At 34.1% G+C, this 72,089-nt stretch overlaps 2 protein-coding genes and 2 pseudogenes across 3 annotated transcripts; 2 read left to right on the forward strand and 2 right to left on the reverse strand.

Annotated features, from left to right (window-relative positions):
- Window positions 1-3,812: 3,812 nt before the first annotated feature.
- Window positions 3,813-4,793, reverse strand: LOC143623879 (protein RGF1 INDUCIBLE TRANSCRIPTION FACTOR 1-like). Its single transcript, XM_077094684.1, has 4 exons — window positions 4,773-4,793; window positions 4,490-4,696; window positions 4,186-4,401; window positions 3,813-4,092 (listed from the first exon to the last, which is right to left on the reverse strand). Exons 1-4 carry the CDS (start codon window positions 4,773-4,775, stop codon window positions 3,889-3,891), a joined length of 630 nt encoding a protein of 209 aa, XP_076950799.1. The 5' UTR covers window positions 4,776-4,793; the 3' UTR covers window positions 3,813-3,888.
- Window positions 4,794-28,161: 23,368 nt separating this feature from the next.
- LOC143623887 (putative gamma-glutamylcyclotransferase At3g02910 pseudogene) lies at window positions 28,162-29,064 on the forward strand (annotated as a pseudogene).
- Window positions 29,065-34,860: 5,796 nt separating this feature from the next.
- Window positions 34,861-40,546, reverse strand: LOC143624341 (putative ADP-ribosylation factor GTPase-activating protein AGD8). 2 transcript variants are annotated; one of them, XM_077095038.1, is made up of 8 exons: window positions 40,407-40,546; window positions 40,187-40,305; window positions 38,516-38,945; window positions 37,758-38,012; window positions 37,560-37,682; window positions 37,324-37,425; window positions 35,173-35,285; window positions 34,870-35,059 (listed from the first exon to the last, which is right to left on the reverse strand). In XM_077095038.1, the coding sequence occupies exons 1-7, from the start codon at window positions 40,473-40,475 to the stop codon at window positions 35,178-35,180; spliced, it is 1,206 nt and encodes a 401-aa protein (XP_076951153.1). In that variant the 5' UTR covers window positions 40,476-40,546; the 3' UTR covers window positions 34,870-35,059; window positions 35,173-35,177. The 2 variants fall into 2 exon arrangements, with proteins under 2 accessions (XP_076951160.1, XP_076951153.1); XM_077095045.1 differs by having other exon boundaries at window positions 34,861-35,285; window positions 40,407-40,481.
- Window positions 40,547-51,971: 11,425 nt separating this feature from the next.
- Window positions 51,972-54,366, forward strand: LOC143623010 (uncharacterized; annotated as a pseudogene).
- The last annotated feature ends 17,723 nt before the right edge of the window (window positions 54,367-72,089 follow it).

A 72,089-nucleotide genomic window follows, 5' to 3' on the forward strand; every position in this document is an offset into this window, starting at 1 on the left:
GGTTCTTCGCAAGTTTGGACTTCAAGGAGATGATTCTGGAGCGTGAGTTGCTCGCAAAACTGGATGTGAGGCGCTCCCAAGCTTGCGCGGCAGTCGAAGCCGACGCAATGAGAGACTGGATTTCATCATAACACGAGCCAAGGATGGCGCTAAAAATGACATGATCTTGACGAAACCAGACTGTATAAGCAGGGTTAGGTTTAACGGTGTTTGTTTCGGTGATGGTTTTTGGCGGAGCCGTAGTAGCACCGGTAAGGAAATCATCCAGACCCAATCCGATTAGGCTGGACTGCACATGGCGTCTCCAAACTGAAAAGTTTTGGGAGGTTAGTTTGACAGTGAAATGGGTAGAGGCAGTGACAATAATTAGGTTGCTAGAGGATGCCATGGATGTGATTAAAGGCTTGGAAAAGAAGAAAAAACATGGATCGACTATTCTCTTTAGAGATGGCAGGCTTTGATACCATATAAAGATTATTGTTGAAGGATAATTGAATGATAATATACATTGGTACAAGAAATATTTATAGTACAGTAGTGCATAATCACAGCCGATATCTAAGGGTTAAACAAGGTAAATATTAACAACCCTTGACTATTGTGATCCTCTAGAATATTCTAATAATTTGAATTTAAACAGAATTATCCCGCTTGAACTTTATGTGATGCCATAGTGTTAATATAGAAAACACCCAATTTAGCCACCAAAACAAGCAAACGAAAAATCCTACTCGAACCGCCCGAAAACAACCAAAACCCAAAAGCAACCAAAAATTATATACTATTAAAACAAGCTAACAAGGAGCTAGAAAACATTCGAATTTAAATAATTATCATCAAACTTTGTATCTGTAATAAGTATATAACTTAAAAGAGCATGAAAACTGTAATGGTTAAAGAAAAAAAAACACTACCTTTTTATGTAGTTTTAATATATGTTGTTGAAGTATTTTATTAAATTAAATAAATACATAATAAAGTTAGTTAAATAGCATAAATAGGAAATTAGCCAAAAAAAAAAGTAAGTAAAAAGAAAGTAATACCATTGTGATTGCTGCTATTTGGTGTTTATGGGAAGTTCAGAACACGTTCATCTTCGAAAATAAATCCGTACATATTAATAAAGTGTTTGGAGACAAAGGTTTTGAGATTTTTTTTAGAAAGGCCGATTTCATAAACAAATAAGAAAACACTTGCAAGTCGCAAGAAGCCTAAAAAGAAAATAAAGTACAATATACAAGACGAACTACAAACCACCTACAAATTATAAAGGAAAGTTATAATTGTTTGAGGATAAAAAGAATAGGACGAATTGTTTGAGTATAAATTTGAATAGATGAAAATCGATAGTGTTGTAGTTTCTATTCTGGATTATTTGAGAAAGGGTTTTTGGTATGAAATTGTTGTTAAAAAAACAATATTAATAAAGAAAAGCAAGGGAAAGGTGACGTTGCACTTGTTGCATATCAGCCAAAACAAACCATATTTGAGTTGAAGTTGGATGGTTGTTGTTACTTATGGATGTTTTTGTCTTGTTGAGCTGAACCATATTGACCCGCCCGAGATGGATTACGTTGGCTACATTCTTGGTCCTTATACGGCTTCCTTTTAAAAAAAAATCTTTTGGGAAAAGTAATAAAAAAAATTATATGATTTCGCACACCAACCCCAAATCCAGATACGAGTTGTATAGTTCTTTTATCTAAATCGTATAGGTCTTGCTAAGACGATAAGTCTTCAGACATGTCAAGCTTGACGGTGTTGTGCAATGAGACAAGTCGAATACGCATATACGACTGATATACGGTAGTAAATTTAATAACTTTTTAGAATTATTTGTTTTAATAAAACTAAACAACCAAATGATAAATTCTCATCTTCATCAACATATAAATAGATTTAAATCAAATCTAATATAATCAACAACAAAGAAACAAAATGATAACTGACCAATAACTTAAAAACGCATTTTTCTTGACTTGGTTGTCAGAGTATCAACGTTAATTAAAATCAAAAAAACGTTATTTGTTATTCACTTTCAAACGGATAAAGAGTATCCTCTCTCTCTCTCTCTTTCTCTCTCTCTAACATTTTTAATGTTGTCTCTCAAGTTATAACGTAATGTCAAAAAAAGAAATCAAACAAATTAACGAACTTATGATTCAAATGAATATAAACTTGGTTACTATTTTATAAAGTTTCCCTAAAAAATACTGATTACGTCCACTAAAGTCTACTCACATTTTATATAAACGTTGTCCGTATCTTTTAATTTAGTTAATTATTTATACCACAAAATGATAAAAATGAAAGTGAGTAATATTGACACGCTTCTCCTGTTACTTGAATGTGAAAGCGACAAAAGGGAGAACCAAAAGAAGGCAGCAATTTATTATATCCCTAGGAATAAGAATTCACGTTTTAAACAGTCCAAGGATGTCGATAATTACTAGGGCCAATCCACACGATTGCCAACATTATAAAACAAAACGTGTTCTTTTTCAGCCATTTATATAAAGCACGCATACATACCTTTTTACAACTATTATCTTTTTAAAACCTTCACATGTTACACAATATTTTTCCATATCTTTTCCTACCATCATCATACTTGTGCATAACAACAATCATGTAACATGTTAAAACGAGTTTAGCTATAACTAATAAAATTTATATGTAAGGTCGGGTTAACGTTAGTTGCTAAACACTCTAAACATAACAAATAATTAGAATAATTATAATTACTTTACAATTTTAAACCTAAGTAATTACTAAATTACATTATGAAAAGTAAAGTAGAGTAGTAGATTATAACATACTTTTAATATATAAATAATATTTATAGATCAAATTTGATTTTGATGATCAAACTATTATCATCAACTAATAATAATTCATACTAATAATTATATTAGTTATAATTTACACTTATTAAATGCTAATCTTATATAAAAGAAATTTGGTTTGCCCTAACTTTTATTGTGCACTTTTAAAATAATTTGTAACATTCTATTTGAAATTAAACCAGTTGTTTGGCAAGAGATTGCCTTTGACAATGAAAATGAAACTTAAAGTGTCAATGCTATCTAAGGTTTGGATAAATATAAAAAACTTGAATCTAAGTAACTGAGCTCAACAAAAACCAACAATTTAGTTTTATGTTTCGTAAAAACATTCTATTAAATATCTCAATTTTGCATGTAAATAAAACAGAAAAAACTAATCTAAATCTATATATATTTTCAAGTTTCATTTTTAATTTCAAGTCTAATTTAAAACAGAAAAAACTAAAAATATATATTTTCATTTTTAATTTCAAGTCTATTTAAAATTTTAACAAATACAATAATTTAGATCAAAATGTATAATAATTAATTAACTAATTAACAAAAAAAAGAGTTAGACTCGATTTCATTATTTGAGGCAATTTTTTTTCCAACCCAAAGATTTAAATTTTAAAGTATAAATTAGAAAATTGTAGAAAACCATAAATGAACCACACCCAAACCAATAACCAGAAAAACCAAACGATTCCAAAATCTCTAAAGTTATGTTTGAGTTCAAAATTGGCCATTCTTGCCCCCATTCATTATCTATGACTAGAATTTGACCAAATTTTACTTTTTTATAAAGGTAAATTAAAACCATCCACTAAACAAATAATAAAACAATAAAAACAGAAACACAATCCAACTAATCATCATAACATTCTTTTTCCTACTTCCAAAACTAAACCTTATATTCATTCCCCTATCCTATAAATAATCTGCTTCTTTGTACAAAGTGACCATCCATCCAAGGGCAATCACACCAAAAGTGGGTGCACTTTAAACAAAAACATAAATCATAAGGACCTTACAGCAACTAACCAAATCTTCAGGGGGCTATTCAGTAATACTCCATTACTAATCCTCCCATTGGTGCCCTATGCGGAACACCCTTCCTCCTCTTCGCCGTCCTTACCGCCGCCGCCGCCGTTGACGGAGTCAACCTTCGAACTCCGTTGCTGTAATTTATCCTCCGCCGTCCGTACGACTCATCTGAATCCCAAACCGCCGGCACCAAGTCCTTATTCTCCGACGAACCAGTAATCTGCAAACAGAATGATACAATTAACCATTGTTAGGTGTAAGATATTATTATTATAAATTCAAACCATTTAAAACCCATTTTGATTTTGCTTACCTTGCATCCAAGTGAGCAGAACCGGAACGAGGCGAGGAGGCTCCGGTCACACACTTCGCACGTGTTCGTTACACCTTTACCGGGACGCGGCTGCGGCCGTTTGTTCAAGAACACAACTTTCGCACCGTTGATTACATAAGTCTGCACTGAGACGATGTCTAAATGCTTTTGAATCTCAGAAACCCTAATCACATCATGATACGAGGATCTCCGTATCTGTCAATCAATTAAACAAAATTAATAATCGAATTAATTATTTAACAAAATTGGTTTAAATAATAAATATATATTTAATTTAATTAACCTGAATGTGGCGGTGATTGTGGTGGTCCTCGAGGCATAGAGAACACAAAGGTCCATTAACACAATCCAAACAGTACATATTACATTCAGACTTAGGTGAGTCCGCGTGAAATTTGCATTGACCAAAGAAGCTTTCACGGAGTAGAGGTTTCAACCATGGCGGGCACTTGTTGTCCTCTTCGGTTGGTGCTCCGGATGCCTGCATTACCTGAAAAACATCAAATTAATCAGCAACTAATGGTGAAAAAGAACAGAGGAATGTAATGGTGGAGAGACAGACTGACCATGTTATGGTGGCTTTTGGGTTTGATTTGGTGGTGGGTTGTCGATAGCCAGCGGAGAAAATAAAGAATGAATGAGGGATTTGAGGTAGAAAGAAAGAAAGAAACAAAGGGTGGGTACTTATCTGCTGAACACAAAGTTTCATAATGTAGTAGCCAAACACCGAACCTAGTTACCAACCTAAACCCGGACCCGAGCCTAGAAGAACGTCGGGCGCAAGGAACCGACCTTTTTCTGTCTTTTTTATGCCCTTTTCTTATTTCCCTTTTTTCTTAAATTAATAATAAAGTTGATATAATCTTATTGATAAAGTGAATAAGTGATATGAATATTCTTTTTGAAAATTAGTTAGAAATTATACGTGTATTTGTTTGCGGTCTAGTAATAGGAAACTTAGGTTTTTCAGTGGAGATCTAAGTTCGATCTTCATTAATGTTAATGAATGATTTGAGCTAGTCTTTGAGAGGTTGTCAATTGAAATCCCCAGATTTTTGTTTTATTGTATGTTATGTCAGATAATTATGTTCTTGTGGTGGCACAACGATTGTCAAAGGCAGTCGGCAGTATGATTTCACGGGGAACATTTAAGCCAAACTCTGAAAACAGCGTAGGTCTGGTTAAGAATTAAGTAGTTTCGATATACTTCACTATTTTTCTAAAAAATATATATCATAAGATAATTTTATTATTTTTAACTTAACAATAGTGTTACTATATCACTATATGTTTACAAAATGTTGATACAATACGAATTATAAGTTATAATCGAAACTAATTACAACGATGTATCAAAACTAATTACGATAGTTTGTTCAAACCACTTACAACTAGAATGTAAATGTCTCATTGTAAAAGGTTATATAATGGTGTCTTCAAATTATTATGAAATTGCTTCTTAGAAATACTAGTAAGTTTTGTTCGAAACTATGAATGTCACATCACGTATGATTCATATGAAAATAATCACTTTATACATGAATTATCTCACTTTAGGTAAAAAGTAAGTTTTGATTAATTATAAATAGGAAAATTGGTTTTTATTGGTCTCAACTATTTTTTTTTTGCCTGCGGTGTCCTAACTTTCATTTTGGCTGGCAGCAGTCCCAACTTTCACATACGTTGAAACCACCAGTCCGTGACTAATGGATTACAAACTCCGTTAATTAAATGCTGATGTGTCATCCTAGTTGTCTAATATAGCTGACTGTGCATCCTACGTGGACCGAAACAGCTGATGTGTCATCCGACTGTGTATTAAAACATCTGTTTTATACTTAAGATTATTCAACTTAAAGTCCCAACTTATAACAAGCCCTAATCCCAAATTCTCTGCAACTCTCAAGAACCCTAATTCCTCTTCAGCCGATTGAAAGACGAACAAGCCCTAATCTTTAACAATGAATAATCAAATACGGGTTTCCTTCCACACTAATGGAGCCTTTGATGTTGCACCACCGATTTTAAGGTACGTTGGTGGAAAAAAAACTTCATTGATGTTAGATGTTAACAAACTATCTTATTTTGAGCTACTGGATTATGCAATGGAGTATGGTTCATATGAATCGAAAAACGGTCTTTGGTTGTATGGCAAGATTCTTGATGATGGTCGTTTAAAGGAGTTAGTTAGTGATAAAAAGGTATTCGATTTGTTGTCTTTGATTGGTTCTAGTTCCGTGCCTGCACAAGGTACGGTTTTGTATGTTCAAACTGAAAAGTTAAGAAAGCCCACAACCAATACCCCTGCAACAACCCAACCCATGATATCTCCAGCCCAGCCCATTATCTCTCCAGCCTAGCCCATTATCAGCCCAGCCAAGCCCATTATCCCTGCAGCCCAGCCCATTATCACTGCAGCCCAGCCCAGTAGCCAACAAAAAGCATGCTTGAGCCCTAGTTCAGAGGTTAAGAGGTACTCTAAGCTGACAGCAAGAAAACAAGTTCCACCAGTTAAATCACCAGATAAGGATACTAGTACAACACCTAAATCTCCAGATAAGGTTACAACTTTCACACTTGGATCACCAGTTAAGGTTACAGACACGACACTTAAATCACCACCAATTGACACAAATAAAGATGAAATAGATAGTGGTGGGACAGATTCAAATAGTTCAGAAGATGATGATTCTAAGGATGAGTCTTATAAATTTGATTTGGATGATGATGGATCTGACAATGATGATGAAGAGTGGAAAGGTTCAGTTGCTAAGTTACAACAGGTGATTGAGCAAGATGTTGAATCAAAGAGAAAGTTAATTAAAGCGTGTGCAAAACAATCTACCGATGCAATTCCTGAAGCATATAGTACTTATGAAGATTTTGATGCTGAAATTGACACACCTGGAGAGAGTGAAGATGATGACATTAGAGGGAAGAAACACAAAATAGATGTTCCAGTTGTTAGTGAAGAAACTAATTAGTCTAAGTTTAAATGGGTTGTTGGGATAAAGTTCCCTACTACGGATGCTTTCAAAGAAGCAGTTAGTAATTATGCAGTCTCAAATGGTAAAAATGTATACATTGCTACAAGTAACAAGAGTAGAGGAGGACGTGTAGGTGTCAAATGTGTGAAAGGGTGTCCATTTAGTCTCTATTGTTCATTTCATAAGGGCAAGAAGTGTTATATGGTTAAGACTGTTAATGATAAACATAATTGTCAGAGAAACATGGCAAAGAATAGGCAATTGACTGCTAAGTTTATAGCTAAAGACTTGTTGCCTTTATTCAAAGCTAAACCTCTATGGAAAGGAAAAGAGATACAAGATGCAGTCAAAGAGAAACATAAGGTGCTTATATGTAAATGGTTGGCTTACAATGCCAAAAAATGTGCATTTAAGATGCTTCATGGGTCAATGAGGGAGCACTACAGTCAAATTGGGTCTTACTTGGCAGCTTTGAAACAATTCAATCCAAATTCAACCTTTGATTTGGTGACTGCTCCCCCAGGGTTCAATAACCAGGAGCCAGATTCAAACTCAGAGACATTCTTTAGGTTTTTTGTGTGTTTTGATGGGGTGAAAAGGGGGGTTTTTAGCTTGTTGTAGGAAATTTTTGTGCTTGGATGGTTGTTTTTTGAAAACATTTTTAGGAGGTATGTTGTTAGCTGCAATAGGGAGAGATGCTAATGACCAAATGTACCATGTTGCATGGGCTGTGGTTGAAGGTGAGTCTAATGATAGTTGGGAATGGTTCATGGAAGAACTAAGAAAATGCCTAGATGTCCAAGATGGTGGAAAGGACTGGACACTTATGTCTGACCAACAAAAGGTAAGTCTTTACTTTGTTAATATGTAAGTAACAAGTTGTAAGTTATAGATGTCTAAATTGATTATGCAAACTGGAAATATGTAACATCACGGGAATTTTGAGCCAAAAGTGTCAACTTTTCAAAGTATAGGGATCAATTCTGCCAAATTCCAAACTCCAAGGTTGAAAATGAAAAATCTGTTTTCTTTTCTTATCGCGCTACGCGACCGGACAAAGGATAAGCCCGTCGCGTACCGCGACGGGGCTTGGTCAAAGTTTCTAGAAGTAGTCAACAGCGATACGCGATCGCTATTGGACCCATGTCCTCACGAATCGCGATGACGTGGCCTGACACGCCTGACACCTTTTCACCACGTGTCCACACGTGGCACACCGGTCGCCACGTGTCCCGACACGTGGCCACACGTGGCATGTCGTCCGCCACGTGTTAACACGTGGCACAGCATCTGCCACGTGGCGACACGTGGCAGACCTACGTTGTGACGCATCTGGGCTACGTCGCGCTACGCGACGGGGTCCTTGGTACCCGTCGCGTACCGCGATGGGATCCCAAATTTTGCCTATAAATAGTAAGTCCGGGATCTCCATTTGACACACCAAAATTCACACTCTACTCTCTCACTAAACATCTCACTACACCTCGAAAATCGTACCCTCGATCCACCTCGAAAACCGTGCCCGATTCCTCGATTCCCGTGCCATACCTCGATATTCGTACCACTCCTCGACGACATCCCGAACAAGAAGGTGGTGTTGATTTTATATCCCGACAATCATCTCGAAGTGCGTGCCGTGAAGTGTTGGTGCCTCGAGAAGTGTGCCGAAGAGAAGTGGCGATCAAAGCGAGTGTTGAAAAGACTAAGCGGCGTAGAAGTGCTGCTCGAGTATTTAGAGAATTATAAGCCGATTTAAGGTAAGTGTAATGCCTGACTAAAATAATAATAAAATATTATAAAGGCTTAATACCCTAAGTCAGAAATATACTCGATGATTATAAAAAGAAAACAAATAACAAAGAAAAGAAAAGAAAGAGAAATAAAAAGTATATACATATATATATGTGTGTGTATGATATATATATATATATATATATATATATAATTCTTTGTTATTATTATTATTTAAGTTTAGAGAGTATTCTTAAATAATAAAAGAAAAAAAATACGTTTCTTAGAGAAGAAGAAACGTCGGGTTTTTATAATAAACTAAAGGTTTATAAACATTACTTTTCTAACTAAATGTTTTAAAAGTAAAAGAGTATTGAACTAAAAGTTCATCGAGGTAAAATAAACACTAAAGGTCTTAAGCCGGATTGTATATCCGACTAATGAATAGTTATACTCGTACTATAGGTGCGAGATAACAAGAAAGAGACGCAAGGACGGTGTTGGAAACCGATCCCGATCAAAAGTGAATACGCCCCACTTATACTCGTACTATGGAGGCACTATCTCAATGGACTAAAATTTACCGTGTACACTGACCATAAGAGCTTAAAGCACATCTTTGATCAAAAGGAGCTCAACATGCGCCAACGACGCTGGATGGAGACTCTCAACGACTATGACTGCGAAATAGTTTATCATGAAGGTAAGGCCAATGTTGTGGCTGATGCCTTAAGTCGTAAAGAGCATGAAAAGCCAAAAAGAGTCCGAGCGTTAAGGTTAGAACTCCAAATCGATCTTATTAACCAAATCAAATTCGCTCAAACTCAAGCGATCAACGAGAACCATATCTCCGATGAAAAACGTAATGGCACCATTGACTCGTTAGTCAAAGGTGATGATGGTATTCTTAGAATGGGAAACCGAATTTGGATACCAATTGTTGGAGAATTGCGTGAGAAGATCTTAAACGAAGCCCATAAGTCTAAATATACGATGCATCCTGGAAGCGACAAAATGTACCTTAATCTCAAAGCTAACTATTGGTGGAATGGGATGAAAAGGGATGTTGCTTCGCATGTTGCGAAATGTCTTACTTTTTTAAAAGTCAAGGCTGAACACCAAAAGCCTTCGGGACTGCTCCAGCAACCCGAACTTCCCGTATGGAAGTGGGAGTTAATTACTATGGATTTCATTACTAAACTCTCTAAAACGACTCGACAACATAATGCTATATGGGTGATTGTGGACCGTTTAACAAAGTCCGCACATTTCATACCTACCAATGAGTCGTACTCAATGGATAGATTAGCACGTATATATGTAAACAACATCGTTGCTTAGCATGGAGTACCGCTATCTATAATCTCCGATCGAGACAGTCGTTTCACGTCTCACTTTTGGAAAAGCTTCCAACAAGCACTCGGCACAAAGCTTAAGCTTAGCACCGCCTATCACCCACAAACTGATGGGCAAAGCGAAAGGACAATTCAAACGTTGGAAGATATGCTCTGTGCATGTGTGCTAGACTTAGGTGGAAGTTTGGATGACCACTTACCTCTAATGGAATTCTCGTATAACAATAGTTATCACACGAGCATTCAAGCCGCACCATTCGAGGCGTTATATGGTCGAAAATGTAGGACGCCCGTGTGCTGGTCTGAAACCGGAGATAAATCAATTATCTGGACCCGAAATAGTCCAAGAAACTACCGACAAAGTTATTAAAATTCGAGAACGACTTAAGACGGCACGTGATCGCCAGAAAGAGTTACGCCGATGTCCGTCGTAAGCCGTTAGAGTTCAATGTTGGTGACAAAGTACTTTTGAAAGTCTCGCCATGGAAAGGCGTAGTCCGATTCGGCAAGAAAGGAAAATTAAGTCCTCGATTCGTTGGACCCTTCGAGGTACTCGAATAAATTGGTACCGTCGCATACCGTTTGCGACTACCCGAGGAAATGCAAGGGATACACGACGTATTCCATATCTCAAATCTGCGAAAATGTCCAGCCGACAAATCTCTAGCGATGCCGTTAAAGATGTTGAAATAAACGAGAACTTAAAATTTGTAGAACGTCCAATTCAAATCGAAGATTCAAAATTAAAGAAACTTAAAAGACGAGCCTTGAAAATCGTGAAAGTAAAATGGTATTCCCAACGAGGACCCGAGTGTACTTAGGAACTCGAGTCCGAAATGAAAAAGAAATACCCCCACTTATTCTCGTGAAGCAATCTCGAGGACGAGATTTATTTCAATGTGGGGAGGATGTAACATCACGGGAAATTTGAGCCAAAAGTGTCAACTTTCCAAAGTATAGGGATCAATTCTGCCAAATTCCAAACTCCAAGGTTGAAAATGAAAAATCTGTTTACTTGTGTTATCGCGCTACGCGACCGGACAAAGGATAAGCCTGTCGCGTACCGCGACGGGGCTTGGTCAAAGTTTCTAGAAGTAGTCAACAGCGATACGCGATCACCGTTGGACCCATGTCATCGCGTACCGCGATGACGTGGCCTGACACCTTTTCACCACGTGTCCACACGTGGCATGTCGTCCGCCACGTGTTAACACGTGGCACAGCGTCTGCCACGTGGTGACACGTGGCAGACCTACGTTGTGACGCATCTGGGCTACGTCGCGCTACGCGACGGGGTCCTTGGTACCCGTCGCGTACCGCGATGGGGTCCCAGATTTTGCCTATAAATAGCAACTCAGGGATCTTTATTTGACACACCAAAATTCACACTCTACTCTCTCACTACACCTCGAAAATCATACCCTCGATTCACCTCGAAAACCGTGCCTGATTCCTCGATTCCCGTGCCATACCTCAATATTCGTACCACTCCTCGACGACATCCCGAACAAGAAGGTGGTGCTGATTTTATATCCCGACAATCATCTAGAAGTGCGTGCCGTGAAGTGTTGGTGCCTCGAGAAGTGTGCCAAAGAGAAGTGGCAATCAGAGCGAGTGTTGAAAAGACTAAGCGACGTAGAAGTGCTGCTCGAGTATTTAGAGAATTATAAGCCGAGTTAAGGTAAGTGTAATGCCTGACTAAAATAATAATAAAATATTATAAAGGCTTAATACCCTAAGTCGGAAATATACTCGATGATTATAAAAAGAAAACAAATAACAAAGAAAAGAAAAGAAAGAGAAATAAAAAGTATATACATATATATATATATATGTGTGTGTGTGTGTATGATGATATATATATAATTCTTTGTTATTATTATTATTTAAGTTTAGAGAGTATTCTTAAAGAATAAAAGAAAAAGAATACGTTTCTTAGAGAAGAAGAAACGTCGGGTTTTTATAATAAACTAAAGGTTTATAAACATTACTTTTCTAGCTAAAGGTTTTAAAAGTAAAAGAGTATTGAACTAAAAGTTCATCGAGGTAAAATAAAGACTAAAGGTCTTAAGCCGGATTGTATTTCCGACTAACGAATAGTTATACTCGTACTATAGGTGCGAGATAACAAGAAAGAGACGCAAGGACGGTGTTGGAAACCGATCCCGATCAAAGGTGAATACGCCCCACTTTTACAAACTTGTTTTCAAATAAATAAACGTGTTATGTGTAAAACTTTACATGAGACTAAGTGTCTCTAAAAACATTATGAATAAGAGTAAAAACCTAGCCCTCAGGCTGTAGTATACGTTTGTCTGGATCCTTACATATGTGGTAAAATGCGGTGGGCACATCGCAACACGCCTAGTCACGACCTCCAGCCACGATGGGCCGAACCAAAGTATGTTCGATGAGAATGACCTTGTGTATATTTATGGTACCTAAGTACGTCGAAACGCTGCGGTGTTTTGCTGGGGTGACCTAGTGTAGAGACTCGAGTTTATAATGATGTATTAACTTTGTCATTCCTAAGCCAATATGGGCCGAGGCTTGCGTAACCCTCGAGGGGTGATAAAGTAAAAGAAAATATTTTTGCGTCAGCATATTCACCAGCAAACATTTGCTGACGTATTTTTATAACATTTTGCAGGTAACCAAGAATAGAGCTTGAAGGACGGAGGCTCAAGAATCCGATGGCTCGGATATTTTGTTGAATATTAAAATATGATGATTTTGTTAAACTTATAAACAAGTAAATCCAAACGAGACTCTCGTCTCGTCTTTTGTAATGTAAATATTTAACTTTTAATCCACATGTTTTATAAAGTCTTCAGCTAATTACCCGTAACTCTGACTTATATACAAATGTGGTACCAACTGTCGAGTCACGCTCCTAGGCCTACGATGGGGGAGTGACAGGTTGGTATCAGAGCCATCGATCTTAGCGAATTGGGTATCATAAACAATATCCAAGCTTCGATCTAAGCATAGGAAATATATTACTTGTTTATTTTGAATAAGGATAAGATTGGTTGGTAACCCTTTCTTTCCCTCTCTACATTCTAAACCACCCATCAAAGATGTCTTATGAAAAATTAATGGAGTATTATGATCATGAAGCAAGAAGAGCAAGAAAATACTACAAGTTCCCAAAAGACGTCATGAGTGAAGATTACTTTGAGGCTTTCTTCAGCCGAGACCAACACATTGAACGTCCCAAACCGATATACTTCCCCGGGACTGAGCAATGCCCAATTAAATTACCCGATAGTCCGCCACCACCAAAAATCGAATCCTCAAGACACTCGAGCTATCATCCACCCACAATGCCTTTATATCATCTATCCGAAATACCAACGTATCACCCATCCGAGATCCCTCCCTACCTGAGCATTCTGAAATGTTAGCTCAAGATGGTTGTGTGCCCAAGGATACAAAAAAAACTTGATAGGGGAAAAAAGTGGGCTCATAAATGTACAGTGTCCCCATCAGCATATAATGTGTTCCAAGTTAAAGATTTTGATGAGGATCTTGCTGTAGATTTTAATAGCAAAACATGTTCATGTAGAAAGTGGGACTTTACAGGTATGTTAACCATTAAAGATTTAGATATTTTGATAGGTCTTGCATATGTGTATATAAAAATTGTTTTTTGACAGGTATACCATGCAAGCATGTGTGCTCAGTTGCTGAGTTTCTTGGAAGAAATGCTGAACAGTTTGTTGATGAATATTATCTTAAGGAGACATATTTAAGGACATACTCACAGAAAATTCCACCCTTGCCTAGTCAAAGGTACTGGCCAAAATTTGAGCATCCTTTAGACCCTCCTCCCATCAAAAGTCAACTAGGGAGACCAAAGACAAAAAGAAAGAAAGATCCCTATGAAGATCCTAAGAAGCCAGGTAAATTAACAAAACATGGAGGAGAAATGAGTTGCAGCAACTACAAAGAAACTGGTTATAACATTAGAAGGTTTACAAAGCCTAAGACTCAAGCCACATCACAAACTAATGCAAGGGGAAGGTTAACAAGGTCAACTCAAGCTGCACGTGAAAGTCAACCAACACAGCAATCAATTGGTTCTAAGAGGCAAAGGGGGATGACAAAAGAGATGTCAAATCAACCAACACAACAATCAACAAGTTCTAAGAGGACAAGGGGGAACACAAAGGTTAAAGGCAAGGAGAAAGCTACTTGATGGTTTCTGGTTTGCAGCCAAGTGGTTAATGTATTTTGGAATGCTTAAATTTGGTTAATGTTTTTTGCAGACATGTGGTATTTTGTAATGTTTATGTATGGAATGTTTTTAATATGTACTGTGGTTAATGTATGGAAATTATGCAGACTTGTGGCTAATGTATGAATAATGTATTTTGCAGACTTATGGAAATTATTAATTGATTATTAGTTGTAGTTATTTTGATCAATTTTATGAAGTTAATATGGTATGGGCATTATGATCATTTTGACAGTTGGTTTGGTCAAAGTTGTGGACATAATCTGGTTTGGTCATATTTGTGGACATAATCTGGTTTGTAAATATTTGTGGACTTAATTTGATAAGGGCATTATGGTCATTTTGACAGTTGGTTTATTAAAAATGTTATGGACAAAATCTGGTTTGGTCATATTTGTGGACATAATCTGGTTTGGTCATATTTGTGGTTCATATATGCACATCTATATCACATGTTATGCAGTAGGTTTGGTCATTAATGAAGTTAATTTGATAGGGGCATTATGGTCATTTTGACCAATAAATCTGTTCATTTGGTCAATCTAATATAGAGTCAATGTTTGTGGTTCCTATCTGCACATCTATATCACATGTTATGCAGTAGTCAAAATGTGATTTTGGTAATTGGTCAATCTGATATAGACTAATTTTGATAATTGGTCAATCTGATAAGTATGCCATGTTGGTCAAACAAAGAAAGTCCATATGAGCATATAAAACATGTGCAGATAGATCATGTTCTTGTAACCATATATCCACATTAACATTAACATCATTAACATATTTTCACACATTAACATATTGCATAACAACATTAACATCATTAACATATTTTCACAACATTAACAGATTGCATAACAACATATTCTTGATAGCCAACGGGTCCAAAGGAAACAGATTGCATTCCAACACAAAGTTTTCACACAAATAAAATCCACCAAAGTGCTATGACAACAATTGCAAAACCTAAAACACTATTTCTCTTCCAATTGGACTTTTTCATTGACAGTTGAAGCTTCAAATTCTTGTTCTCTTCTTCCAACATCATGTACTTTAATTTTATATTTTCTATTTGCATCTCTTGATCTTTTATTGAGCTGCATTTCTTTAAGAACTCATCAAAATATTATTTTCACATGAAGAATTTGCAGTCTTGATTCTAGCCACAAAGAAAGAATTTGTATTTTTGATTCTAACCACAAAGAAACAATTTGCAAAATTAAACTTGGAAGCTAAATAATGTACTTACAGGCCATAAAGGGCAACTGTAGAATTCATCCCCATTTCGAGAACTTCTGTAACCAGCAACCCTACGAATTGAAATTAAATCGTGTTTGCAGTAGACATTGCCATGTAAATCAAGTTTCAAAAATTTAGGGTTTTTCTTATGTGTACAAGATGATGATGAGCTCATTGCGATTAAAATTTTAGTGTGATTAAGGCTTGAGAGTGCAATTGATTCAATTATGGCTTTTGAGTAATTTGGGGATTTTGATGTATTCGAACGTTGGGGATTTGGGGAGTATGTATAATACACAGCCGGTCCACGTAGGATGCACAGTCAGCTATATTAGACAACTAGGACGACACATCAGCATTTAATTAACGGAGTTTGTAGTCCGTTAGTTGCGGACTGGTGGTTTCAACGTATGTGAAAGTTGGGACTGCTGCCAGCCAAAATGAAAGTTGGGACAACCACCGGCAAAAAAAAATAGTTGGGACCAATAAAAACCAATTTTCCTTATAAATATTATCCTTTAGCATCAAGTCACTCATAGTTTTGAATTACTGGGGGGGGGGGGGGTCTAAAGACACCGTTTCTTTTTGCTAGAAAAAACCTACCAATACGGTATTGGGTTATACGCCCTCTATATATGTCACGTATAATCTTATACGGGGTCATAGACCCCCCTATAGCCTTATACAGGATGTATAGAAGGGGGTGGCATGTCCATGATAAAACCCTCACTAAACTTTTTAAATTTAAACCTACCCTATAATAGTCATACGCCTGGACACCTTTTAGCAAGTGGGATAATCTCATATTAGAGGGGGAAAAAAGGAATAGTTGGTGAAGGATAAAATAATTAGAAAATACATACGTATTTAGCAGAATGGTACATGGCATTTATTCGAAAACTAATGAGGTGGCAAATTATTCTTGTATGAATGTAACGGGATTATTTTAACTTTTATTCTCTTTCAAGGCATTGATGCTTCGTAAAGCCTTCTTTATGGAAGGCCATTATTTTATCGTACTTTATACATTTGATAATTATTATAAGGTTGAATAATGGTCTTCACCCTCATTTTCTTTGTTTTTTTCTTGGTTGCAAGGTTCAAAGTTGCCCCAGATTATGGACTTCTTCTTTGTAAAGCAAGCTTCTTTTTTTGTCCAAATGTACCCTAAATCAAACACTTTTAGATCATATCTTTAAAGAGATTGGGATCCTCATAATGTATATCTTTCTTTTGTTCTGTATTTACATTCGTCTACTTTAAAGTGTGCATTTAAAATTGTTTGTAATGTATTACAATATGATTTGATTCGTAAAGGACTCTAATGCGTAACAGAAACCTCCACTGCAAAGTGAAACGTATACCGTATCAATAAAGTATCTTCTCGATGTTGTCATGTTTCTTGGGTGGTTAGGTAATTTTTTTTATATTGTGAAGTCATGTTTATAGTATCAGGATTTACATTGTGTGACGCCGAATTAGTTGATGTGGTGTTGTGTGTGTTTTATGTTTGTATAAATACTGAAGAAACACAGAACTATTCTTCTTAACGGGTCCTAGATTCAATGAGTCCATAGGGTATGGTATGGTTAACTGCCAATACGATATGAACACAATTCCTAAAGTCCAGTGACATGAACCTGCAAAACAAACACCGTGAGCTCGTTACGGGAAGGACAAGAGGGGGGGAGGTCTTCCCGTAACCACCCTCCGGCGTGAGAATAAGTACAATTCTGACGGAGATAAAGTACTTAAGCAAATTGAGAGAGTACTGTGAAAATGAATGAATACCTCATAATGATTGAGATGGTATTTATAGCCGAAGGGTGTGAGGAAGTGATTGGGCCAGCTGTCCCTTTAGAAGATGCTCTCATAACCACCTGGACACGTGTCCTCATATGATAGGTTCAGCCTATACGTTGCATGTGCATGTATAACAACCTGGACACGCGTCTCTCTAACATTGGTTAATGGGGTAATATTGGTCATGTGCACGGTTATAATGACCTTTCCAGGTGTCATTAGTTGATTGGCCAAGGGATCACGTATTGCTCAAGAAAGCATCTTGATAAATCTTCTAGAAAGTAATTAGTTGTTGACAGCTGTCCCGGGGCATTACCTCGTAGCTATTTGTGCGGACAAATGTCCCGTCCTGCGGACGACTTTTGAGGGTGCCAGGATGCTTCCGCATGTCTTGCGGGGATGTTTCTTCCGCCTATAGTTAAGCGGATGGTTCGTATGTCTCGCGGGTGCCTTATGAGGGACTTCTGGTTAACCCGCGAGTAGCACTTAAGGATATTTGAGTCTTTTTGGTACCCTACCTCTATAAATACATTTATGTATAATTTTCTTTCATCTAAATCTAAACCACTCTACTATTTGTATCCATATGCACCTTACAATAGAAAATGGATCTTATGATTTGGTTACTTGTCTACAAAATAGAGATCCATCGATGATATACAAAACACAGGCATAACATAATGATTTGTAGATTGTGTGGGCTACATAGTTGACTACAATGTCACATGACACTTGGATAAAAAACTTACATCTAGAATTATTTCCAATACTCATTTTTATATATGGACTTGACGCTGGAATAACTGATTCGCCTAATATATATTTTCAGATACAGTAAAAATCTTGGATGCACAACAAGAAGGTTTTGAAAAGTATACAATAAGGTAAGAGTGGATGTATGTGTATCTTACAAGCGTTTAACCAACTAAAAGAGACATCAATGTGAAAGTTCGAAAATTGATTTAGATGCTATTAGGCCATGGCCCCCAATTGAAGTGCATTATATTATTTTTTTTCAAAGAAATTTCATTATTGATTTATAAAAGAAATCGAAGCATACTATATAGTATATGCACCTAAAAGTACACATTAACTTGATAGTGTGTTCATTCTTCACTCTATTCTTCTTATATCTTCACATCTTCAATTACCTCATAAATACAATAATACTCACCATATTCAAAACAACACAAGTATAACATATCGGAGATAACATATCGAAGATAACATATCTTCTCACTCTCTAGCAAAACAAAGACTCACATGGAGAGTGGAAGACGACCAACCTCCATCACCATCAATGTCACATCTATAATTTTTAAAATTAGTTTTAGTCCACCACATAAATTGAAATACATCATGTAATTGTTTTAGCCCATAACAAACTGACTGTCACACCCCAACCTACGGCGGAAATGTCGGGGCGAACTGATTGCTCACAGCTTTTCAAAGGTTACTATTATGCATTATTAAAATGACAATATCTATTAATTAAATTAAGTTTTCAAATACAACAAATACATAATCCAAAATCATGCATCAATACAACTAATATCACAAATGATCTTGATTAATTATCTTCTAACTTAAATCCTTCACTAAGTCTTCACCAACCTGCATTAAATTTCTACGATAACCTGCATACGCGTTTAAAATAGAATTTTTGTCAACAACACATGTTGAGTGAGCAACACACCAGTTTAGTTGTACATATAGTATATATAACAAAATACGTAGCTGCATCAAGTCATATGAGAATAACAAATTAACCAAATGAGCAAGTATAATTAAGATGTCGAGAAGCACAAAGGCTATAACGACTGGCGTATGATCATATTATTCTGAGATTATGTTGGACCTCTCCGAATGCGGTTCACGTAAAACTTGTAAGCACATAAACAAGTAAGGTATAAGTTTTTAACACATAAGACAATAGTTGCAGGTTTGAGTATAAGTATATATGAGAAATATAAGTTTTATGTATACGTCCCCAAAACAGTATGAAAACAAGTAAAAAGAGGGGAATGTGGTACTCACCTTAAAGATGAACGAGGATGATTAAGATAATGCAAATGAGGCAAAGAATCACACGCGAATGTTAAAGCCTATGAGAATACGAGAGTAACGGATACACTTAAGTTAATGGACTAGATTGATTACGAAAGCTCGATATTTATAAAGAATGTTAAGTTAAGATTATTTAAACTTACTTAGTGTGTGAAACCTTTTTTTAATTCTTAATATTGTATTTTTATTATATATTAATATTTGTATAAAAGTAACGCATTTTTAAAAATTAGTTAATTCATTAAGATATAAAGTATAAAATAAACTTACCTTTTATAAATATGATAAATCTAAGTTATTAAACAAATGGTATATATATACATGTATATGTATATTTATATACACATATACAAATACACATGAACAACTTTTAAATAAAGATACGCAAAAACATATGTGTCTTTGTTGGTTTTATAAAAAGATAATTTAATTAGTTATTGTTATAGTTATTATTTGTTAAAAATGATTTTAAAACAAAGATATATCAAAATAAATACATAAACGGGGTGGCATGGACTCGAACTCGCGAACTGCCACTCCATAACCCATGAATTAACCAGCTGGGCCAACCAGCAGATGCATTAGATGTTAAAACCAAATAATTATAAACCCCTAAAAATCGAAATCGTTAAATTCGTTAATTGATTGATTGGTTAATCATAGGGTTAATGCTACTGGCCTAACGACAAACTTGTAACACTAAACAATTACCTTAAATCGATGCTAACAGGGGGGTTAATTGGACGGACATGTGACGGCCAGTACATGCGACGAACGGACAGCAGATGTTGATAATAATCCAATTGGGTTGAGGGGTTATGACGACGATGATGCAAGGATTGTATATGAGGGTTTAATTGAGTTATTATGCTCGTTAACATGTATACTAAGAACGAGTTGAGGTCGGTTGGTTAATATGGAAAACGGAATCAATTTTGATTGATATAACGCAATTAGAGGTGTTAGCGTGTCGATTATGGTAAGAGGATTAATACCCATAGATCAATTCCAGATTTAACAAACGTATTGCTTAAGATTAGACTCGGATCAGGGTTTTGTAAACGGGTTTGGGTTCGGGTAAACGGTTTCTGGGTCAAAATCTTATATATTTGCACTTGGATCCTTAGAGTTTTTATATATGGAGACAATAATAGGTTAAAGTTTAGTTGGGTTAAAATTGAATATAAATCAATTTGTTTTTTTTATATATATATTTACTAAGTATAATACCAATTATTACTAAAATAATATTATCTCGAATAACGCAATATTTTTCTTGGATAAATTTTCTGAATATAAAAACGGGTCGGGTTAAATTAATAAATATTAGTTTGGAGAATCCGAGTTGTTACATTGACAATACGAAAAATGTTGAATTTCTTGAATTTACACGACTTTCACAAAAGTATGAGAAAATAAGGTATTCTTCAAAGTGTTTAACGATACAAAGTTACACATCTTATTTCATCTTAGGACTCTTTTCATCATACTTTCAGAAAACCGATCTCTTTAATTTCTTAACTGGTTTAACTAAAAACCGTTTTGGTTCTATTATATAGTTTATATTCTCATCACTCACGATATCATCCAATTGCGCATATAGTCACGAAATTAGCCGAACGCTTTCAATGAAAACCCTGAAAAATGATATGTGTATCCTTCGTGATAACACCATGCACCTTGTCAATACCTCTTTCAAGTGTATTTTCATAATTTGCATGATTAATAGAAATATATAATTCTTGGATTAATTTAAGAGGGTCAAGTTATTTTACAAAGGGTAATAAAAATGAGAAGTGTGAGAAACTATAAATAATTGACATGTGTCAAGTGGGGACCAAAAGAAAAAGGGTATAGAGGTAATTGTACACATTTTCTCTCTCCATATGCAAGACACATGTTAATACCCCCATCATTTTAGAACGTTTATAACTTTTTCGTATGATATTTTTTTTTTAAAAAAGTTCATCATAATAACAAGCGTTTTTTTATCTTTAACATGAGTATGATTTTTGTTATATAAAATTTAAAACAAAAATCACGTCATTGTGTCTTTTTTCGTCATTGTGTCTTTTTGCACACCATTGTGTCTTTTTGCTTATCATTGTGTCTTTTTTCGTCATTGTGTCTTTTCGCACACCATTGTATCTTTTCGCTTATCATTGTGTCTTTTTTCGTCATTGTGTTTTTTCGCACACCATTGTGTCTTTTCGCTTATCATTGTGTCTTTTTTCGTCATTGTGTCTTTTCGCACACCATTGTGTCTTTTCGCTTATCATTGTGTCTTTTTTCGCCATTGTGTCTTTTCGCCCTCCATTGTGTCTTTTTTCGTCATTGTGTCTTTTCGCACATCATTGTGTCTTTTCTCTTATCATTGTGTCTTTTTTCGTCATCGTGTCTTTTCGCACACCATTGTGTCTTTTCGCTTATCATTGTGTCTTTTCACACACCATTGTGTCTTTTCGCTTATCATTGTGTCTTTTTTAGCCGTTGTGTCTTTTCGCAAACCATTGTGTCTTTCCGCACATCATTGTGTCTTTTCGTTTATCATTGTGTCTTTTTTCGTCATTGTGTTTTTTCGTACACCATTGTGTCTTTTCGCTTATCATTGTGTTTTCTTTCGTCATTGTGTCTTTTCGCACACCGTTGTGTCTTTTCACACATCATTGTGTCTTTTCGCTTATCATTGTGTCTTTTTTCGCCATCGTGTCTTTTCGCACACCATTGTGTCTTTTCGCTTATCATTATGTCTTTTTTCGTCATTGTATCTTTTCGCACACCATTGTGTCTTTAACTTGAAACGTAAAACACAATGGTGAATACGTATAACACAATGACCTAAAACGTAAAAAACAATGATGAATACGTATTACACAATGACCTAAAACGTAAGACACAATGGTGAATACGTATAACACAATGGCCTAAAACGTAAGACACAATGGTGAATATAATGACTTGAAACGTAAAACACAATGGAAACAACATATTACACAATGACACAATGAACAACAAAAAAATATTAAAAAACCCATTAATTTTTTTTATTTTTATATAACAATTTGATACTCATATTAAAGATAAAAAAACGCTTATTATTATGGTGAATTTTTTTTAAAAAAATAATGTCGTATGAAAAAGTTATGGACATTTTAAAATGATGGCGGAATTGACATGTGCCTTGCATTGGAGAGAGAAAGTCAACAAATGTGTGTTATTACCTTCATGCCCTTTCCATCAATTTTTATTTATTAAATTAATCTCAGCCATTTAAATCTAAGATCAATGGATTTGATTCTTTCTCATCCTTCTCATTTTTGTTGTCCTTTGTATTTTAACTTTACCCTAATTTAACATAGGTGAGATGACATTCGTGTTTATTCCATCCACAATTATATGCAAATAGCATCTTAATTTCGGGTAGCAAAATGAGATTATATAATAAATAAAGTAATATATTGGGTTACATTTTACAATAAACCACAAACATATGTTTACTTATTCTTCACAAATATTTTATCAGCCTAACTTATAATTATTGCAAGCATATAATATAACGTAACTATAATATGGTTATGGACCTAACAACTACATTTATTGTTTTCTAAAAGAAATAAGGGTATTATATACGTCACACATTTGTCTTTTGGTATCTTCTAGAAACTATTAAGACAAAACCAAGTCTTTTTCAGTTTTTTGAGTTGACTGGGCCCTACGCTCACGGCACGCCACCATTGACCATCTTACAGTGCCGTTGACTTCTAAACCTCGTCTTATTTTCAATTTTTCATATTTTGTGGTGGTTCATGGTTGTGGGCTTGTGGCCGTTTTATTTTTAAGCCTTGTTTAAATTTTCACCAAATATATAAACCGAATTTGATCAAACCATAACTCTATACATACAAACATGTAGGTATATCCGGAGAGAGACTCGTTTTAGTTCCTATGTGACAACATCTATCATGTGTGACAATAACGAGTTGTGTTTTAGTTCCCCTTAATGTTATTTGTATGTGTATTTTCTGCTCATGGTATTTTTAGTTAGTAGTTTGTGCATATTTTTGTCACTCTATTTTAGTTCATAATGTTCATGGTCATGTTTTAGTTCATATGGATCATTGATCAAGTTCATAGTTTATGATAAGCCAGTAACCACGTGTGTATTTCAGTTCATGGAGTTTTAGTTCGCGGTTTGTGTATTTCGTGTTTACATTGTTTTGGTTCATGATTTATGTTCATGAGTGTTCACTATGTTTTAGTTGTTTTGTGTTATGATGATTGAATGACTCGAAAAATAAAATCAACATATTGTATTTTAGTTCAAGACGCTCAACATATTGTGTCGTAATTCATGATGTTCAACATATTGTTCGTTAGCTTTAAGAGAGAAAGTCAACAGATTGTGTTTTAGTTTAAACTGGGTTAGTTACCGTGTACTATACATGTTAAATAATTAAAATTAAAGAAGTCATAACTATATTCATTATGAGTTCTTTGGAGTTTTATGTCCATCCTTATCAACGTCAAATTTCTCAAAAGCTGACTGTGATAAATTTTGCCAATTTCATAATATCGTTCTTCCACTTGATGAATGTGAAGAATGGGGCAACAAATTCCATAGAATTAACATATTCGCTAATATTACCACTTATTATACATCTGCTATTCAAATGCCGGTAAAAAAAATTGCCATTCATATATAAAGGTCAAAAGGGTAAATATAGGTCAAAAGGGTAAAAAAAAATAGTTTTATCGAGCTTTAGATGATCAATTTTATTACAATAGCCTTGCAATTTTATTTTTTTTAACTATTTTTTTCCACCTTTAATCTTATGATTTAAATAAGACTAAAAGCCGCAACCATATAATTGTAAGTCATACGCCTTTATTATTAGAGTAAAATAATGTTTGGACTAGCTTTTACTCTCTAAAACTACAATATACAATTAGTACGGTTTGTTTGACTTTTGGGGTCAAGCATACATCTTTCATTTCCTCGAGAGTCGAGAATAATAGCATCATTTTTATCCATAGTCTATGCGATAATATTGAGTCATAGAAAATATTGTTTGGGACTATGTTTATAACATGAGAGAAATACTTACTCGTAGAGCAAATTGTTTTTGGCGAAAGTATCTGAAAAATTCATGCATGTTGGACAGAACAAAAACTTTCGATGCGTTTTATTTTCAGTTTTCATATTTTATGATGGTTATTGATTTTTATGTTCACCAAAGTCTAAAAATATAAACCTAGTTTGATCGAATCACATTCTTGCACTTCCCAAATATGAATAACTAATCTTCATCACCGGATGTTAAATATTGCCTATCAAAACTAAATCTCATTGTCCGAATCTAACAGTTTCCACGAGCTTTAGCTTAAACCCATTATGAACTATGGTTCTTGTCGTTAGAAGTTGTAGGCAATCCACCAGCTAAGAGGACTATTCAAATTCGAAAATGTATTTAAAGTAATGTTCGGTCTCTTTGTAGAAAGCAATAAAAAGAGAGAAATGGGCGACCATATAACGGGAGTCGCTTAAGTTGTAGAGCAATGTCTAGCCCACAATTTGTCGTGGAGCGGACATGTAAATCAGTTGGATGTTGATGAGTGTTGTTATAACTTAACAACCAAAAAGCTATGTTCTACACTCGTTTTGTAGATACCCTAATCGAAAGTTTCCGCCCAGGATAGTGGTGGTGGTGAGGTGCAAAACTCATCCGGAAAAAAGGATTTTACGAAAACTGCATGTGTGCGATTTTGGAGCTTGGAGTTGAGGCCATGTTTAAAACATAAACAATGGCTTGCCTAAGTTTTTTTTTAACGGGATCCATTTTTTCGATGTTCAGATTTTGCACAACCAACATTAGAATTTTCGGTTAAGTCGACGTTCGGGTAAGATCAAAATGAGTAACATAATATCCAAAATTATAAATAGCATATTGGCATTGTTGTGTGTGCTGACAACTTGACATATCAATAAGACGTATGTTAGCAATTTATATACTATAGGTAGCTAATGTATATGGAAATATGATGAAACGAACATAAAGGTTTACAAAATATCAAATCAATTTCCCTTCAAATGTTGAAATTATTATAATCCTTGAAATCAATTTTCCCCGACCCACATAAGTGGGTGTAGGTCCACCCCTGATCTTAAACAAGAACTGAAACTTGAATAAAAAAGATAAAGGAAATAGGATTGAAACTAAAAGTGGAAGAAAACCGGGACATGAGACATGGCTTGCCCCCTGTTTAGGGTTTATACAATGTGACTACCAAAGAGGTGAACGTCTAAGCTTTGTGTGTACCTAGAGCCTTGGCTCTAATACCATGTAAGAGACTACATTGTGTAATCCTCACTTCTTTTTTGTTTTCTTAAGAAACTTCAAAACAAACATTCTAAAATGATTAGCGTCTTTGAATCTTCAAACTTGTAAATGTGATTTGTTTACGTGTAAAACAACATATAAAATTACGTGGAATAGGTCCCAAAAGCATTAGTAACGTTTTATTTGCTTAGGTTGTACAAAAGTCAGTCCATTAAAAACTTTATCAAAGATTACTTTTAAGTACGGTATTTGCACATCATAAAAGGGAGATGTAGCTAAACGTCTTCATAAAACGAGAATAAAATATTGCCATTTTATGTCAATCAGAAATTCCATACCGAAAGCCACAACCGACCATTTATCTATTATGTTCACTCACAACTAGCATAAGTGTGAAATCCATCAATTTCTAACAGTGGGTTAAAACTGAAAAGAAGGCAAACACTTTGGTCCCCAAATCAAACCAGATCCGGGTCTTTTAAATGAGTGTATGACAATACAATGGCATCATATCCCCCATCATACGTTTTATTTCTCACGCATGATAGCGATCATTCAATTGATTGATGTTTTACACATCAAACTCCCGTTTTAAGCACAAGATCCTTGAATGAACCATTTTGTATTACAAGTAACTAACCAACAATTTTATACGAGTGCACATATACATTATTCCATAAAAATGTAAACAAAAGCTTACCTCTTGCATTTATACCTTTTAAAGGATAGTTTCAATCTTAATAAATCAGATACAACTCTTTATTAAGAACAAGCCTCAAGAAACTTTCATACTATATTCATTCTGATTTCGTGTAGAGCGTATCTATTATATTACCAGTTTACCACCATAATCTTAATAATATATAGAATCCATCATACATGCCAAGACATTCTCATGGCATAGCAATTTGCATTCTTATGGTTGTCTAAGAAACACTTACTTTTGCTTGATGATGAACCCGCTTGTTGGTTTTTCAATTCGACAATTTGATTTCCTAACAATAAAACCTTATTGTTATAACCATATTCAATTATTCATATATTGCAACAACTCATAAGCATATAACTTTGGTTGTCACTAGTTTCCTCTTCCATTATATAATGGTATAATATTATAACACTACATTGGATCATGTCTTATCTTCATTGCTAATGGTATAGACCAGATTGAACTTAACTTTGAGCTTGCTCAAGTTAGTTCAACTTATTTAGCGTGATCCAACTCATGATATTCCATCTCTTGCCCATTCATTTGATGCTGGCACGGCCCATTATAAGGAAAATGTATGTATACATGGATGCATGCTTGTGTCTACGTTCAAAACAGTGTTTCTATCCTGTTCGAAGTTTCATTTATGATTGATGTTTTATTTAATTTTTTATGTAATTAAAGAAAGACAATAAATTATAAGTAAAATCAAAGTTGTTTTGTGATGAAACTATTTTGTACTTGTTTGTAATATGCAGATATTTTATTACGATTATTCATATTTAATATTTAAAATAAACCGTATCATCATTGAACGTATAATGATTTACGAAATATTAAACCTATCAATATATTAACTATTATGGTTTACTTCGGTATTATAGTTTATATTGGTTTTACCTTTTGTTTTGATTGTGGCATTAGTAATGCTAGAAGTGGTACCAATTAAGTCCATTTAGTATGAGTCACGTACTCGCATTTGTATCGGTACCCAGACTGATTAAACTTGTAGTGGTACCTTCATTGATATGCGAATTGTGAACCTTTCATTGATATGGAGCTGATATGATAATTGGTAAAAGTTTGTTATTATAGATGTCTAATATAACATAAGTGATATCTCACCTCTAATTGAATTTGATGTAAAAGTCACTAATTGTTAATATTCATGTGAACTTTAAATGAGTATACCAAAAATTACCAAAAAAGTTGGCACATTGACTCTAGATTTACATGATTAATTCTCATCCAATCCTCTATCTTTAAATTTGAAATTACATTAAAACACACTATATTTTCTCTTCCATTTTCAGTTAAATAATATATTTTTATATATTTATCAGTACCATTTCTCATTCATTCACTCACAACTACTCTCAAAATATATTAAAAAAATATATAAGATGAACAGTAGTTTTCAAAATAATACATTAGATAATACATTAGATTACTAAAATAATATAGTTCGAGTGTATTCTCTTAATCCTAGAGACGTGTTGATTTTTTATTGCTCATTTTTTAATATTACGGCAAGTTACAACCATTCATTTTTAATCAGTCAAAAGTTACTGCTACTTAACCAATAAATAAGCAGAAAAGCTGTTTACGTTAGTGATTAGCCAATCGGAGATTTAATAAACTCACCAGAAGTGATGACAATCTCCGGCTGCCACGTGGACGCACCAAACCAAACGCTAATATTCTCCTACGGCACTCTGAAGCACGGCTTCGCTAATCACAAACTAATGCAAGACCTAATCTCCAAAAACGACGCCGTATTCATAGGCAACTACATCACGGACCTCCGTCTGCCACTCGTCCGCGGTCCGTACGGCGTGCCGTTCCTCCTCAACCTCCCCGGCGCCGCTCGCCACCGTGTCCGAGGTGAGCTGTACGCCGTCTCCGACGCCGGAATCCAACGCCTCGATGTGCTTGAAGGCGTAACCCTAGGACATTACGAGCGGCTTCCGGTTACGGTTCGGCCGGAGGATTGTGATTCCGGCGACGGCGGCGGAGTGGTGGTGGTGGAGGCGGAGGCGTATTATGCGCACCGGAGCTTCGCGGAGGATATGTGGCGGAGGAGTGGAGAGGTAGGGTTTGAGGCGTTTGATGGTGAAGTGGCTAAAGGTTATGTGCGGAGGGATTTGAGGCCTAAGGATCGGAGCTTCCGTGAGCATATTGCGTTGTTTTGTGCGTTGGTTTGATTTCGGTTATTGTGTGTGAGTTTGATTATCTTAGTTGAACAATTATCGTTGTTTATTGTAACGGTTTATGGATTTGGAGGTTAATGTTAAGAAATTAGATCGAATGTAACGTGTTGTTGGAAATCGAGTTTGTTATGGTAATTAGATCAAGTTGAGCTGCTTGCGAGCTACTTGTAAAATAGTAGGTGATATATAATAAGAGTCAAGACCAAGCTTGACAAAATAAATCACGAGCCGAGCACGAGCTTTAGATAAAGAGCTCAAAACGAGTTGAGCTCAAGTCTAGTCGAGCTCGGGCTCGGCTGGGCTCGGCTCGGCTCACTTACACTCCTAATGGAAATGCTTGAAATTTCAGTTATATGCAAAAGAAATCAACTGAAGTTGCTGCGTGAATAAATCTTCATTCAAACTTGAATACTGATGACATTGTGTGATATTATTATGTAAATTTTATAAAATTACAGTAAGATTGTAGTGTAAGTGTATAACTCTATAAGTGTTAATTTAAGGTTGGAAACTTATAAAATAAGCACATTGATTTGTGATTCAGTAGACAAAATCTGATACTAGAAGTCTGATCAAATTTTGATATGGGCAAAAATATGTATGCTGTTACTCTTTCAGTGTGGTGTGATATATAACGTCCTTCATTGAAGTCATTATAAATAATTAAATATAGATAAAAGTGGTAGTTGGTGCAAGTTTTTCATAAGGTTATGTGAGTTATCTTTTAGATAAATTATTTTGATAATCAACAATATGTTAAGATGGTATGATAGTTAGAGGCGTGTTTTTTAGGTTGTTACTTGCTAGGGTCGTTTACGGTCGAGTCAGAGTGGTTTCGAGCTTGGGCTCTAAATTAAACGGGGCAACTCAACTAAGGCCCTAGCTCGATTTTAAAGTTAAACAAGATTAAGATCGAGCCATAATCGAGCCGAGCCTAGATCGATTTTGGCTCGGTTACAAAAATGAGCCAACTCCGCTCAGGATGTTTCAAATCAAGTGTTTTTAACTAGTTTTATTCAAGCTTTTATCGAGCGAGCCACGAGCCCGAGCTTCGAGCCTCGAGCTTTTTGAACAGCCCTATTACCTGCACTTGCACAAATGCAATGGTGTAAGTTCGAGTCTTGAATGTCACCCTTCAGAATGTGAATTTTTTGGACTGCCTTTTGGTTTTATCATGGTCTCATGGATGGTTTTTTAAATAAAATGATTATTTAGTTTTATTGTTTTTATTTGGTTTAGTATGTGCTTCTTTTACATATATGTATTCTTTTTTAAATAAAATGATTATTTGGACTGCCTTTTGGTTTTATTTGTTTTTATTTTGGTTTAGTATGTGCTTCTTTTACATATATATAATGTATGTATTTTTACCTATAATATAAGTTTACGACACGATTTAGTGTCGTTATTGTCAATACCGATCGAAATCGTGTCAGTTCGATGCCCTAAGGCACACAATTTTTCTTTTTGGTTTAAATATGTTAATATCCTGTATATTGGCATTGACGATTTTTTTAATTTTAATTTTTACTTTTGGTGCAACAACACAATATTGAACGAATTCGCGTCATGCTTTTAACATTTTTTGTTTTAACATTTTTTATTATCATAGGTCTATACAAATGTTAATATTGTTTTAGTCTTTCTACTGATTTATTTTTTTAGGTTTATTGTCGTTACGGTAAGGAACCTAAATAATACTGGCCAATCACGTGTCATTGCCCCACCGCAACGCAGTGGGTTTATTAATTAATTTTAATTATTATGCATGACATGACATGACATGACATGTAACGTGTTGTATATGTATTATATTCATAGCATCCACTATGAGTATTAGAAAACATATTTGACACGCGTGCAACCACATTTTATGAATTAGTCTACCGACTAGTCCCGGCCAGTTTGGTTTACGGTGATGGTGCGGGTGCAATTCCATCCTTGTATGGTTTGCCACTTTGCCTTACTATTATTGCTTTACAAGCTTAAAAGGAAAATTGCTTTACAAGCTTATAAAAAGAAAGAAAGAAAAAGTAGTAAGACAAGTGTACTAGCCAGTACTTGCCCATTCTAATATCAATGCCCTTACCCAGATTATTAATCACTAAACTTGAACATCAGCCAACCTGATTATCATCCCGCCATCTTTTGGACCAGACCTAACCTAGATAACAGTCCATCTCCAAGATTCAGGTCTTTAGAAATTGGAAAGAACTAGAACTGAGCAGAAAAATAAGAATATGCCCATACGTGTACCAGTTAACCGAAACTAGTTAATTTCAACATGTTAAGACTGTCTATAACACTAACATGCACACTTCCAACATGTAGGCCTAGTTATCATGTCACATTAGCTTTCCATTTATTCTTCTCACATGCACATTTTACCCTCAATGTTATCATCTTCATTCTTCCCACATACAACCTTATTATTTCCACATCAACATTACTATTTATTAGTTAAATAGATTTAACTTATTGAGAACTAATTTATATAATTAATTAATATCAATTATATTTTAAAAATTAAACTTAAAATTGCATAAAATATAATTAAAACAACACCAACCTAAAAAAAATAAAAATTACAATACGACGTAATAAATTGAGAAAAACAAATAAATTAGTCGTTGAACTAAGTTATTTATTTATTAATGAGTTATTATTAATTATAATTTATTATTTAATTTATGTAAGTTAGTTATAAAACTTATTGTATACAGTATACTATTTCGGTATTTAACGGCAACATTAAAAAGAAAGAAATGTTGATTTGAATGAAACCAACCTAAGAGCATCCACAACAAGGAACGATTACCGAGGTTTGAACACATGTGTCACTTACAAACTTGATAAGATTCAAACTTTATTGTTTTAGGTAAAAGTTTGTTTAAGTGGGTTTGTTTAAGTTTGTTTAAGGCTGCAGTCATCTTTTATTATTTGAGCAATGGAGAATGCAAAGGGATTTAGGTAGATGCTGTTTAAAGTTTTTATAAACAGTAGCAAGTAGATGTTAAAAACAAACCAAAACAATAACTTTGGCGAAGATATAATATAATTAATAAGCATGTCCTTGATCTTGGAGGTCAAACTAAGCAACTGATGCCCAACCAAAAGACCAGGATCTATTTTCTAGGGCTTTTATTGTCTAAATGTTCTATGCACTTTGGAGTTTCATAGAGAACTAAACTTTTTACCTAAGTACAAATTTTTGTCTACTTTATCCTGTGTACTTAGTACTCAAATATGCTCTTGTTTGCTCTTGTTTGTTTTAGGGTTAATACAATAACCATTGTTCACGAAAATGATTCTTCGACATAGTTTAAGCATGTTAAAATTCCTAAACGTGTAAAAAAAACACGTGTAAGTCTCGTAACCCAATTTTTTATATTAAAGCCTTTCGCTTGTCTGAATGCATGTCAAAAACATGTACTTGATTACTTGGAAACAAAATATTTAAAACAATTTGATGTAAGTGACATCAACTTTTTTTTGCACAAAATTTTTATGTAATCTTCTTTTAACCAAGTGAAATGAGTTGTTATTTTTAATATATTTAACAATTACAGACTTTAATATAACAAAATTTGTTGAATTGTGTTTTCATGTTTTTTTTTATGTTTAAAGACGTAATATTTCAAAATTATTTTGAGATTTTTTTTGCGAAGAGAGAAAATATGTTGCTTCTTATATATTAACCCATTGTTTTATTAACTTGTTTAAATAATAACGTGCACAATTATATAATTACTGTTTTATTAAAATGTTTGAAAAAAAAATAGCATGTTTGCATCATAATTACAAATATTTAGGGTTGAAGTAGGTAAAAAAATCGGTTATTGTAACATCCTGAGCTGGAGGCTCGAGGCTCGAAGCTCGGCCTCGTGGCTCACTCGATAAAAGCTAGAATAAAACTAACTAAAAAACTTGATTTGAAACATTCTGAGCTGAGTTGGCTCATTTTTGTTATCGAGCCAATATCGACCTAGGCTCGGCTCGATCATGGCTCGGCTCGTTGGCTCGATCTTAATCTCGTTGAGCCTTAGTTGAGTTGCCCGTATAATTTTGAGCCTGAGCTCGAAACCACCCTGGCTCGATTCGTGAACAGCCCTAGTCTGAATCCGCCATTGGTTGAATAAAAAATTCATGTCAAATCAAAATATAAATTTCATGGATTTTGATTTTGTTAATATTAGCATGCACCAATTGGACTAAAAGGTGCCATTGCCATACATACGATTGTGAAGTAGAGGTGTACAAAAAAACCGGTTTGGGACCGGTTTTAGACAAACCGAACCGAACCGGTTTGGGTTTAAAACCGGTTTCACCCAAACCGATTTCCAAACCGACCCAAACTGTCGGTTTCAGGACCGGTTCCTCTTCAAATCTATCAAACCGGTTTTAAAACCGAACCGGTTTAGTTAAAACCGGTTAAATCGGTTTTTAAACCGAACCGAACCGGTGTGACCAGGTCGGCCTACCCTGCTTCCAAACCGGTTTATAAACCGAACCGGTTTGAGTCAAACCGGTTTTGACCAGTCGTTGATCAAACCGGTTCGGTTTATAAACCGGTTCGGGTTAGGTTTAAAACCGGTTTTGTACACCTCTATTGTGAAGTTTTGACTTGACTCTTGAGTAACACCGACTGTATGAAAGTGAAACTTAATAATTTATTGACAAGAATCTAACAGAAAACTGATATTAGCATTCTCGACAGCTTCTTTATCTCTATCTCTATCATTACATTAAAAAACACTATATTACCTCTTTCATATACAACTAAATAATATTTTTTTACATATTTATTATTATTTTTTCTCTCTCATCCACTCACAAGTCACAATCACATTATAAAACACTACATTGCCTCTGTGAATGCTCTTTAATATAATAAAATGACCAATTGGTGTCTAGCTGGGTTGGATAAGGCTTGGGCTTTCCTATAGAAGGTCTCAAGTTCGAATCCCACTCTGGGCGGCCTTGAGGTACCCATCACCAATGAAGTTCTACTAAGACAGGGAAGTCGTAGTGGCGCAGGTTCGATCCTGAGGGTCGGCCCAGATCTGTCGCGAACTGAATGGAGGTGTTTTACCGGCGTCATACCTCTTGCGGGGTGGGATGATGGGTATCCAAATGAGTACCGGGGTAAGAGTTTCCTCCTCCAACCCTTTTTTTAATATAACAAAACGGGGAATAACTTTTTTATGTGAGGGTTGATAAGTTTTTAATGATAAATTATTTGCTAATTATTTATGACAAAGTTGCTTCAACTACATTCATCCAAAGGCACGCAGAGATGTTTAATAACCATGAAGCCGATCAAACCCTACGAATCAAGCTGAGTTATCCAATTCGGCTGGGTTAGGATTGATACGATTCGATTTATGGTTTGAAACATGAGCTTTACAATTTGCTTTACTGTTTTAAACAATGCAGTAAACCAAACTGCCCAGAAAATTAAAAAAAAACAATCGTTTTTTTATATGTAAAACAAAAATACCAATTGGCATATAGAAATTTAACAGTTTTAATATGTACAACAAGTTTTGTCAAGTTTAATACTTAAAAAGGTAAAAATGTTTATTTCTTTTTGACCTGTCATTTTACTACTAAACTCTGAAATATGTTTGAGATTGAGTTTGAAAAATGTTTATTAGCTTATTAGTGTTTTTAAAAAAGCCAATAAACATTTTCCAAACTCAATCCCAAACATGGCTGTAATGCTAAGACTCCGTTTAAAAAAAAACAAAAAAAAAACAAGAAAAAATCGAACCAAACTGTCAAAATCCAACCGTTTTAGCTTGTCCAACCCAGCCAACCAGGCCCGCTCGATTTACCAAAATTGGCCAAACCACACCATTAACATCCCTAGCGCGCGCACACACGATTGCAAGTTGTAAAATACAAAGTCGGGACAAGCCCCGCCAAAACAGTGAAAGTTGCAGGGAAAACCGTAGCATTCCAATGTTGGCATCGCATTAAAAACCATTAAGGCAATATAAGCATGCAAAAATGGCACCAAGCATCTAAAATATGATATAGTCTTAAAAATGTAATACAGAGCCTGTTTCTGAAAGATTTAACCTTGTACATATATCTCACCTTCCAACTGCATAAAAATTAAAATGTCCCCATTGAATCCGATAACGCCACGTACCTCCCTAAATCTTAAACCTTAAAAACGATTCACACATCACGATTCCCGCTACGAAATATGAAAAAACAAGTACCCTTTACACATAATAAGATTTATTTTCTGTATAAGGGTATCTCTGTAATTAACACACCTTTCTCACAGGATTCTGTCTTGAAAATCGTTCATAAAGGTCGAGGCTATGGAGCTCAGCTTCTTTCCTGTTTCTCCTGCTATGTTCTTTAGGGATGACATATCCTGTTGTGCCTGAAATTATAAGATTTAAAAGGACAAATTTCTGAATCAGCCTCCACCACCATCAAGCTTAGAAAGGTTAACCAAACCCAAAACAAAATAAATGAGGTTTTGTTTTTTTTTCTTTTTTGGAAACCGAAAATTATGGTTATGCCATGCCTCGTTCCAAAACCAAAACGGACTTAAAACCCAGGGCCGGTTCCGAGGATACATGTATGCACTAATAACTCAATTATATATTTTGTTAGAAATATATAAAATAGTTTTAAGAAAAGTCAAATGAATGTCATAAGAATGTAAACGCAATTTCTTAATTTTCTATTATGTTAAAAGGATAAAGATACATTCGGAAAAATCAAATAGAATTTTTATTTTAAAGCACATTCGTAGTAATATTTTAATTCAATTAAATACAAGCAAAAAAACTAAAAGGTGATAAGTCAAGCCTCTAAAAAGTTTTCACTTCTATAACTATTTGTCATGTAAATTTTTATTTTAACTTCCAATAAAAAATGTAATTTTTTATTTTAACGTATATTGCAATTTACAATCCTACTCAATTTTCTCAACTTCAATGTTCTATTAATACGTACGAGTGGTGGGTTATAGCTTATAGGTAACACAACCGTTTCCATTATTACTTCTTCTTAACCAAATGATAGGTGTCTGGTCAAGAAGAAGTAATAGCGGAATGATAAGTTATAACCTACCACTCGTGCGTATTAATAGCATATTCTAATTATGGGAAAAAAAAGTAGGATTGTAAATTGTAACATGCTTCAAAATTAAATTTTACTTCTGTTTTTGAAAGTTAAAATAAAAAGTTACATGACAAAAAAGTTATAAAAGTGAAACTTTTCAGAGACTTAATACTTTTTATATTTTTTACTTGTATTTAATTGAATTGGAATTAAAAAAAATGAATTGGATTATTATTACTAATATACTTTAAAATAAAAATTCGATTTAATTTTTCCGAATTTATCTTTTATCCTTTTAACATAATAGAAAATTAAAAAAATTGCTTTTACTTACATTCTTATGACATTTACTTGTTTTTTCTTTTCTATATTTCTAACAAAAGATATAATTGAATTATTAGTTAACAATAATTTTTTATCAAAAGATTTCTCACCTTATCAAGCGCATACATAGTATTATCATTTCGCCGGCCCCAGGGTAGTGAGAGTCAGACGTTCAGTAGAGGCCCGTAATTTTCGAGGGCCAAATATATTATATATACATGATTTTTTATGTTTTCTTTTATACAATACGATGGATCTTAATAATCTTTAAATATATTGGGCCCAAAACCATTTTTTAATCCATAAAGTTATGTCGTTTAAAAAAATTAGCTTATATATTTAGTTATTCGTTAAGGCCTACGGGCCTTTATATCTCAACTCAGCCGAGATATTTAAATCCTCGTAGCCAGCCCTGCCAAGCATTTAAAGCCCACACCTAAAACCGACCAATAACCAAATTGAACCCATATTAAACTGAAACGAACTATAAAACCAAACCGCACTGAACTCGTTTGAATGTTGATAGATTTATGAGATTCATGCCCAACTTCATTACAGGTGGTTAAAAGTGATAAGCCTAATTTCAATATTATGGGCCAATTTTTATCAGACCCAATCACTTAAAGCCCAAATGCCAAACTAAAAATTGACCCATAACAGATCCGAACCCATACCAAAAAAAAAAAGATTTTTAAATCCAAAAAACCAAAACTTCGGTTTTAGACCACTTTGAGCCCAAAACCGACACATACACATCCCTAATTAAACTTGCATCCATCAGTCCAACCCACCGAGCCCACCAAAAACCCAAAAAACAAATATAATAAACTCCGGTCTGATCCACTAAACTGCTGACGGCCAGACCGATTCGGTCATGAAACCATTGGTAAGTATAGGCCTAAACTGGGCCCCATTTTCATCAACTGGACCTTTTCCGGTGTAAAATTATTTCTTTCTTGAAATGTTACTTGTGAAAAGTGGTAATTGTATGCCAATGTACATTTAATACTCTATCATAATAATACCTGGAAAGACAATCGGTTGATGAGGTCACTAGCACTGATATCAAGGTTAGAATTATCTGAGTCATGACCAAATAGATCAGCACTCGAGATAGCTGCTGAGCCCTGTAAAAACAAATTAGCAAAAAAAAAAAATGTTTCAGCCATGTTTAAAACCATTCACTTATAAAATGTTCAATATCAATATTATAAAAAGAAATAAAAATATGCCTCATGTCAGAGTTGAAGTAATACTGTACCTTAAACTTATCAAGTCTCGCCTGACCATCAAGATCGGCTTTCTCATTGTCCCCAAAAAATTGAGCCGATGAAATAGATTTAGCATTAGAAAACTTCTTTCTTGCTTCATCGGTTTCCTGTATCTATACAACACAAAGTGTAATGTTTTAAGAATTAAGAATCATCATCATACAATGCTTTTTAACGGTATTGCTGACCTGGACTTTCGCTGAAGTACTTTTTTTAGAGAAACCACTATCCATACCATACTCTGCAAAGAAACTGGATGACTTAGGTGGCGCAACATGACTAAGTGTGTTCACACCTCCAGGGCCCGTCTCAACAGGCTGAGAACTATCTACATACTCAAAACGAGATGTATGAGGTGTTGGAGCTGAGGTCATGCTACTTGCTGAGGTGGACACTTGTACAACTGGTTCTTCAGGCTTCTGATCATACAAGCTTTCACTTGTCTGCATTGAATCAGTCAAATCTAAATGATATAAATGAACACAAAATTTTATGATTCTTGACAATTTAGACTTCTAAACAAACGAACATGAAGAAACAATGTTGTTCATTCAGTTAAACGAATGGACATGGACACATGTCTCATTAGTTCATTTATGTTCATTAGTTTATGCTTGTTCGTTTACGTACGTTAATATATTCATTTAGAAAACTTGGTCATTACAACTTCTAGCCTAGTTTTAATAACTCTTTAGGCCAACACATTGTTCTTCACATTACTTTTAACTAGTTTTAGCTTCATTATGTTCCCGAACCATTCGTTTACACTGTATCAAACATAAACGAACAAAGCAAGTTCGTTTTTTTAACAAACAAACATGAACAACAATGCCCTGTTCGTTAAGTTTTTCGTTTCCAATCGTTTGTTTGTTTGAAGTTATACAAACACTCTGATCATGTCGTTTGGTTCATTTACAAGCCTAGTTAACACGATATGTGTATGTACCTTAGTGCTAAGCTTTCTTGCACCAAGCCCACCCGGTTTTCCAGTCTTTTTTGCGCCAATGGGCTTTTTAACAGTAGCTGTACGGATCAATGTAGCTGCTTTAACTGAAGCAGAGCCATTTGTCTCGGGTTTTGCTACAGGGGTTTTTTTTGGGGGTTCAATGGCTTTGAAATCAGAGGGTCCATCAAAAGGTTCAACTGTTTTGGAAGAAACAGGAGATGATGGCAAGTTAACATCTTCTGCAGAACTTTTGGCAACTTCTTTTGAAAGTAACTGTTTGTACAACTCAGCAGCTCTTGAGGTGTATTTGGCCTCAATTTTTCCTCCATCGGTCCACCCGTGTTGCTTGAAGAAGACCTGTGCACGATTGTTGCCGCCAAAGCTCATCATCTTTAGCTGATCTGGTGTCCATGAATCTAAATTGGTTGACCTGAAAGGTTAGCAGCTTGATGGTTCAATAAAATAAAAACAACTTCAAGATAACAGTGTATATTTTCTACCTAAATAGTAGATACCAGCTTTTAGTCAGCTTAAGAAGCTATAGCAGAAAACAGACTTCTTGCAACTAATTCCAAGCTAAGTTGCACACAAGCAACTCAGCCAGAATTGATAGAAACCCAACAAAATATTGTCAAAAGACCTGCCTTTACATTGCCATCATCAAATCACAACGTTTGTTGGGAGTTATGATATGGACGCATAAAACATCATATCGGCATATTTTGGGTTGCAAAAAAGTCAATTAAGAGAAGTGTTACTATTGGTATGGTGTACTTTCTCACTCACTTATATGTTCTCTACTACCTTAACTAAGAAGATGCAAATCTTCTCATGCAGAGTTTGTAAAAAAAATTAATTCCAATAGGCGATCAAACCAATACGAAACAGCAGTTGCATATAAAACTTAAAAGTGACAAATTTTCCAAACTAAATGGGAAGACGTCCCAAAATTCCCAGTCCACAAGGTTACAGATTAACAATGTAAACTGCCACAAGAGAATGACAGGATAGCATCGTGTGTCTAAATTTATGCATTAAAAACCTGAAGAAAAAGATTAAAAGGTTCCCAAATTTACAAAAGATATAGTCCCATCGTTCTGAATTTACAATTTAAACACCCCTTGAAAGCTTTGATTTTTAGTTGATAGCTTGTTAAACCAACATTATTATCCAACTTAAAAAATAGTGCGTAAAAGTCAAATCGTCATAAATGGAGGGAGTATTAACAGTAAAGTGTGAAATCATTCTTATTGACTAAAGAATACCATCTATAAATGCCTACTCAGAGGACTTCCCCTAAAGCAACGACTAATGAGTTATAATAATCAATTTAAAGACAATGCAACAGGGTAAATTCCAACGACTTTTATGGTCCCATAAATCCTTACCGGTGTGCTAAGAAAACAACCCTGTAAAATCCATGGATTCATTTCCCTAATTTAGCATCCAAACACACATCTAAAATGTCAAGCATTTAAAGAGTGTTCATCATCACTTGAACTTAATAAAAGTATACGATTCAAATTAACGATCCTCACATATAATAAAGCGGAACAACAAATAAATTAGTACTTTTTAAGCAGATTCTAACTTTAAAATTTACATCAGCCCTAATCGTTGATCCTAAAATCAGATAATCTCATATGCCCAAAAAACAACAAATAATTATACCTAACGAAGCTGATATGAACACCGAGGCTGCGATGCGTGGCAGAGCAATCAATACAGAGGAATATCCCGTAGGTCACCGACGCCCAAGTGGGATTCTTGGCGTTACAATCGAAACACATCTGGTGGATCATTTAACAATTAACAACATATAAACACGTATCAGATCAATTGAAACAAGACCCACATAACAGATCTGACGAATTTCATGAAAAAAGATTACCTTGTTCTCCGATTTGGCTTTGAGCTTCCTGAAAACAGCGGTTTTGTCGGTGAATGTTTCAGAAGCCATTGAAGAATCAAGAAGCTACAGTTCCCAGGAGGAGATTTCTGAATCTGAGATTTAGGAATCCAAATCCAATCCTCACGGGAACAATAATAATAACCGATGAAAGAACAACAACAATGGACAACGATGTTGGGATATATGTATATATAGGTCCTATAAAACACCACATTATTATTGTTTCCAGCTTTTCCTTTTTTTTCTTTTTAGAAGTTTATTAAAAAAACGAAATGAGTTCGCTTAAGCTCGAGCTCATTTAGTTTAATTCAACAGGGCTCGAGCTTGGGTTACGCTCATTACAGGCTCTAAGTCTAAAGCTAAGATCCGGCTCGTGAGTAATTAGTTACTTTTAACATGGAATTATATATAATAATAGCTTTTATATAAATACGTAATCATAAGCTCCAACCCAAATGGAGCTCGATTAGTGAAGCTTGCTCGAACTCAAGCACGTTTAAGCTTGATTTGTATCGATACTATAGTGTGTCAATCTCAAGTAGCTAGTTGATGACTCGACTCATTAAACGTTATCATCCATTTTTATACCTTGTCACAAGGAGCGTAAGGTTATATTATGGAAATAGCGTGTGATTTGTATGAGTTATAGTCTTATTAGTCATTTGCAATTGTTTTGCACGTCTTACTATTTATTGGAATGGATTTAAGGTCCATGAGGTGAATTTGAATGTGAGGTAATTTCTATTTGAGTCCTTGCATTTTGCTCAATACATCTACTTGAGTACCATTTCTTATTTTTCATCATATCATAGCCTACGTTTTCAAAATGTCATCAATTTGAGTACTTTTGGCTAACAACATTCAAAATATCCATTAAATGCCAATCACGTGAATTGCATCCGAGGGTATATTTGTTCAATCAAGTGTATCCATTTTAAAAACCCTTGTAAATATTCCGACTTTTATCATCTCTCTCATCTAACATATCTCCCTCTCTAAATTAGCAATGATTGAACCAACGACCAATGTGTCACTCACTCGTTTCATGTTACGTGGTGATGGCTAGGGACGCTCTTGCACAAGATGTGCAATCCAAGGCCAGCTGTGATGTAGGACAAGAGGGATCCCTAATTAAGCTTATTAGTGAAGTCTAGGCTCAATCTCATTTATTAAGTAGGCTCCAATATAAGCTGTAGCTTGGGCTCAAACATGTTTAAGCTTGATTTGTATCGATACTTTGGTAAGTCAATCTCAGGTAGCTAGCTATATGGTGGCTTGACTTATCAAAACCCGTATTTATGCGTTGTCACAAGGATCGGGAGGTTGCATTACAAAAATTGTGATTGATATGATACTATCTTGTTAATCGGGTGCAGTTGTTTTATGCGACTAACTATTTTATTGGAATGCATACTCAAATTAGGATTCATTAGTTTATTAGGTTAATTAGGGTATAATTGTAATGTCTACGTATTGTAAAAAGCATATCTATACTATATAATAAACAAAGTTTTCTAAGTGTCACATGTCATCAACATGGTGATCCTTATAAAAATTCCCCCCCCCCCCCCCTCATATTAAATACATTTCTCATTCTTATTAATAAATTTGTATTTCATTTTTTTTTCTTTTTAATCTTTCATTTTCTCTTTTTAATAATTATCTCTTGATTTAAAAAATGTAATACCAGCATAAACATATATTTTTATATAAATATATTGTATTAGTTATTAATATTAGGTTTTTATAAGCAATCAATTTTCACGTTCACTTTAAGGTTTAAAAATATTATATTAATTAATTAATATTAAGTTTTTATAAGAAATGATATTATTGGATGAAGAAGCAATATTAATTTAAAATATAATATATTTAAAACCTTAATTTTTGTAATCATTATTGAGGTTTGGTTAATAATATTGAGGTTTTATAAGAAATGATATTAGTGGACGAAGATGCAAGTTTAATTTAAAATTAAAATTTCAATAAACTTTAGCTTATTAAATATATGTGATATTTACTAAACTACAAGTTTTTTATCTTTCTAACCCTTAAAATACTTCTTAGTGTTTATGTTAATTAAACGAGCGGGTTTCTTTTACCGGTTAAAGTATCAAACATGGTTCAAGTCAAAATAGTTTATAATTAGAATGAGTTTCGGTCCACAGGTTGGTTTATTAAAATAAACATTTATAACTTCTTTTTTTAATCAACTAGTCATTTATGTTAAGTCCAACATCTTAAAAACCACAAAAATATAAACACTAGACTTTATGTTTTGGTTTTTCAGGTGGATAAGACAACTTCTTACCTTAGGAATGCAAATGTTAGACATTAAAACACTATTAATCAGATGATAAATTGACTTTGTGTATCCTTCTATTATTAAAGATTTCCAAAATATAGGTTTCTTTAGTGAACGAGTTATACTTGCACTATGACATCCCACGTCGGTTGGGAAGTAGAACTAAGCCTTCTTTATAAGGAGGTGGATACCTTCCCCATCATAACGCATTTTGGGCGCTTAATGGTAGTGGATGATAGAGTAATTGCACAGTTAAGCATGCTCAGGTGGGAGTAGTATGAGGATGGGTGACCACTTGGGCAACCAAAAGCAAATCTGTAAGGCGATGGTGGTACGTCCCGGCCAAAGCGGATAATACTATGGTGCGGTGGTAGCTGGGCTGTTACAGATGGTATCAGAGCCAGGGCCGGGCGATGATGCCAGGTCCCGCGAGGACGCTAGACCCCTAAGGGGGGGTGGATTGTGACATCTCACATCGGTTGGGAAGGAGAACTAAGCCTTCTTTATAAGGAGGTGGATGCATTCCCCATCATAACGTGTTTTGGGCGCTTAATGGTAGTGAATGAGAGAGTAATTGCATAGTTAAGCATGCTCAGGTGGGAGTAGTACGAGGATGGATGACCATCTGGGCAACCAAAAGCAAATCCGTGAGGCGATGGTGGTACATACCGGCTGTGACATTCGTCAAATTCGGGTCTCTATTTGGATTCGTTTTGTAAACTTTTATTATGTAAAACCGACTCAATCATTTTTAGAACCTAAATTAATTATTATATAATATTATATAGACCTCAATCATCAATAATCGATGTTTTGTCATATTATAACGTGTTAAGAAAAACATAAGGGGTTTAAAATGATTTTCGTAAACTAGTTATAAGCTTTAGAAACCTTTTAACTCGTTTTAAACATTTATTGAAACTTGGAGGGCCATTTTGTAAATATGTGTTATGCACATATAAAAGCAAAACCCTAACCCTAACCTTTCATACATGACCAGCCGTCACCCCCACCCTCCTGCCATTTTCCGGCGAGTCCGGATTTTAGGAGGACCACCGACGCACCACTACTAACCTTCCTTCCCCCTCTGGTCCGTAAACCATCACCCGCGGCCAACCCCACATCTCCTTTCTCCCCTCGGTTTTCCGGCAGTGTCTCCGGCGGCCGGAGCTGCGGTCCAGCTAGTCCATATCACCATCTCCGACCTCTGCAACCCCCACCGACCTCAACCCAGTCGCCGACCCTTTCCCCTTTCCTGTTTCGTTATTCCGGCGACCGGAATGCCGACCGCCATGCACCATATCTCTTTCTCTTTATCTCTCTCGCGTTGTCTCCTTCTCTCTCTATCTTCTCCCTCCCTTTCTTTCCGTCTCTCTCTCTCATCTCCGGCTGCTGCCATCGTCTTCGGCGGGTCCGGCTCGGATTTCTTTCCGGTGTAGAGCCACGAGTATATACACGTCTAATAGGTAAATTTAATTTGGGATTTAGTGTTGTTAGTTTTCGTATGTCGATTGTCAGATTTAAATCATTAATAAATCGGTTATATTGTTTGATTATATACTTGAAACGGGTTGGTTTGGATATAGTGTTGGTTTGATTTAGGTAAAAGACGAACACCCGGGAAATGGTTATATTATTTTAATATGGGTTTAAATTAACAATTTTTTTTACCTTGGTTTCGGTTGAGTTGAACGTTAGTGATTTAAACTAGAGGTCTCGGGTTCGGGTCTCATCCTAGACCGGTTTTGGTATTATTAGTTTTATATACCTAACAAATTTATTATTTCTATTAATATTAACATCAAAACATAAAGATTTTTATTAGTATTTTTACATATGACTTACTATTAAATTTAGTTATTGTTAATATTAATATTATTATTATTACTATCATTAATATTATAAATATTAAACTCGTTATTATTATTATTAATAAAGATCATATTTTTATTATTTAGTAAAATCATATTTTACCATTTATTATTAACAATAGTATTATTATATTTATTTTATGAATTCGTTTAGAAATCAAAACGACATCGGGTATGGTGTCATAAATACTATCAATATTATTTATTATTATTATTACTTTTATCAACAACACATTAATAAATACTAAGATCGTTATTCTCTAACTATTACTATTAGTGTTAGTAATAATAATTATGGTTATTATTTTTACTGTCAATATTTTGCACACACACACACATATATATATGAAACTTTACTTTTTGAAATTATCATTATCATTACTATCTTATCATTAATAATATTATTATAAACTTTATTGTCTATTCATTTTTATAAAACCGAACTCTTAAATTAAGCCCGTCTAGTTTCTATTTGGATACTGGTTTAGTTATTTAAAAGCCCAATAAAATTAGAACATTTCATCTTTAAAATAATCAATTTAGTACGAGTCCCTAAACATTTATAAATTAACCGATAATCCGATTAACAACCGAACCTTCTTATTTAATGTTTCAGATGTGGTTTCATTTTGGTTTCAAGTTCATTAATATTTTACTTATTCGTTTTCAATTAGCTTTCAAGTCGGATTCGTTCGTTTCGTTCACAAGCTTTTTATATGTCCATCATTAATTAGTTCTCAATTCATCAATCGAGGTGAGTACTTTCATACCCCTTTTTCCATCTTTCGTTTTGGGGTGACATTTCATACCTATCAAACTAAATGCTTTATTTACTTAAATCTTAAACCCACAAACGTGATTGTATACTTTACCTAAATAATTGCTTGATTTGGTGTTCTATGCTTACATGCTTATTTGCCTATGTGTTTATCGCTTTTGGATGGTGGAACTATAAATCCTAGACCATTTGGCAACCCCTCATGGCAAGGTGTCGTTAACGTAATGCAATTAACGATAACTATTAAATCCTAGACTACTTGGCAACCCCTTGTAGCTAGGTGGTGCTAATGTGTTTAGCAACTGTCTATAAAATCCTAAACTATTTGGCAACCCCTAATAGTTGGGTGTCGCTAACTTGTTAGCGATAACTATTTTATCCATGTTTATAGATTTTATTTATTGTTTTGTATACACGTTTTGTGGCTTTTATTATTATATACTTATATGCTCAAACTTATGAATTGCTCACCAACCTTTTGTGTTGACAAACTTTATTTTATGAAATGTTACAGGTTTGACTTTTGTTGACTCGAGTGCTTGACGGAAAACGTTACCAAGACTATTAGGGTATTAGTAAAATGAACAATATGATTGCTATTGGTTTATATGAACGAGATGTGTTGTTATTGATTTGTTGAAATAAAATGAGTTGAATAAATATTGTCACTTTAAATAGTGTCTTGTGTATTTGTCCAATCACGTTGCACCCCGACATGTTCCGCCGCCTTTGGTCGGGGTGTGACACCGGCCAAAGCGGACAATATTATGGTGCGATGGTAGCTGGGCTGTTACATGCACCAAAAATGAGGTCGTTCAAGAAATTAGCAAATGTCTGCTATCCATGTTTTCAGGAGATGACAAACATTACCATTATTTAAATGGTATCTATCAGATATAAAATAATACATTACAAGAAAATATTAGTTCATGATGTTTTAAGTCGCCTCCAAATCTAAGATTGCCAATTCATAGGTTAGTCATGAAAGACGATGTTAAAGTGATGTTGCTTAAATGGTCTATGAAATGAAATTATAATACATGTGAAAATACATGATAACCATGTTATAGAAGCGGAAATTATATCCGGAAGTAATAATGGAAATCACACTTTTATTCTTAAAAAAATCCTACACATTTAGATAAAATGATTAATTTCAAAGAATTAAATTTTCACTTTATTTTTGTTTTGCAATGAATATTAACAAAACTAAGGTCAGTCACTATAGATGGTTGGTTTGTTTTGGGGACAATTTATATTAACTTGTGGCCAGTTATGTGTTTCATTATCTAGAGTTAAAAACACAAACAATGTGAAACTACTAAGTTTTGATATAGAAAGTAAAGTTATAAATAAAACTACAAATATTGTGTATAAAGAAATATTTAGAGATTTATGAATTTTCTAACGACTTTTTATTTTCATATCGAGTAAGGTGCAATTTATTCTACCGTATAATATATAGTTATATCTATTGTACATTATCTTTTGTATTTGACATTGTGCTATTATTTAAATAAATTTATTTATTTTAACCCGTGCGCTACACGGGTGACTAACCTAGTTAAATAATAATCAAGTCAACTTTTTTCCCTGTCTTACATAATATCAGAGCCTTAGTGTTTCGGACCTCTTTTTTCTTCCTCATCACATTTACAAACCCAAGTAATCACCACTTTTGTCGTCACTTTGTATAAACCCTATATAGGGTTGCGAGCCACCGCCATCATGTCCCAATTTCTTCATCCTCACAAACTATTATCCGTTAAATTGGGATATCATTTTTCTCAATTTGTGTTTACCGACAAGTATGCCACTAGAAATCTATTATAAAGATCAATTATCATGATAACTTCTAATTGATGTTTACATACATCTAATTATGTTTGTTTACGTGCGTTCGATTAGGTTCGTTTATGTTCGCCCACTGTTGTTTCTTTTTGTTTGTCTGCTAGGGTCATTTTATGTTTGTTTTTCCATTAATGTCCATTAGTGTTCGTTAGTTTACGTTTGTCCATTAGTGTTTGTTTGCCCGTGTATTCATTAGTGTTTGTTTAGTATATTAATGAACAAACACAATTTTCGTTTATAGGGTGGTTCGTGAACCGTCTGTTTGTTCGATAAAAGCATAGCAGACGAACATGGACAAGCTCTCGTTCGATTCGTTTACAACCTTATCCATCATAAATCACACTTTGAGAAAGAATTAGATTATTCCTTAAGCGATGAAAGTTATTATAGCTATTATAGAACTCATGTTAAGATCTGAAACAATGATCTTTGAAGTAGGGATGAGATCGAGACCGGTCCCAGTCCCGAAAATCGCAAATTCTTGGTACCGGTACCGAAATATTATGTTTGGTACCGGTATTGAAGGTAAAAATTCGGGAATACCGGTCCCGTACCGTACCGGTACTTAAAACTTTGGTACCGATTCGGTACCGACGGTACCAAATCGGTACCTGTACCAGTACCCATTTTGCTCATCCTTACTTTGAAGTAGAATAATTATCTGAAAAAACAAAACTTTTCAAACTCATAATTGCAAATATTAGAGGATCTTGTTTCAAGTCTTGTAAGTTATTCTGATTATCATTTGCATTTTGAATATATTTTAAATCTTTGATTTTATTATTAAAATTATTATTCTTTATCGTTTTAGAGGACCGAATTGGAAGAGGTGTCATGAAATAAGAATACAAATAGTTTAATAGGTTATTGGAGGAAAAGGAAGAAATGGCTATGGTATTATTTTATTATTGGTTGGTTTTAAAAGCTTAGGTGGCGTTTGGGATTCCTTATTGAACCCTACTTTTGACTTTATTAACTTTTGGAAAAGGTAAATAACTAAAAAGTTGTTTGGTAACTGATGTGCGAATATATATATATATATATAAATCACGAATCGCAACTAAGCTTTAAAAAACCAAACAATATATCATAGTTCACACAAACGGCAAGTGTACCGGTTGTGTATAACAATGATTAGGAAAGTCCGGATATCGAACTCAAAGACACGTGAGAACGACTCAGATTATAAACTCTAATCCAAGTCCTACCTTAAAAGATTTCTTTTTGATTTTATTTTATATTTTATATTATACTAATTTAACTAACTTACTTAACTTAACGAAACTAACAAGAAAACTTAACGGTACTAACGGAGCTCTCGAATGATGAAGGGGGGACACCTAGGTAGGTATCTTAATGACTATCAACGACGCTCGAGTGACAACGAACACATAAAACCGGGTTCTAAAGATGATTTAACAAGACAGTAATAAGGGAAAAATAGGTCCCCACGGTCAGTTTTACTAAAGACCCCTAAACACGTCTAGAAAGAAGGATACAACACAGTTGATTTTCTAAGTACCCAATTGATTTATTACTTGGTCCGTATCAAAACCACAAATTCCTCTAAAGCTCGTAATCCTAACAAACCTAGGGAATAAGGGGTAATTCAATATTAAAGATTAAATAACTTGGCTTACAAAATAACCTAATAAACGGCTAGGAAACCGAACGAGGTCTTGCAACGGCTAACTAAATCGACTAGACCAAAGAGATAAACCAACTCCTAATGTCTTGGTCCGACTAAACGGAGATGATCTATTGAGATAAACAATTTTAACCAATCAAACCCTATGGTGACGTCTACCCCAAATAACCAAAAACACCAAGTAATTAGTCTAACATGCAATCCTAAACCAATCACGAAACTAATTCATGTAAAGGTAAAATCACACGGGGTTTAAGTAATATAATATTGAACAAACTCAATAGCAATCATAGAATAAAATCATAATAATATGAACTTGACAAAAAAATCAATTATATGTCCGTTAATGAACCCAAAACAATTGTCAACACATCATCAATCAACCAAATCTAGGTAGTTCAAATAAGTTTAGATACTCATATTCAATGATAAACAATAAGATAATAATATGCAAATCATGTTTTTTAATCTTTGAAAATAATAAAAATATAATCCTGAAACAACAACAACAATAATAATAATAATAATAATACGAGCCGCCTCCTACTTTGTTTCTTGCGCCTGTTGTGCTGCTGCTACCTTGCAATTATTATCTTCCACCAAACCAAAATTATGGCTCTACTTCTCTCCGCCAAAAGATTCTGCCGCCAACTCCTCTCAATCAAGAATATATATATTATTTTCTTTCGAACCCTATCCCAGCCTCTCCTTTTATATTATTAACTTTTGTTTCTTCCTTCCCAAGATTCCACCACCGACACCCTTTTTGTTAATTGTCTCTCTTTCAAAAACCCAACAAGGCTGGCCCACCTCAAGTAAAATAATGATAATCACCAACACTCTATTCCAATCCAATAGAATTATTTTAATTTCTTTGCTATGGTCTAACAGCTAGTTGCATTCCTGTTTGTCACAAATAAATATAAAATAAATAAGTAGGAACCACACAAAATTAAACCATATAGTTGACTTCTGTTTATTTGAAGTGTACGCATTAAATCCAAACATACTCTCATTTAGCTCATATTTTAATTTACTTGAAAGTCACTATATATCATACCCAATTATAACCAAAAAGAAAATAATTCAAACTAGACAATCTTGTATCAGTAAATAAAATCAACCGATTATTAGTCATTGTTGCTAAGTATTTACTCATTTTTTTAGCTTGTGGTTACTAAAAATCTTTAAATCATATACGAACCACTTTAGACTTATATTTAATAAAAACCAATTCAAAATCAATTAAAAATATAGAAAATATTTATATTATAGTATGTATACTTTAGATTACATCAGTAACTCATACCTGTAACTCTCACCAAGCAGCTCTCAATCAATGACCCCCCTGCAATATCAACTACACATATGCGATCATCAATTAAGCCCTGCAGTTCTCAACTACTCTTTTGCCACCATCAATTTTGCACAGCTTTTTACACCCTGCCTACCCTCTCTTCGATTATAAAACACAAGGTGCGGTCCATTCCAACCACCAATTGCTCATCTTCTCAATCCATTCCTTGTCCAATTTGAGTTTAATATATTCGTTTGATTCTCATGTAATTGGTGTTTAATTGAAGCTTTATAGCAACTCTTTTGTCCTCTATTGATATATAACTCCATATGTCCCTATTTTTGGTTCCTGTGATTTTCTGTGATTTTTTTTCTATCTTATTGTCCTCAATGGGTTAATCAATATTAGCTATTGGTTAAACCGCAAATGGTTCAGTGAGTTGTGAGTTTGCATATATATGATTTATTGTAAAACCAAGTAGACTTTATTTTTCATGAATCTCATATAAAAAAATATATCTTTTAGATTGACCAACCAACTTGTTATATGTTGTTTACCTATGTTTCACCATCAAACAATAATATACCCATTTTTTATGTAACTTTATATAGGATGAATATTTTGTTTGTCTTTTCAAGGGCTTGTTATATTGGGTGTGTTTGCTTTGAAATCATGGATATATCACCAGTGGTTGTTTAGGACTATAGAATATGATTTTAGGACTACATTGATTTGTTGTCATGTATCAGATAATGGATGTAAATCGCCCAAATGTTGTTGCTTGTGAAAAATCAACTGAAACAAAAAAACCAAAATTTGTGTGGAATAATGATGCGTTCAAGGAGTTTATCGATGCGTGCTTGCTTGAACTTAGAAAAGGGAATAGACCCGGTACTCACTTTAGTAAGGTTGGGTGGGAGAAAATAGAAAAAACCATGTGTGAGAAAACAGGTGTAACCCTTGATAAAAACAAATTAAAAACAAATGGGACGCCATGAAAAGAGAATGGAAGCTTTATGACCGCTTGATGAGGCTTGAAACTGGGATCAGTGGGACCAGAAGCTTAATTGATGCATCGCTTGTGTGGTGGGAGGAGAAAATAAAGGTAACTAAAATTTTTTATGTTTAATCATTTGTTGTTATAATTTTGTTCAAAATTATAATCTTTTTAACAAATATCCGGTTTGTCAGTTTTTTCTTAATTTCCATAGTAACGTAATTCTTTGAACATAATAATGTTGGGCTGGCTGCAATTAATGAGTTATGTCAAAGACACATTGAGACCCAAGACACAATTTTAAAGGTTCAAATCTGAGAATGCAAACAAAAAACTGGACTTGCAAAAATCTGCAGACCAATACACTTGACTTTTTTGTTAACAAAAATCTGCAAACCAATACTTTTTTGCAAAATCTGCAAACAAAAAACTAGACACAATTTTTGTTGTCCATTTTTGTTAAGTTATATATGATGATGACTAGCAATAAACTACTTGGTTTAGAGAACAAAGAAAGATAGTTTAGACATTATGACATCAAAAACAAAAACTATATATAACAATGGTGCCAGGACATGTGTTGGGTTGATCTGGGTAGTATTCACATCGAACACCGCTCATTAATTAATTCATTTATCTTGTAGGTTGATAAAGAATTTGCCAAATTTAGGGGCGCAAATTTGGAAATATTTGAGACTCATTATGCTCCTTTGTTTCGTGATTTGATTGCCGTAGGAGATCATACTTTGACTCCGTTACAATTTCAAAATATAGATGGCAAAGGAGACAGTGATGAAATGAGTTTAGATGAGCCTTTGTTTCCTAGTTACATTGAAAGCAGTTCGGGTAAAGGGAAGTCTAAGGGTGTTGGCAACAAACGTTCAACCAAGAGCAAAACTACATCTTTTGAGAACAAGCTAGTGTTGCATTGGATGCCTTATCAACAAAAAGCACACAAACTTTTCCACCAAATGAACCCTTTCCAACAATTGAAGATGGCATGGACATTGTTAGCACATTTCCCGGTTTCGAAGAAGGTTCCCAAGAGTATTCACACGCATTGCATGCTTTCATCAAAATGAAAAATCGTAAAGCTTTTATGTATCCAACGACTCACGAAGCAAAGATGGAGCTCCTTAAGTTACTTTTGAAAGAATTATATGTCGTTTTACATTATATCTTATCGTTTGACTCTATGTGTTGTTTTTCTACCTTTTCTATTTTTATTAACGCTTGACATCAATGTGTTAACGGTTGACATTATGTGTTATTTCTACTTTTTATATTTGTGTTATCGTTTGAAATTAATATATTAATGTGTTATTGTTGAATCAATCCCTTTTTGTTTAATTTATTCTTGACCAAAAACTATTTTTCTTCTTGCTTGCATGCAACCTTGTTACTGTTAAATGTGTTATTCTTAAAATTCAACTTGATGCCTTTTCTTTTATTTTTGGATTGCACAGATGCAACTTGATTGCCCATATTACTTTATACCTTTTTTATTCAACTTGATGTCTTTTCTTTATATTTGTGTATTGTTTTGTTTCTTATTTCTAACTCTCAAATCATTAATGTGTTTTATTGTTTGACGTTATTATATAGCATGGATAGTGACGAACCTAATTCATATGATGATGAAGAATACTGGGTGGACGAGGATATAGAATTCAAAAGGTTATGGCTCGTGCCTTGCATAACAGACGACGCCATGTCACACGTCAGATCGCACCGGACACATTTTTATTAATGAAATATTAACGGGCCATCCTAGATGGTGTTATGAAATATTTAGGTTGGAGGTACCGACTTTTAGACGGCTATGCGTAGAGCTTGTTAATGATTACGGTTTGGAGCAGACCCGTAATATGTCTGTTGAGGAGTCGGTCGGAATCTTCTTGATGACTTTGGCTCATTGGTGTACGAATAGGTTTGTACAAGAATCTTTTAATCATTTCGGTGAAACCATTCATAGACATTTCTATAAAGTTTTGCATGTCGTGCTTAAGATGAGTGCTAAAATCATCAAGCCAGCCGCAAACTATAATGATGATATACCTGCGTATATATTAAATAATCCTTGGTATTATTCAATGTTCAAGGTATTATCTAATGTTTAAGGTATCCAATGTTCCAATTAATTTAACAAATGATTTAATTACGGTATCTTTTTGTGCTTGTAGGACTGTATTGGCGCTATTGATGGGACGCATGTGAGGGCAACAGTTCGTTTGAATGAACAACCGAAGTACATTGGTCGAAAGGGATATGCCACACAAAATATAATGGTTGTTTGTGATTTTAACATGTGTTTTACATTTGTATGGGCCGGATGGGAGGGGACTGCACATGACATGAGAATCTTTAATGAAGCCTTACGGAGACCGGAACTTGGTTTTCCACATCCATCGGGTGGTTAGTAATGCAATTATGTTTTTAATACTTATTTAAATCTTATTTTTTAATCTTATATTTTATATAAGTCATATCGTGACATATTAAAGTAATAGTTAATAGAAATTATTGGCGGCTGCACATTATTTGTGTCTACTTTGGCTACAATTTTTTATTTACTTCTATTTATGTTCACAGGCATAAGTTATCAATAGTATAAAGTAATGTTAATATGCATAACATTATCATCCTATTTTCAGTTATGTTTTTAATACTTGTTTGAAACAACTAACAACCGTTTGTTTTATTTGTAGATAAATATTATATTGTTGATGCCGGATACCCAAATACTAAAGGGTATCTTGCTCCATACAAAGGTGCGAACATTGTTATCATATACCGGATTTTCAACGTGGACAGACTAGCGATATGCGTGCTCCTCGCGGACCAAAACATACATTTAACTATCATTACTCATCGTTGCGAAATATTATTGAATGGACGTTTGGAGTGTGGAAAGCTAGGTGGGCGTTATTGAGTATGCATGTGAATTACACATACAAGTACCAAGTGAGTATTGTGTTAGCACCGATGACGATCCATAACTTTATTAAAAAGGTCGGTGGGTTTGATGAAGCATTCAACACGGCACAACAAGAGTCGTACTATCCCACTGAAGGTAGTACTCATGATGAAGTTAATGAAGAAGTTCCGACTACAAATTGCACGGGTGATGATGTTATGCACATGGCAGCGAGAAGAGATGCTATTGTGCAAGAAATAATGGAAAGAATGTAGTATGACATTATTTTGTTATTATTGTGCATTTTGGTGTTGTTAGCAATTTGAACGTAATATTATTATGGTCTAATCATTATAAAATATGTAAACGAATTTATGCTATATATTTAGTATTTTTTTTTCAATATGCTAGGGATGACAAAATGTATTAATAGTATAAATAAACAAAACACTTTAAAAAAAACAAATTAAAAATGTCATTTTTGGTCATTTTACATTAACAAGTAAAGCCAAACATTTAAGTCCTTGAGAACTTTTTTTATAAGTTAAACCAAACACTTTCGTTACAAACTCCTTACCAAAAAGTCATGTGTTATAAGAACTTTTCACAAAAAGTCCTTTTAAAGTTAGAAAAGTAATCCCTTAATTTGTATTCAATTGATTTATTATAACACCTTGAGTAATCCACAACTCTTTGACAATTATAAAACTCATGTAATAACGATCCAAGAGTTGTTAAATTAGGTTATGTTTCACACTTACTTAAAGAGTAATTAACCGATCTTAGTGGATGAATACCACTAATCTGTTTCCACAAACATTGTTGATGATTCCCATTCTAAAATGGTTAATTACTATTAATATTCCATTTGGTTCATGTCAAAATTAGGATTCACGTTTTTTTCCCAACCAAGCCCTTACAAGAATGGCGATTTCTCGGCTTATCATCAAGCTCAGAACTTGGCGGCTCATTTAAAGTTCTTAATTTAATAGCCAAGCCCTTACAAGAGTGGCAGTTCCTCGGCTTATCGTCAAGCTCGGAACTTGGTGTCTATTTAAGGTTCGCCAAGGCCTCACAAGACTAGCAATTCTCTGCTTATCGTCAAACTTGGCAATTGTGGTATTTTTTGAGATTATTTTAACATTCCTTATCAAGTGATAATTGCAACATCACCATTACTAATTAAAAACCGATCACATGTGTAACTAATACTATTAAACTTCAATTAAGAATCATTATAAACCAAGATGATACTATGAAAGTTTAGCCAATATTAAACATAATGTTAACCATCAAAGTAATAGATACAAACATGATCAAACTAAAACAATCTAACCAATTTGGATGGCTAATCTTTGATGCTAATGACCTCTTACAAGAGCTTAATCTCCTTGGTCTTCAAGGGTTGGATGGATGAGATAATTCCCTTATTAATGGTGGTGAAAAGAGGTGGTTAAAGTGGAGTAAATGAGGTTGTAATGTGTATTGAATGAAGGAGATGAGCATTCAATTTATAGGATGTCCAGATGCCCATAACACGACCGTGTTAAGCCTAGCACGACCATGGTGCTTTTTTTTTGTCTTGCTGCATTAAATGCTCATCATAAGTTCGTACAACATTAAATGCTCATCATAAGTTCGTACAATAGAGATTAACACGACCGTTCTTAGCTGGGCCCGACCGTGGTGAGTTCTTAACATTCCAAATCTCATCCAATTTTGTCCTTTTATGTAACACCCCGACTTAAGCGGAACCACCCGAGTGTGACGTACAGATTGCGCAAAACACATGTGACATTATTAGGTGACAATATTATCATTAATTCATTCAAAGACATCAAGTACACAATTTATTTAAAATAAAGAAAATACAAGGAAAATGAAACATTTCAAACACTTATTTAAAATAACCTATGTCTAGTGTCTTCACTCATTTCATTCTCTAATAATTGTACCTCTAACATATATATATATATATAAAATAATGTCAACTAACTTAATAGTTGGTGAGTTCACACAATTTAAATACCACATAAAAACCGAACAATTCCATGAAAATTTGTGAAAAGAAAATAAGGGTTATTTACACTCGAATCAAGGTCTTGAGTGTAAAGAATAACTGAAGGTCCTTCCATTTGAGATTGCACACCAACGTACTCGGATTGGGGTCCCTTTGTAACATCCCCAAAATTTTGATCCAGATATGACAAGTTAGTAAAAGTAAAAGGATTAAAAATGAAAAATCTGATTTATTGACCCATCGCGATACGCAATGGGCATAGTCAAGGAACCATCGCGTTACGCGATGGCTGTCTCATCAAACCCAAGAAAGGGCGGTGTCGCGATACGCAATCACCATAATTCACTACGTTATCGCGTATCGCGATGACGTGGTCTGACAACTCATGACGCGTGTCCCCCACGTGGCAGGCCACATGTCAACACGTGGCACGCTCTGGTTATAATGAGTCATAATGATACGCGACGACCAAGGAATAGGGACCATCGCGTATCGCGATGGGACCCAATTTTAGCCTATATAAAGAAGGGTCACGGCTCATTCATTCCACACACCAAAACCACTCTCTCTATAATCACTTTCTCTTTCTACCTCATTTTGTGTGTCGAACCTCGTAATCCGTGCCAAATACCTGACGTTTCCTCGAAGCGCGTGCCACCTAAAAGTAATCTGACATTTCGCCTCAAAGTACGTACACGACCCGGCGACCCCCGAACGTCGCCTCGATATTCGTGCAAGTGCGGAAGTGTTGCCGAAAGTCTAGGTAAATATTAAGCTAAGCAAGGTAGGGGTTCTGTCCAAATAAAATATTATTATTTAAAGGCTTAGACCCTAGTCATGGGTATAGCCTAGACCTTGATCAAGAATTATAAATACAAATGTTAAGTTAAAATAATGATTCTTTAAAAAAAATAAGAAAGATGGAATTTTATATACATGAGGATATAGTTAGTATATTATTTCTTCAATATTAAGAAACATATGATATTATACAAAGGATATAGATAATTGACGTTTCTTCTTGAAGAATAAAACATATCGTAGACATTTCTTCTTGAAGAAGAAACATAGCACATGATTAGCAAATAAAGAAAAAGATTTCAGATATAGTATTTTATTCAAACAAAAAATAAATCAAGGTTTAAAGCTATCAAAACCAGGCTAAGGTCTGTAGCCGGATTAAGAGACGATCCAAATATTTATAAACCTATTTTATTATAGGTTAATCATTCATTCATTCACAAAGGTTTTCGAACGAGATCACCACATTATTCAGAACAGACAGTCATAGGTGAATATGTTAAACCTTTTCAATCAGTCAAGATAAACGGGTTGTTTATCTTAAACAAAGACAGTCAATTTTTTATGAGATTACGTGATCTCTAACAAAAGATTTAAGGGATTACGTGATCCCTAATTTTACAAGATAGAAAATAAAAGCAACTCAGACCGAGTACATATGTGCCTGGATCCAAACATAATTAATCTAGTCTAACAATCAAGGCTACGTGCCCGCAGACTAGAGATCATAATAAAAGTTCTCCAATGGGCGTCAGTTCCCGGAGAACCGAAATTGTGCGTGTATGGAAGTGACACAATCCCAGAAATAAGAGACGTTTCTGCTGAGATTGTTCAAGAAAACTATCTTGTTAGTCAAGGAAAGATTTATAAAATGTTTTTAGAGTCAACGATTCACTAGCATAACGCTAACGTATTTTTCCTAACATTTCAGGAAATAAAGTTATTACAGGTAGCAAGGAATTAGAACCATTCAATAAGATAGACGCTCTCAAAGTAGAGATGACTCAGTTTTAAATCATTAAAATATTATAAACAATATTTAAATATGTTTTATAAAATTTAACCAAGGTTTATAAATTATATACTCGGGTATTTATTATCCGAGAAGCTTTCCAAAAAAATTAAATATTTTATTATTATAAATAACGGTTTTTAATTAAATTGTTATTTCAAAAGTATATTACTATTTTATTATAAATTAAAGACTTCCGCTAAACTCTGATATATTTACAAAACATGTACCAACTATTGGTCACACACCTAGGCCCTAAGTCAGGGTGTGACACCTTTTTCCACTCGAAACAAGGTCCTGAGTGCAAAGGGGGGCGTATGATCATATTTATCGAAGAAATCCATGTACGTAATATTTGAGCAAGTACAAGTAAACACACAAGTCAATGATGCGATTGTAATAAGATATAATATGCAAATGGGTTTGAATACGATATATATGTTACCCCCGAAATATGTAAAAGCTTTAAAAAGGGGGTGTAAAAAACTCGCATTTGAATTGGATGATAAATTGAAATAAAAATCTGAAAGCGCACTAAAATAACCAAAGCGGTCGAACCTCACGAACTATATATAAAAGAAATAAAGTACAAATGTAAACGCTAACTAACGAGATTATAGAAATTAAATTGATTTAGTTTTATGTTAGAAATTATGAATTATTTTAATATATTTTAGGTTATTTTATAATATAATATCTAATTTAATCTTTATCGATACGTTAACGGTTTTGTTGTTATTTTGTTATTAATTAACTATTAGCAATATTTATATGAGATTATTATGTTTATAATATATTGATTTTTAAATGGAAATAAACTTGAAAACAATTGCGTTAACGTGGTATATAATTAACAATATGATTTTTAATATTATATTAACTCCTAACATATATTAACCAAACATGGAATGAATTAAACTAATTGAAATTCTAGGGTTTTGAGGTTGATCAATACGGGATTACAGAATGTTTGTTTGTGTAATTTGATGTTGGTAACAGTTTTAGTTGATGTTATGCATCGTATTTAAAATGTCAATTGGAGCGTATAATGATTAATGGTCGTTATTTCATTTTGATTAAATATCGGCGATTACTTGAGATAAATCCAACCATTATGATAATTATTATACGTTTTAAGACTTGCGCCCCAGGCCGGTTCAATGCTTTAAAGGATTTGCACCTGCCACTAAGGCAGGTGTCTAACATATTACTAGAACCAGATGGGTTTAATTTATGTTGGTTGGTACATCATCCGCATCCTCATCCTCATAAGTATGATCATACGCCGTCAAAGCAAACCATTATCAATGCGATTTGGTTGAAAAGACAACTTTTATTTATTGTTTACTAGTTGTGGTAATTTACGATTATTGCATGGAATTGTTCTTTTATTATTATATATACTCAAAAAACTGTGGTTTACTTGCTCAACTTTATGTTGACAAAAATATGTATTTCCACGCATGTCGCAGGTAGCTTTATCGGGTGAATCAAGTATTGGAAGTTAGATGATACCTTAGGTTGCTTGATGAATGATGAACAATTTTGACTTAAGTTATTTATGTTTTGAATATTTCATTTTAACGGTATTCTTTTAAGACAACGTTTGTGCTTTTGAAATTTGATATATGAATGAATAATTTAGATATTGACACGTGTATTTTACTTAGTGTCTTCTGAGCAATGTTGTAAAAGTCGGATTCCAAGGCCTTGGGATCGGCGATTACAAGGTCCTCAGACATCAACCTTGCCGCCTTTTCCCAACTCGGCCACTATTACTCGCCAAGGTCCAACTCGGTCAAAAGTCTGAGTACTCGGGATTACTCGGCCTCCAAGGTCAACTCGGCCACAATTTTTTATTTTTTTTTTAAAATTATTTTTTTATTTTTTTGTTATTTATTTTTAGTAAACAATTAAAAATAACAACAAAACATGAAATTTTTGAGTTATGTTTTTTTTTCATATAAATTATGCTTATTTTGACATGAATTTTGCTTATCCTAACATATATATAATATCCAACTAGCATAAGTGCCCGCACGTTGCGGCGGGATCGTATTAAGGTGTTGGTGATGACGTGTGTGTTGGTATATCCGTAGGACCAATTGGATTAGTCAAACCAGAGTCAAGAACCGTATAAGTATATATATTTTTATATAATTTAGTATATAAATTAATATTGATGAACCGTTAAATTGAATAATAACATAAACATTGTTTAGAGTAAAACTAACTTAAGTATTATCCTTGACTTCCTTGATCATGAAATAACTTGATAACATTATGTACCATTGTTGGACGCATGGATGTCTTACCCAAATATTTTTAGTTGCATGAATTAATAATCAATTAACTATAACTTAACAAAATGACTAAGCATATTTAATATTTTGGTTCAATATTTTTCAACCAAATGATAAACCAAAGAAAATTGTTTTCAAAAGCTTAATAAGCAACAGAAAACTTGGACTTTTGTCATTCTCTCTTCTTTATTTTGAGCAAGCGTGACATAAAACGGTTTATTTCCATTATGAATTTCAATGTTACTTGGTTTGATAACAACCATTTTCCTATCCATACCCGTAAATTATAAGTCTAATGTATAGTCAAATTATATTAATTACTTTGCACGGTTAAAATGTATATTAACATTACACATTTTAGTTTAAAATGCCACTTAGAGTTTGAGAAGCTATTTAAGAAGTTAAATGCAACAAAGAAAGACCCTATGCTATTTTCATTGTTGTCCGATATTACCTATTAAATTATCTCAACTCATATAAATATAAAATTTAACAAAAACTTAAAAATAACTGAGCAACAAAGCGGCAAACATTGCATGAGGCAATTGTACCAAACAAAAAAACAATTTGTTACATAATCCAGTCTGCCTTATGTGACATATTGTTGTAGAGATAATTTTCAACCGGCGTGCAAAAGGCGTCGTACACCTAATGGGTTTATGCTAATTCAAGTCACATTGGGTCTGCCAATTATGTTATAAATATCAACACCCTAAACCTCAATCTATTATATGTTATTTAACTATTATCTCAGCTGAGCAGATTGAAAGATTAATGTGTGCAAAATTAAGGAAATATCAAATCCACAGGAGGACCATCTCACTGGTTTCGTTGAAGCAAACACACAATAGACCATCCAAGTGTGCTAGTATTTCTGCACTCGTGAGGCCGTTCTGGAACGGGAATGAAATTATTGTCTCTGGACCATAAGTGTTGTGTTTCAGGTTCATCGAATAAGTTGAGTAGTTGAAATCATGTATTAAAATAGTTCTTTGCTTTGTTGCAATACGTGAACGGGAGTAGTGAGCGGCCTCAAACTCCGGTGTTGATATCATGTCATGCCATTGCCTGCACACAGACCTACATTTAACCACTTCGATGGCATCCAAGCGTATTAGTATGTGATGTCGAGAGGTAAGCAGGCCATATTCATGGGCTGTAGTGGTGCAAGAAAGGAACATAGATGTTGGAGGAAAGTAAGGGTAATGACAAATTATATAGTGTAGGAAATGTTGAAGTTCAATGCATGCATAAATAGGTGTTAATTGCTGACTTCATGGAGTGTGAGTTTCACAGATGTTGGAGGAAAGTGAGGGTAATAATAACTTATATAGTGTAGGAAATGTTGATGTTCAATGCATGCATAAATAGGTGCTAATTGGTGACTTCATGGAGTGTGAGTTTCATTTCATCAATATAAAATGATGAGTTATTTTATTTAATATGGTTTTAAGGGATGAACTTAAATACATAGGAAGCTGAGAATTAAAAACGGTAATCCCTCCATTAAGAGCAAATGGAAAATAAGTGTGAATCATGTATTATCTTATTATCCATTTATTTTAAATACTAAAAATATGTCGCCTTTTGTAGCATATCCTTTGTTTGATCCATATGATCAGAAACTCGTGGTTTTTCGTTGGTACTTTTTACTTTTTTTTGAGAAAATATTTGAAGCCAATTTTTTAGTAATAAAATCCCTAAACTCTAGACATGTAAACAAATAAAAGCCAACTTCAAAGAAAAAAAAACTAAAATCGGACTTTATAGAGCCCAAAGTTACAAGAAATAAAAAGAAACAAACCAAACTGCAGCAACAAACACAAACTACATCAACAACTGTCTGCAACGGAAAGTTAATAAAGCTGAACCGACTCCATTTCTCCCAGTCCATGCCGGTAATGTGCTGGTTTGATTTTAATAGCTTGAAAATTTGAAGCTTGAAATTGACTTATAGATTGTTTGTTATTCTACCCATATTATTAAACTTATATTTTAAAGTGCATATAATGTATAAAAATATTATGAGGTAATATGGTTAACAACATCTAATATTGTTAGTTTTTTCCCTTTTTTGGATAAAATCTTTGAAGCCAATTTTCCAGTAATAAAACCCCTAAATTCTAGATATATAAACAAATAAAGGCCAACTTTAAAGGGGAAACAAAACCAAAATCGAACTATTAAAGAGTCCAAAGTTACAAGGAATGAAAAGAAACAAACACAAACTGCATCAACAAACACAAACTGTATTAAAAACTGTCTGCGACGAAAAGTTAATAAAATTGAACCGACTCCATTTCTCCCACTCCAAGCTGGTAATGAGTAATGTGTTGGTTTGATTTTAATAGCTTGACAGAAATGAATCTAATTGTTGTAGAATTAATTAAGCAGTGGAAACAATAATCAAATAGCACTATACAGCTTTAATGTCATTAATCACTTTAGACTCCCTATCTTCTAAAAATTCTAATAGTATTACATGCAATTAAATATGTTAATCATTAAACTATATTTGTTTAAACATTTGTGCATCTTATTATTACAACTTCAAATGATAAATAGTAGGTTATGTTCAAGGATGTGATATTTACATGCATGATGTTAGGGATAATATTTGTTAGTTTATTATTTCAGTTTAATAATTTAGAGCAGTAGTTTCATATATTTGGATTGCTGCATGGCGTTCTTGAAGTTAATCGTTACGAATTTTGGTCTAAATTAATTAGACCGTATAATTTAGTCGTGTACAGGATGGGAAGTCTTCAAACTTTGCAGTTGGTTGGTTTAGGAATTCATCTTTCTTGATTTTGCGTTTTGATTTGTATATTACTGGTTTGCTTTTAGTTTTGTTCATTTTGGGATAAACAACTTTCAGTGACGTATAATGCGTAATAACAACTTAAATTGTGTATGAAAATAACTGTAGTCATTTAATTCTTATTCTAGTATGGTTCCTTTTGATTTTCAATTTTCATGCAGCTTCTTTCTAAACCCACATCTAAATGTTGCCTTAATTATCTACACTTTTGTCATAGGTAATGCACGGACATCAAGAGTGAGAAGTTTGGTTATGAGGAGTGTGACTATGTAGGGGGTGTTGGTGAATATGAAGCTGTCATTGAATGCATGTATCAATATAGATATTAAGTTGTGAGTAAATGGAGTGTAGGTTTCATTTTTTTTTTGAATATGTATGTAGAAATATAAATTGATGAGTTATTGTAATTAATATGTGTTTAATAGTGGTTATAATTTCTTAGAATGAGGGTAAAGGTGTGCTTACTATAGGGTTGAATGGGTGTGAAATGGATATATTCTTCATTAATTATGATTTAAGTATAGGTAATTCACATAGGGGGGACTACCGGAATACTGGAGCAGTGGGTGAGACCTTGGTGAAGTGAAAATATTTCAACCGGAAAGCCTTTGAAAATGAAAAACAAATCATGGAAATCAAAAGGATACTTAATATGAGTAAGTAACGAGAAACCAGTATTCACATGGTAATTTTTTTGTTTCATAAGAAAGAGACATGGTAGACTTTCAAATAAAGCAAATCTACATATCTTTCTTTTTATCTTTTATAATTTACTATGGTATAAAACTGTCAACTTGCAAGTGGTAACAAATTAGGTACTACATCACATGAGGTACAAAGTGGTTGGTGGTGGTGATTTACCGGTAAGTTGAGACGCCTCGTCGGCGGTAAGTAAGGCGGCGAAGCCATTAATGCTATGTTTATATAGCTATAAAGGAGGAAGAGGTTTGATGATTAATCAAGTGAGCAATGTAAACCATCAATCCTCGATATTTAATACAACTTAAAATTTTGGAGGTTTTTAATTGTTATTGTTTAATTAGGTACTCACCAATGCATAATGTTAGGAGACCATGGGAGTAATCTAATGATCGCTCTCGTCAATATCCTCCCATCTTATTGTTGACGGCTGATGACGATGACAGGGTCGTGCACTTGCACGCCTTGAATTGTTTGGCGGTATGTATTTCATTTTTGTGTCTATATGGTTGTTGGGATAATACATAGGTAACCAACTTTGGTTAAAAACAAAACAAGCTACTATATATAAGCTAACAAAGTTAATAGAAGCATAATGAAACATAGGAGTTAAGAATGTGGATAATCACTTAATAACATATTTAAACCATAGACTTTATTAATCTCAATATTGGTAACATGCTCACTAATGTCTCTTAAAAAAACCATTTATGGATTGTTTTCATACATATTGTATTATCCATCGATTTTACAAATTTCTAACACTACCAAAAGTGTTTTTACAAATTTCCAAAACTACCAAAAGTGTGCTTAGTTTAGTCCGAACTTTACACTATCATCTTTTTTCTTAGCCCAAATCGCCTCAACTTTTCCTTATTACATCTTTCGAACCTTGAGAAATAGTGTATGTAGGGTAAGATAAATGGAGAAGGGAGGTTGAGGGTATGATAAGTGGAGAAAAGAGAGGTTGTTATTCATTGGTATGTATGTATGTTTATGTAATAGAAGCACAAGAATGCACTATATATAGGCTAACAAAGTTAATAGAAACATAATAACACATGGGAGTTAAGAATGTGGATAGTCACCACAATAATGATAATAAATCTATAATAATAACACATGTAAACCATAACCTTTTGTTTTCTAAAGGATTGAAGAGTAATGTCTTAAAAATTGAAGCTTCATGATGTTGTACTAAGAGCTTTAGGAATTGATGGATCCATTGACAAATTACTTTTCTTGCCTTATTATGAAATGTTGATTTTGTCCTTCGCACACAATTATGAAAAGACGTTTGTGCCCATCACTCTTCCTTTATAAATAATATAGATATTTAATTTATGTTATATTTATCGTGTCCGAGTACAAGCCGAGTACTCCCCGAGTACTCCGAGTACTCCCTACAAGGGGGTCGGCCGTCTAGGGACCGCCTAGAGAGTTTTACAACATTGTTCTGAGCTATGATACAATCCATGTTGCGCCCATGTTCCGTCGTAGGTTGGGGTGTGACAGATTGTTAGGGGTCTTAGTTAGCGGAGAAACGCGTTGATATAAATTAATTTGTCAAAGAACGAGATTTGCGGGCTTAACGAAGGTCGCCGGAATAAATTTCGCCGCCGCCGGCCGGCCGGAAAACCGTGAAAGGGGGCGAGACGGGAAAGGGGCTGGGTAAATTTGTTATTATTATTATTATATTATATTTTAAATAATTTACACTTTAAACCCATGGACTTTATAAATATATAAACTTATTTTAAACTTTATTTACACAATGAACCTTGAACTTTCAAATGTTATATATTCTTGATATAATTTTGTATCTTTAGACTATTTGTATATTATACCCACATAGTTTGGAGATTGATTATTTTATTAACTTTAAATCCTGGAGTTCCGTTATTTGAATCAAACAAATAGAAAATGAACGAATAATAAATATAAATCGTCGTAACTAATATTAAATGATAAACGACAAGTAAGAATACATTGAAACGACACAAAGGGCCGGTTTATCAAATACAAATATGAATAAAAATTGACAAATGTCACATTTTATCTTGTGTTGAAGATATGGTCGTGTTTTGGGAAGGCATGACCATGTTTTGCTTCATAATATTCGAACGTGATTAGCAAACTATTTCCAAACTACGTAATCTCCCACAAACAAAAGCGGCAATCTTGAAGCAACTTGCATCCCACACTTCTGTAAAACCATGGCTAAGCAACCATCAAATAAACAACTTTGAAACAACCTACAAGCAAGAGAAGAAAACACCCGACAGAGCAAATAAGTAAGGCCAAAAATGAAAATAAAATAAAAAGGAAACATATTACCGGGTTGCCTGATGTATATAAAATTATACATCCTTTTAGCATCAAATAATCTCTAAAAACTGCAATTTCTATCAAATAAACTAGCTCAGAAGGCTACTTATCACACTAAAATGAAATTTCAGGTAAACCCAAACCTTAAACGAAGAAACAAGTGAAAAGACAAAGGAAAACGAAAGAAAACCCAAGAAAAACCATAACCAAGCCCCCTGCTTCCAGAACCACGCCCCCATGCTTTTGAGCACAAGAAAAGACAAAAATCTACAAGAAATGACAAATACTAGACACAAAAGCACGGGGCCGTGCCTAATCAACCACGGGGCCGTGGTCACCTTCAGATAAGACAAAATGGAATTAAGCACGTCTCATTAAAAAGCATGGGTCGTGCCTCAAAAGCACGCCCCCGTGGTGAGTCATCATGTACGATTTGACAACATACAAACTGGACACCTGGACACGGGGTCGTGCCTCATGAAGCATGGGGTCGTGCCCCTCTCTCCAGACAGCCTATAAATAGAGGCTTAAGTTGCACTCATTTGGTGTGCTTGAAAAAGATCTCTAAACTGGTTTCTCTCGTCAAAACACCCACATTACACTCATATTGAAGATCTTGTGAGGAGTTTGAAGGCTTGGAGGCTATCATTATTATCCATCATCATCAACATCACCATAATCCATCATCATTAAGAGGGGAGATTCATCCACATTTGGTTAGATTGTTCTAGTTTAATCATGTATTTGTTATCATCGTCTCTTTTTATGTTCATAACAATGCTCATTATGAGCTAAACTCCATTTACCATCTATAATCTATGAAGAAGCTTTGTTTTACTTGATGATTATGTGAAAGATGTGGTTTAGCTTGGCATAGTACATGGTTATTTTGCAATTATCCATTGATGAAGAAATGTTTATCACTTTAATTCAATACATCAAAGTTGATGATTTATAATCATTCATGGTAACTCATGTTCTTGGAGACTAGAAATGGTAAAAAGAATACTTTGATACTTTATTCAAGATAAAAAATTGATCCTAATGTTGTACTTAGAAATGATGAGATATAAGCTATGATCTATTTTTCAAGTTTTGATAATTCTGAAATAACATTGTTAACACAATTGCTTAGGTTATCATGCTAGTTAAAGAAATCATATGTTAATGGAATATGTAATTATAATCTAATTAAATCAACCAAGGGGAGGTTGTGTGAGTTAAGTACAACCACTCGAAGTTTGTTAGGATTGGTATTTGAGAAATCGAAGTCAATCCTAATCGTTCTACTACATCAAACTATTTGTCTACTTAAATTGACATTCTCGTGGTAGTATGACATTAGGAAATGATTGACTTTAAAATGCGTATGCTACTTTATTTTATGTCATAGAATATGTTCACTTAGAAATTAGGGACTATTTTATCATATATTATTAGAACAAGTTTATCACATGTTTATTTAATAATCGTCAAGGAATAACGGAGTGGATTCTTGATATTAGATGGTAAACCTTCATATAATTGAATTACTCACTTAGAATTTCTCTTCTTGTCACCTATATATTATATATAAGTATTTTTATTTTATAAAAAGTTTAAAAACCCAATCTCAAAAATGATTAAATCCTCTGATTAAAGTAAGACGAAGATTCATTATTAGAAACATTTGTGTACACGGATCGATACTTGGTTCTTACCAATACCATCCTGCATATACGATAGGTACACTTGCCTATTTTGTGTGTGTTTAGTCTTAGTAGAAATCACTTTTATAAATTTCAAACATGATCTTGTGCAAAGCTAAATCCATTTAATATATTTTAAACAGCCACGCGCAGCATACATCATTGCCTCCCCGGGAAGCGCTAAGTTTACATAAGAGTCTTCAACCGAACTCACTCCTGAAACCTCAATCAAGAGGCTTCTCCTTTATCCTCTTCCTATCCGTGTTAGTCAAAACTCTTCTCTTAAAATTATTTGGGAAGAAACCATTTGTTCAACTCTCAGGGCCCAAAGATATGAATTCAACTCGGCCCACCAACTCTTGAATTTCCCGGGACCGAACTGTATGATATGCATGTAACCCAATAATTGCTCAACCATACATAATGATTTGTTGAAGTGAGGCAGGTATGACAAACTCATTAGAACAATATGAACCTTGAGCCTCGACATCCTCTTTCTTATTCCTTTAGATAATTTTCTAAACCTCAACACGCCCAGAATGGTGATTGACTACGGTTCGTGTTTTGGTTTATCAGATTCGAAGTGTAATGTCGTATGAACCGAATCACATACTACCTCATGGATCTTCACGCAAGGCTCTATATCGGCCCCCACACTTTGTAGGTTATACAATTGATCTTCAAGACGCTTTAAATCACTAAGTGGGTCAAACTCTTATTCTTTAGAACACAGAGTGGGAAAATCTAATAACTCGTCACCAAATTCCAGCTCCCATGAAGGAATGTACTCCTCCATGTCGTTCTTAATCACCTCATCGCCCTCATCAATTTCAACCACTATGTCATGAGGCAACTTGACCAATTTTATTTCCTTATCACCCCAAAATTCATCATCAATTGGTTTAGATCCATGGTACCAAAGTGAGGGATACTAATGAGTTGAATTAATTTCTTTCTGAACCGAATGTGGGACTTGTTCGTCCATTATCGTCTCCGGTTCCGACTCTAACTAAAGATCTTCGTTGTTCATTATAAACTCTGAGTCTGAAACAACAGATCGCACCTATGGCAATTTGAATAGCAATCAAGTTTCCTTCTATATCATAAAAAGAAACATTTGTGGTTTCGGGATCGCCTTGTATGATCTATTATAGCCTGAATTTCCCTATCTCTTTCCTCTCTCGCTGTTCTCATACATTCAAGTAATTCTTCTCGTGTTTCATATCGTTGCAGCTGCGAATACGGGTTAGCATCGTAGTCCATGGAGTACCTCGATGAATTTGGACAACGTACAGTAGAATGGGGTCCTCCACAGATCTCGCACATGATATAAGAAAAAAAAATAAATGACACAAAAATACTCACAAGACACACCAAAACTCAAAACACAAAAAGACTAATAATACAAATAATAATAATAAATATTTACAAAAATTACTAGACACACTAAAGAGAAACTCTGAAGACCTACTAAATGTAAACAATTAGACACACAAATAATACCAATTAATCAATTAAGTTCAATTTAAGCTAGTTTCGCTATCGCCTAATGTCCCGACAACAGCGCCAAAAATTTGATGTGCTCAAAACGGTCTATAATAACTTAACCTAACATATACACTCTAGTTTTAAATTTATAAATCTAGATTATCCTAATGCTATATCCTTAGACAGACAAGTGTACCTATCAACTATAGTGAAGCTTAATAAAGTCTGAATATCTAACCCAAATGACACTAGCGACACCTAAACTAGACTTTGGCTAAGAACTTAATTAAATAGATATAATTGATTTTGTGTTTTTTATTTATAAACTATAAACTAAAGAATACGTAAACTAAAATTGTCACCGACACTGACAGACTTCACATCATAACCTAGATGAACTTTAAGACAGGAGCACTACCTAGGTTTAGAATAATACTTATAACTCTTAGATTTCTCTTGCAATTGAAACTATGATGGGACCGAGATCTTAGAATACGACACACTTAAGCAACCTAGAGGATCCCCGATCATTCTCCGGGTGTGACCAACAAGGAAACTAAAGAGCGTTTAAACTTACCGGATGGTTAGATTACCTGTCAGTCTCTCCAACTACTAATATACCCTAAAAGAAAGATCACCCATCGACCTCACTATCTAAATGCACCTAAATGCAAAAGGTAACCTAAGAACAGTCAATAAAATACGGAATTACAATGAAAGTAAGGAAATATAGGGAAACCTCCTGTTAGAGCGTTCTAGCCTAAACACCTAATCACAAGGACAACCCGACTATCTATTACCTTTCAGTCTCTAGATAGGTAGAATATAAAACCCTAACAATTCACCAACTAATGTTCCTATGAATTATTACATCTAGAAAACCATAAAATAATCACAAACACACAGTAAGTGACCTAAACATGCATCTACAACTAAAAGACGTTCAACAAGACACATGTGGAATAAAGATCAATAATAAATCAAAACTAGATATGCAAACACATCAAATCAGTTATAAAAAGATTTTCTACTTTAGTATTTAATCCAACATTAGAAACCAAAAACCAAGATAATATTCGCAAATCACAAAGTATTCATCACAAACTCAGGTAGCTAAGGAGGTTTAGCCAACAATCAAGAACAAGATTCAGATAAGACAAATAATATGGTTCATCTAAAAACTAATAAAACAATTCAGCTTCTATCGTGCGAACTTAAATTAACTACGGTTCATCGAAAAATTAATAAAACAACTCAGCTTCTATCCTACGAGCTTAAATTAACTGACATGTATGCATGGTAGATTAAATTAATTCACCAGTGTGCTAGCCTCCTTGGTTCTTTTAATTTCGAATTGCCGTGAGGCTTTGTTGACGTGCCTGACTAAGTGCTTGCTCTCTTTTTTTCATCCAAACACTAGCCACCAAAAGATTTATCATATATGTATGCGTGCTTTTTCCCCTTTTGTGCTCTCGTTGAACCCCAACATCCTCCTCCCCCCTAGGGTGTTCATCGAACCGAATAACGAATTTTCAAGTTAAACGAATCGAATAATTTGTTTTTTTTGTTGGTATTCGTATTCGATTCGTATTCATTTAAAACTTGGATTATTCGATTCGTATTCATATTACATCTCATATTCGAAATTCAATTCAATTTGTATTTGAAACTTGAATTCAAATCGAATTAGAGTAAATTGGAGTTGATTCAAGTTCACATATGTCAAAAACTTCAAAAATCATAATCATCAATATAAAACACATAAATATAATTTTAAAGTAACTACAATACCACATGAAAATAAGTTCAAAATAAAGTATTAGCAAAGTTAAGAAATATCAGTATGGGTTATTGGGATTAATTATTATGTTTTGAACATTTATTATTTAAGGATTTGACCCAACTTAATAAATTAATATATATTAATAATTTGAATTCGAATATCGAATCAAATAAAAAATCATGAATTGATATTCGATTCGTATTCGATTACTATACTCGAATATGAATGGAATCGAATTCGAATATTTTGAAATTGAATTAGAATCTTCATATTTGATTTTTGGTACATGTACAATCGGGTACAGGTACGGGTACGGTACGTGTACATTTGTATTTTGTACCTGTTTTTTGTATATACAGGTTTAATTGGGATTTCTTCATATTTAATATATAAAATAAACTCTCCAATCATGTTATTATTGAACAAGTACCAAACGTTTCTTCAAAATTAAATAATATAACATCCAAGACTCGAACCAACAAACAAATCACTTAAAGTCGGCGACCGAATTAAGGTTATTCAATACTATCGTATCTTAAAATCAACGGCCAATTTGGTACCTATGCTAATTTGGTATCTGTCACGTACCTGTGAAAGTACTGATACCCGGACTAATTCAGGTTGTTTGTTACTCGTACCGGTATCGGTTTCAAGTCCGTCGAAGATTTGGAAATAACAAAGCAAAGTGGTACATAAACGGGACTGTACCAAAATACCTGTACCCGTACCATATCGAAATATTTGGTACGAGTATTGGTTCGTGTTTTTATTGATTTTTTGTACGAGTACAATTGGGTACGGGTACAGGTGCAGGTACATATACATGTACTGTCCTACTCCTACGTTCATCCCTAACACACACACAAATTAATTGCTGACCTATGTTTATATATATGCTTCTTTTTAAAACCCTATTTTCCTATCTAGTCAATTCCTCATCCGTCACTTTTCTTTTATTTTTTACGGGCCTATGACTTGAGCTACTTTTCAAGTATTGCATAACCCATAAGGCCACAAATTTATGTTCCTTAATGTTACCGCCCAAATCAAACGTA

The sequence above is a fragment of the Bidens hawaiensis genome, unplaced genomic scaffold (genome assembly GCF_021521415.1).
Source record: "Bidens hawaiensis isolate Kalapana, Puna unplaced genomic scaffold, B.hawaiensis_p1.1 tig00000369_1, whole genome shotgun sequence".
In the NCBI taxonomy this organism is placed as follows: domain Eukaryota; kingdom Viridiplantae; phylum Streptophyta; class Magnoliopsida; order Asterales; family Asteraceae; genus Bidens; species Bidens hawaiensis.

Bases quoted from the DNA above. Each gene is read 5' to 3' on its own strand.
- LOC143623879 (XM_077094684.1), bottom strand. The intron at 4,402-4,489 runs GTTAATTAAATT...ATTGATTGACAG, and splicing joins ACAATCACCGCCACATTCAG to ATACGGAGATCCTCGTATCA. The intron at 4,093-4,185 runs GTAAGCAAAATC...TTCTGTTTGCAG, and splicing joins TCTGCTCACTTGGATGCAAG to ATTACTGGTTCGTCGGAGAA.
- LOC143624341 (XM_077095045.1), bottom strand. From the start codon at position 40,475: ATGGCTTCTGAAACATTCACCGACAAAACCGCTGTTTTCAGGAAGCTC. The intron at 40,306-40,406 runs GTAATCTTTTTT...ATGATCCACCAG, and splicing joins AAGCCAAATCGGAGAACAAG to ATGTGTTTCGATTGTAACGC. The intron at 37,683-37,757 runs GTCAGCAATACC...TGTGTTGTATAG, and splicing joins GTACTTCAGCGAAAGTCCAG to ATACAGGAAACCGATGAAGC.